Raw genomic sequence first — 70,719 nt, 5'->3', positions numbered from 1 at the left:
TGTACAATTGATCGTGTATCAGGTACACATGATCCAAGGGGTGGTATTGCGGACTCATGGGCACTGCCACCCCTCGCCCAGGAATCCCCCCCCCCAGCAGAGCACTGGAGCAGAAAACCCAGTGCCCCGGGCCCATTGCCAGGGAGCAAAGGTGGCCACTCACTTCCTCAGATTCCCACAGCAGCCATTCCGCCAGCTTCACATTTTTAAAACTGAGTAATAATCAAGGCCCGCATGACTGCTTGCTGAGGAGGTGGTTAGATCACGGGAGTCTAATAGATAGGGGGTCGTTCCCGTTAATTGAATGGAGATTGGCATTAAGTGGTAATTATTGCCACGCCACAGCAGTATCCTGTTTTTGGAAAGTTTGTGAGGGTGAGGGTGGAGCCACGCCCACGAGTGGCAGTCTTCGGGGTATCGGAACAGCCAAAGCTACATATGAGGAAGAGAGCCGACATCCCTGCATTTGCTTCCTTAATCGCCAAGCGGAGCATCCTGTTTGGCTGGTGATCAGCAGCACCGCCCACAGCTGCAGACTGGCTGGCAGACCTGGCGGAATTCCTCCACATGGAGAAGATCAAATACACCATCCGAGAATTGGAAGAAGGCTTCGTCAAAGCGTGAGGGCCATTCGTTGGCCTGTTCCAAGATCTGTTCGAGATCAACAGCGACTAGGGAAACAGGGGAAGAGGGGGAAGAGCAAACAAGAACACATACTACAAGGAGTTGCAAAGGGGAAAGTGGGGAGGAGATGAGGAGGAAACCAAAGGGAGCCACAGAGAGAAGTATAGGGGAAAAGGGGGGAGGAGAGGGAGCAGGAAGCCCGGCCTCCCGAATCTATCGGGTCTACAACAAAAGCTGCAGAAAAGAGGATAGGAGGGTAGCAACAGGGCACCCAGGGCGGAAGAGAGGGCTAGCAACAAGGGGAAAGGGAGGGGGTAGGGAGGGGTAAGGTGGGACGGGGATAAGATATATTAAGAAATATGTATGCAAATAAGAAACTTTACAACATGTAAATATTGGACATATAAAGGTATCACTTTGTAAATTTGATAAACGCCAATAAAATCATTAAAAAAGAACAAAATGCCCTTTAAACTGTCAAAAGTGAATTGTGAAAATAATTCACCCATTTGTGAAATGCATATCTGTCTGTACGGGTAAGTACAAATCTTTTTTGTTTTTCACTTGTGGACAATTGTGTGGTGATTTCCATGTGTGTTTCCTTTTCTCTTGGCCACAGCAGATTTGTCTTATAACATTTAACAACTTACAAAGTGGAACTGTAGCACCATCTGGGGATTTGATTTGGTACAGCGCACAGCGGGGAGATATTTAATGTTGTACATGAGTGTAATTTATTACTACCCTACATTCAGTGCTAAGGTAGGGTTTTACAACCATATTAAATAGGATTAGATTCCTCTTTCCATGAGAAACAGTAAAGCAAGGGCATTTGCAACAAACAAATGTAAGTAGGCCACCTTAAAATTCATCAAAGTTAGTGCTGAAAAAGACATTACTCACAACTTGATGAATTTCTAGAATTACCTGTTTTAATCTTTCACTCCTCAAAATCTGCTAACTAAAGAAATATTTTCTCTGAAATCAGTGAAACAAACAAGAGTAACATAGATTTAAATACGTTTTTTAAAAAGGTGCAATTTAACGTGGCCAATCCCCCTACCCTGCATATCTTTGGGTTCTGGGGGTGAGACCCACGCAGACACGGGGATAATATGCAAACTCCACATGGTCAGTGACCCAGGGCCGGGATCAAACTTGGGTCCTTGGTGCCATGAGGCAGCAGTGTTAACCATTTTGTCACTGTCGCCTAGCGAGTAGCACAGATGAAGTGTTGATTGACTAAGGAAGTGGATTTTTCATTTTAGAATGTACACAGATTTGTTTCATAAATTTAGAGTACCCAATTCATTTTTCCAATTAAGGGGCAATTTAGCTTGGCCAATCCACCTACCCAGCACATCTTTGGGTTGTGGGGGCGAAACCCACGCAAACACAGGGAGAACGTGCAAACTCCACACGGACAGTGACCCAGGGCCTGGATACGAACTAGAATGTACACAGATGATGAACCATTTATTGAAATGGGTCAGTCTCAAGTTGCAACAGAATTCCAATCTGCAGTGTTTCTAATGTATAATTTCAAACTTCCGTAGTTAACTGAATTTGATTAGAGAGAATGTTATCTGCAGTGAAAGATCAATTTATTAAAGTTAGCATTTGTGTCAACCTCATGGTCAGTATGCTGCAATTAACTGAGCTGTGAGCAAGGAATTTCACTGCATCTTACAACTGATTAGAGGATTAAAAACGTTTGTAGGTAGGTGCTGTGGATAAGTTATAGGTTGGCTTATCCAGGAGACAGTTTCACATAATTTTAGCTTTGCGTCAGCTGTGGCAAAACAATGTTTTACAAGCTAATGCTGAAAAGTTATTTTTCAAGGACAGTTCTAATCGATTTAATGCTTGAAAAAACCCCCCACCTGAGTTAGATAGATTTTTGATAGACGAGAGAGTCAAGGGTTATGGGGGAGGGGAGGGGAGGGGGGGGGGGGGGCAGACAAGAAATTAGAGTTGTGATTACAACCCCACACCCATGATCTTATTGAATGCCAGAACAGATCTGAAGGGCTGAATGACCTAATGTTCCTTAGACCTATGGCCTATCTGTTCAATTCTCTTCTGAATGAGGGGATGGTTTAGCTCACTGGGCTAAATCGCTGGCTTTTAAAGCAGACCAAGCAGGCCAGCAGCACGGTTCGATTCCCGTACCAGCCTCCCCGAACAGGCGCCGCAATGTGGTGACTAGGGGCTTTTCACAGTAACTTAATTGAAGCCTACTCGTGACAATAAGCGATTTTTATTTCATTTTTCATTAATTCACGATTTAAGTGCAAACTTTCAGTATTTCAGTATTATTTGGATGATAGAAATCTAAAAGACCTTGAAGTAATGTAGCAGAAAATGTGATTCAGTTGAAATTTTACTTCAGAAGTTGAACAACAGTTAACAAAATACTCTGTGTACATTATTGAAAGGTATTAAATATGTATATAATTGTGAGTTTCCCGATAATCAATAGTTGTTAATGTTTTCCACCTAATTACTTAATCACCTCATACACTGGAACCTATTTATAACGGGGATTTATTTCAAGAGTAATTTTCATACACTAATTGTGCTGGCTTGGGACAGACACTGGAGGCTTCCATTTGTAAACAAAGAAGTTTATTGATGAAAGGCAAAGGCAATTAGATGACAGGCACAGAACGCTATCCAACAGGAAGCTCATGAATGGCAGATACTCAGCGCAAGGCATCTACCATGGCCGACGAGATAGTGGTTCGCATTTCTGAAACTGATAGTCACTTCGAGTGGGCATCAACCAGCACCAAAACATCTTGCATACAAAAGGGGCCCACATAATCAACATGGATCAAGGTCCACAGACGATGTGGATGATCTTCACCCTGAGGTGAGGGTGGTAGAAGACAGCAAAGATTGCTGCATTTGGGAATGGTGGCACTGTTCCACTAGCTCCTCAATGGCTTTGTATGTGCCTGGCCACCAGACGTTACAGCATGCTAACATCTTCATCTTTGTCTGCCCCGATGGACGCTGAGTAACTCTTGAAGGAAGGGCCGCCTAGCCTGAGGTGGGACAACCACCCGTGACCCCCACAGAATCATGCCGTCTTCACATGTCAGCTAGTACTGCCTCATCTGTTCAGACCTCTCAACACCAGACAGGCTGTATCATTCGATTAACCTTTGAAATAATAGGGTCTCTCTGGATCCAGCTGCGGATGTGCCCTGTGGACACTGTCAGAGTGTCCAGGTCGTTTAGAGCTAGTATGATCTCCAGTGGTGGCGGATGCACTTGGGCAGGGGCAGGAACTTAATGCATGTGTGTTAGCAATCTGTGTTGCAGGCTGGTGCTGGAAAGCATAGTTGTAGGCGGTCAACAATAAGGCCCAATGCTGCATCCTCGTTGAGGCTATGGACAGTATGGGCTTATCCTCTCCTAACAAGTCCAGTAATGGCTTCTGATCAGTCACTATGTCAAACTGTTGACCGTACACACACTAGTGGAATTTCTTCACATTAAATATAACCACTAAACCCACCTTCTCAATCTGGGTGTAATTTTGTTCTGCTTCACAAAGGGGCCTTATGACGCTCTGAACCATTTCCCATTTTGTAGGACAAAACAATCCCCTATACCTTAAGGGGATGCATCGCATGTCAACACGATTGATCTTCCCTGATCAAAATGCATCAAGAGGTTTGAAGACTGTAATGCTTGCTTCCTCTTGGGGCTCTCTCCAATGTCACTGCTGATTCTTCTTTAATACCTGAGTATTGATTGTAGCAAACCTCTGAGACTCCTCATCCAACTCCCCAGGTAGATGTGACTGACATTTAGTCTCAAATAGTTGGGGCCTCCCGCCAGCTTGGCGTAGAAGTCTTCAATTTGAAGAATCAGATACCGATCGACCTGGGCTTGATTTATCGTTAGCTTATCATCCCCAGAACCCCTTACGATCGATCAGGTTTAAGGACAGGACAGGGACTATCGGCAGTGCCCACTCTGAAAACTGAAGCAATTTGATTATGCCCAGCTCTTCCAATCTCTTTAGCTCTGCTTCAACCTTCGGATGCAAGGCGTATGGCATTGGCCTGGCTCTGAGAACTTAGGTCTCGAATCGGATTGACATATATCTTGGCTTTTACACCCTGAATTTGGCCCAATTCTTTGTAGACGATGACTTCATACCTCCTTAAGACATCTTGGAGGATCATCTCCCTGGATGCAGAAATGGCCTTCGACAGAGTCGAGTGGAAGTACCTTATCGAGGTGCTGGAGTGGTTCGGGCTCGGAAAAGGATTCACCTCATGGGTGAAACTCCTGTACAACCCTCCCATGGCAAGCATACAGACAAACAACACCAGCTTCCAGTACTTCCAGCTTCATTGGGGCACCAGGCAGGAATGCCCGCTGTCGCCGCTGCTGTTCGCCCTAGCGATCGAACCATTAGCGATGACTCTCAGAGCAGCAAAGAATTGGAGGGGGATCCAAAGAGGAGGCAGAGAGCATAGAGTCTCACTCTACGCGAATGACCTGCTCCTCCACAACTCAGACCTACAAAGCAGCATGGAAGGAATCATCACAGTCCTGGAAGTGTTTAGTGCCTTCTCGGGCTACAAACTCAACATGAGATTTTCCCGGTGAACCCGCAAGGGGGAGGGACAGTACTAGTGGGGCTGCCATTTAAACAGGCCCAGCACAAATTCCACTACCTGGGGATCCAAATCGCTAATGACTGGACCGGGATCCACAAATGGAACCTGACCAGTCTGACAGAGGAAGTCAAAAAGGACCTGCCGAGGTGGAACACCCTCCCACTCTCCATGGCAGGGAGAGTACAGATTATCAAAATGAATGTACTGCCTATTCATACTAAGATCCATCCCGGTCTGCTCACCCACTATGGCCACCAAAGCCCCGGTGTCGACTTCCATTTTAAGGGGTCTACCATTTACTCTTAAGACAATTTCAATTGGAGCCACTTTATTCAATTGGACTGATTTCAACTGATGCGTTACATACTCTTCTTCAGAGTTCTTCCCCAATATGTTCAGTGCTGCGGACTGTTGTTTTTGCTAATTTTTTGTTTTGCATTGGTGCACTTTGCCTCACACAGCAAGGTGCTTGAATGTGCCCCCTTCAGTTGCAATGGAAGCACACACAATCCCAAACATGGCAGCTTTCCTGGGGATGGTATTCAAAAGCAGTCCACCTCGGATTCGGTTTGATGCCCCAATTCCTTTCCACTCCTTGGGTCCTGAGCACCGTGCCTGGCTCTGGGCTATGCTCATTGATCTAGCTGCAGACCTTGCAGCTGTATAATCTCATACTTGTTTAACTTCCCATTCAGCCAGACTTTGAAGGCCACGGGTGCCTTTTTCAGTGCACTCCATCACCTGAGCTATCTTGATCGCTTTTCCCAACGTAATTGTGGTCTCCACCAGAAGCTTCAGCATATTAAGGTTATGCATCCCACAAACCATCCGATCGTGCAACGTGTCACGAAGGGTGGTGCCCCGAACACAGTATTCAGCAAGCAGGCTCTTCATGGCACCTCAAAGCAGTGTTAAAATTATTATTTAAAAAAAATTAATTTAGAGTGCCCAATTAATTTTTTCCAATTAAGGGGCAATTTAGCATGGCCAATCCACCTAGCCTGCACATCTTTGGGTTGTGGGGGTGAAACCCACGCAAACACGGGGAGAATGTGCAAACTCCACACAGTTAGTGACCCAGAGCTGGGATCGAACCTGGGACCTCGGCGCCATGAGGCTGCAGTGCTAACTATTGCGCCACCGTGCTGCCCCCAGAGTTAAAATTATAATGCTTGAGGATAATCGAGGATCTTGGGTTGTAATGTTCTTTAACTAATTTAACTATCTGGTCAAAGGCCTTTGAGTCGGCTGCCTCCGGGAAGGTGAGGTTCTGATCAAATTATATGTTTGGGGCACGGAAACGGTCTGAAGTATCACCTTCTGCTTGCCCTCGCCATGATCCCGTTCGCAGAAGAAACTTAGTAGTTCTATGAACTGACTCCATGACGTAACTCTTTGGTTAAATGCATCTTGTTTCCCAACGATAGGCATTTCCACTTGCGGTTCAAATTATTCCGACTCTTGCCGGAGCTTTTCTGCTTTCTTAACTCTTAATTCACGATGACTGACGGTTGCGATTAAAAATATTTACCTTGTCACCAATGCGGTGGCTCAAGGCACACACACATTGGAGGTTTGCAGTAGTAAACAAAGAGGTTTATTGATGAAATGCAAAGTTAGATAACAGGCACAGAATACTATGCAACAGGCCATTACACTTCAGCTCCCTGGCCCACATTGCCAGCAGTCCTGCTCCCAGGGCTCTACATTAACTCCCCATTGGCCGGGCTTCGCACGCTGCCGCGTAATTGCCCCCCCCCCCCGGGCCGGTCACATGGTCAGTGGAGTTTGTCACATTAAAGGGTTATGCTACCACACTAATGAATTAGACTATAACCTTTAATGTGGTGTTATATATTATTACAGGTTATAGGGTTGTCATAATTTTGAATAGACCTTGAAATATGAATGCGAAATACCCTATTGTTAGGTTTTACTCAGATGAAAAATACACGCAAACATTTCATGAAGTTCCTCTGTATGCATTTGCCTAGATGTTAGAGTGATACTGCTTGTTTTTGATATAGTTAAGCATGCTTTGTATATGCTTATTCAGGGAGATTACATCCCAACAGAGGAAATATCTCACAGGGTTTGATCTTTGTTAGCTGAGGCATAGAGTTTAAGAGCAGGGAGGTTATGATGGAACTCTATGAAACATTGGTTAGTCCACAGCTAGAGTCTTGCATGCTGTTCTGGAATCCACATTACAGAAGGGATGTGATAGTACTGGAAAGGGTGCAGAGGAGATTTAACAGGATGTTGCCTGGGCTGGAGAGTTTTAGCTATGAAGAGAGATTGGATAAACTGAGGTTGTTTTCCTTGGAGCAGAGAAGACTGAGGGGGACATGATTGAGATGTATAAAATTATTAGGGGCATAGATAGAGTAGACAGGAAGAAATGTTTCCCTTTTGGTGGAGGGATCAATGACCAGGGAGCATAGACTTTTGGTAAGGAGCAGGAAGTTGAGAGGGGATGTGAGGAAAAGCTTTTTCACCCAGAAGGTGGTGGGAGTCTGGAACTCACTGCCTGCAAAGGGTAGCGGAGGCGGAGACCCTCGTAACAGTTAAGAAATATTTAGCTGTGCACTTGCAATACCAAGGCACACAAGGCTATGGGCAAAGTTCTGGAAAATGGGAATAGAATAATGAGGTGGTTGTTTTTGACTGGCACAGATGCAATGGCCCAAAGGGCTTTTTCTGTGCTGCAGACATCTATGGCTCTATGTCTCATTATGGGGATTTCAACTGAACAAAAGAGAATCCTTAATAGCTTGTGACGGTATACATACTGACTCATTTTTATCTTCCTTTGGGACAGTCTGAGTGTGTACATTGGGACAAGTGAATAGCTTTCCAGAGCTCCACATTCCTGGTGTGCAATGAGTCACAGGAGTCTGTAGACTCCTTGCTGATCTCATGTGGAACTGAGGTAAGCTTTTCCATTGATTTATGTCAAAGTTCTCTGTCCTATGTTTGTTGTTCAGGGTATATCTCAGAGGCTTTCCTAGTTCATTCAATTGCTCATAATAATTCACCTTGGATTGGACAAGCTTTACAGCTTCAAAAGACAAGGATAGGGTGGTTGGTTAGTGAGGGTGAACTGGTAATTAATTGGTGAACGACCTGATATGATTCGGGGCCATTGTTGGCAGCTTCAGGTACAGTACACACATCAAAACCGGATATTTGTTTCAAGAGAATAAATGATTCTGGAATGTAAATTGTATGGATTTTAGTAGGATTAGGTGAAAATATGGAGTTGAGGTTGATGACCATTCACGGTTTCACTGAATATCAGAGCAGGCTCAAGAGGGTAATTACCCTTCTCCTGCTCATCTTTCTCATGTTCTAATGTGTACTCTTTCTACATTTACCACATCTTCAATGGAAGTATTTGGGATCTGGGATTGGAGGTAAGGGAGAAATGAGAATGGTAGAAAATCTATACATATGGGGTTATACTTGGAGCATTGTGAATGATTGTCCGCCCATTTGATCTTTAATCATGCTGAAGGGGAGACACTTGTTGATCCTCCTGTTGGTTGGGTAGGAGACTGTCATTGTTTAGCCCACCCAATCCCGTGTGAGTTTGTCATGCTATTGGAAGATGTAATAGGTTTTCAGTAGCATTGGCTGCTTTCTTGAGGCAGGTCAGGGGTTTACTTCCTCATTTGATTAGGTGCTTAACTCACTTGAACTCAGCCATGGTGGACATTGGATTGATGGCTTGCAAATCTGGGAACAGACTTGACTAAGCTTGTCAGTGCAGGAAAATGACACCCTGAACTTTGGATTTCCTTTGACTTCCCACCGCACCTCCGGACCGGTCCCCAATGGGCAAACATACCTGTTAGGGGGTCCTCGATCCCCCTCAAAATATCTCATAAGGATAGAACTCACCCAGCCCTATCCCTTGTATGGGAAACCTGGCATCTGGGAATCTTGAAACTGCCAGCCTGGCACCTAGGCAGTGCCCCTGCCGATCAGACAGTGCCACCCAGGCACCCTGGAAGTTCCAAGGTGGTACTGCCAAGGTGCTCAGGTGGCAGTGCCAAGATGCCAAGCTGGAAGTGGCAAGATGCCCAGGTGGCAGTGTCATAGTGTTGGGTTACCATCCTCCCCAGAGCCCAACCACCTGGGTGCCTCTGATGCCCTGGAGACCCCCCCCCCCCCACTTCCAGGTGCCATTTTGCTGGTCCACATTTGTGTGGACAAGTGCTGAACGGTACCATGGCAGGGTCTCCCAGGCACGGGCGTTCGTTACCAGGCCGTGGGTGCATCAGGTGCCGACATATTTAAGTGTGCCTAACTGTTCACTTAAATATGTAAATCTGGATCTCGCCTAGCAAGGGCAAAATCCATGCGAGATCTCATTATATTTTGCAAGGTGATCCGAGCTTCGCAAATCTCGTGAGTGGTCTCTCACGAGATTTTTTTATTTTTTATAAAATGTTTTTTATTGAGTTTTCATATTTTATATCCAACAAATTACAAATTATTAGAGAGAAAAATTAACATGTATATTTACAGGTAGGCATCTTCATAATAACAACTGTGGCCGCCCCCTTTAGCCAGCATACATATTTTACATTCCCCAATATGGCCGAGGCACATGTTTATAGGCATTTATTTACAGTTTGGTTTTGGGCCTTAGCTAGCCATCAAACCCCCATAACAAACCCCTAGCCCCCCCCCCCCCACCCCCCCCGGCTACCTTCCCCCGATTCCCGTCCATTTTCCCCTGATTCTTGGCCACCCGACTATTCTTCCTCTTGTTCGTTGGCCACAAACAGGTCCCGGAACAATTGCATGAATGGCTCCCACGTTCTGTGGAAGCCGTCGTCTGACCCTCGGATGGCGAATTTGATTTTCTCCATTTGGAGAGATTCCGAGAGGTCGGACAGCCAGTCTGTAGCTCTGGGCGTGCTGCTGACCGCCAGCCAAACAGGATTCTACGGCGGGCGATCAGGGAGGCAAAGGCAAGGGCGTCCGCCCTCCTCCCCAGGAATAGATCTGGCTGGTCTGAAACCCCGAAGACCGCCACTATAGGGCATGGCTCCACCCTCACCCCCACCACTTTGGACATAGCCTCGAAGAAGGCTGTCCAGTACTCCACAAGTCTGGGGCAAGACCAGAACATGTGGGTGTGGTTGGCCGGGCCTCTTTGGCACTGTTCACATCTGTCCTCCACCTCCGGGAAGAACCTACTCATACGGTTTCTTGTTAAGTGGGCTCTATGTACCACTTTTAGTTGTGTCAGGCTGAGCCTTGCGAACGAGGAGGTGGAGTTGACCCTATGCAGTGCTTCGCTCCAGAGTCCCCACCCTATCTCCATCCCCAGGTCGTCCTCCCATTTCCTTCTTGTTGCGTCCAGTACGGTGTCGTCTTTCTACCAGTCGGTCATACATGTCGCTACGGTTCCCTTTCTCTAGGATACTTGCGTCCAGTAGGTCTTCCAGTAGTGTCTGTCGTGGCGGTTGTGGGTACGCCCTTGTCTCCTTTCATAGGAAGTTTTTGAGCTGCAGGTACCGTAGCTCGTTCCCCCCAGCTAGCCGAAATTTCTCTGTCAGTTCGTCCAGTGTTGCGATCCTGTCGTCCGTGTATAGGTCCCTGACTGTCAGTATCCCCCCGTCCTGCCTCCACCTTTTGAAGGTGGCGTCAGTCAGTGCTGGTGTAAACCTATGGTTGTTGCAGATGGGAGCCTTGTCCGACATTTTGGTCAGGCCAAATTGCTGCCGCAGTTGGTTCCAGGATTGGAGGGTGGCTGTCACCACTGGGCTGCTGGAGTGTTTTTTGGGTGGGGATGGGCGTGCTGCCGTGGCGAGGGCCCAGAGGGAGGTCCCCATGCAGGAGGCCTCCTCCGCACGCACCCACTTGGCTTCTGGCTCCTGGATCCATCACCTTACTCGCTCGGCTGTTGCCGCCCAGTGGTAGAATTGTAGATTTGGGAGGGCTAGCCCCCCCTGGATTTTGCTTTTTGTAGGACCTTCTTTGGGATCCTAGCATTTTTATCCCCCCTATATGAACGCCATGATAAGTTTGTCCAGCACTTTGAAAAATGCCTTGGGAATGTAGATCGGAATGGATCTAAGCAGGAAGAGGAACCTGGGCAGTACGTTCATTTTGATCGTCTGGACTCTCCCCGCGAGGGAGAGTGGGAGTGTGCTCCATCTTTGCAGGTCCTTTTTCACTTCCTCCGTCAGGCTGGTGAGGTTCCATTTGTGGATCCCTTTCCAGTCATGGGCTATTTAGATCCCCAGGTAGCAGAATTTGTGTCGGGCTTGTTTGAACGGCAGCCCCTTTAGTGCTCCCCCCCCCCCCCACCCCCCTTGCGGGTGTACTGGGAAGATCTCGCTTTTGCTCATGTTGAGTTTGTAGCCCGAGAAGGCTCCAAACTCTTTCAGGAGCGCGATGATTCCGTCCATGCTGCTTTGTGGGTCCGAGATGTAGAGGAGCAGATCATCTGCATAGAGTGAGACTCTGTGCTCTCTGCCTTCCCTTCGGATCCCCCTCCAATTTTTTGCTGCCCTGAGGGCGATTGCTAGCGGTTCGATTGCTAGTGCGAACAGCAGCGGGGACAGTGGGCATCCTTGTCTGGTGCCCCTGTGCAGCTGGAAGTATTGGGTGTTGGTATTGTTGGTCCGTACACTCGCCATGGGAGCGTTGGTCTCTCATGAGATTTAACGGCCTCATCACCGTCACCAAGTCAGGCACGATGTGGCTGTTCATTCACGCCCTCTGTTTCTGACACATCACCCGGCTCTGCATTTGCTGAAATTGTCATCCATGAAAGCCTCCAACCTTGTGTCCTCCACAAGCTTGACCCTCATCCAAACTCTGTTGCCTGTATCCTATTTGCACAAAGTCCCTTTCACCTCGCATTCTTTTGCCCGCTGAACTGCACTGACTCCCAGTCCAGCAATTCAAAATATTTGCCTTAGTTTTCAATTCCCCCTATGAGCTCAATCGTTTCTAACATTTTTTAAAAAATACTTTATATTCTCCTTTTTCACAATTTTCCCAAATTTACACCCACCACAAATAAACAATAATCAGTAACAAATATGTCAATCCCCATATCAATAACAACGATCCCATCCTCCCACCAAACCCCAAACATTAGCCCGCATGTTCACACAAACAAATGACAAAAAGGAATTAGGGATCACCCAAAGTCGCCATTTACATACACAGCCCCCCTCCCGGCAACCCTCCCACCCACCCGCCCCAACTAATGTTCAATGTTATCCAGTTCTTGAAAGTGCATAATGAATAATGCCCATGAATTGTAGAACCCCTCCATCCTTCCCCTCAGTTCAAACTTAACCTTCTCAAGAGTAAAGAATTCCAACAGGTCCCCCTGCCACGCCAGGGCACAGGGTGGAGAGGCTGCTCTCCAACTTAACAGGATCCGCCCTGGGGCGATCAATGAGGCGAAGGCTACAACATCTGCCCCTGCACCCGTTTCCAACCCTGACTGGTCCGACACCCCGAATATGGCCTCCCGGGGGCCCAGGTCCAGTTTCACGTGCACCACTTTAGAAATTACCGTAAAAACCTCCTTCCAGTAATCCTCTAGCTTTGGACAGGACCAAAACATATGAACGTGATTAGCGCCCCCCCCCCCCCCTCCCCCGCAACATTCACAGACATCTTCTACTCCTTCAAAGAATCAGCTTATCCTCGCCCTTATGAGGTGTGCTCTGGATACCACCTTCAGCTGTATCAGCCCCTACCTGGCGCACGAGGTGGAGGTATTCACTCTCCGGAGCACCTCACACCAGAACCCTGCCTCCATATCCTCTCCCAACTCTTCCTCCCACTTTCCTTTGATCCCTTCCAGTGGTGCCTTCTCCTCTTACAAAATAGCTCCGTAAACTGCCGACACTACCCCCTTCTCCAGTCCCCCTGTCATCAGCACTTCCTACAGCAATGTGGAGGCCAGCTCCACCGGGAAGCTCTGCATCTCCTTTCTGGCAAAATCTCGAACCTGCATGTATCTAAACATTTCCCCCTGCTCCAGTCCATACTTCACTTCCAGCTCCTTCAATCCTGCAAACCGACCCCGAAGAAACAAATCTTTTAGTGTCTTAATCCCCTTCTCCTCCCATTTCCAAAAATGTCCATCCCACCTCCCTGGCTCAAATCTGTGGTTCCCCCGAATCGGCATTTCCCTTGGCCCTGCCCCCAACCTGAAGTGTTGGCGAAACTGTCTCCAAATTCTCAATGAAGTTATTCTTACCGGACTCCCTGAGTATTTCCCCGGGGCCATCGGCTGCGGCGCTGTTGCGAGTGCTTTCAATCCCGATCCCCTGCACAAACGCTCCTCCATTCTGACCCACTGGGAATCAACCCCTCTGACCCAGCTCCGCACCTTCTCTACATTCGCTGCCCAGTAGTAATACATCAGGTTTGAAAGACCCAAACCCCCTGCCTGCCTTCCCCTCTGTAGCAGCACCTTTCTAACTCTGGCCACCTCCCCTCCCCATATGAACAAAGTAATCCTTCCCTCAATCTCTGAAAAAAGCCTTTGGCAGGAAAATCGGTAGGCATTGAAAAATAAACAGAAATCGCAGCAGGGCAACACGTTCATTTTAACCGCCTGTACCCAACCCGCCAGTGACAGAGGGAGACCATCCCACCTTGCCAGGTCAGCTTTCACTCTCCCCATCAAACTAGAAATATTGTACCTGCGGAGCCCCCCCCCCCCCCCACCTAGTACCTGCGGAGCCCTCCCCCACTTCAACCGTTTCTAACTTTGTAATTTTTTCCAATCCATTGAGATTTCTGCTCTCCTTCAATTCTGATCTCTTCCATATTCCTGCAGCACTCCATATGATCTATGAGCAGAAGTACTCCAATTCTGCCCTTCGAGTCTGCTCTGCCATTCAATAAGATCATGGCAGATCCAACTTTGCCTCAACTTTACATTCCACCTAACTAATAACCTTTGGCTCCCTTATTAGTCAAAACTCTAACCACTTCTGCCTTAAAAACATTCAATAACATTGTCTCCTCCACTCTCTGGGAAAGAGAGTTCCAAAAATTCATGACGCCCGAGGAAAATATTTCTTCTTATTTCCCTCTTAAATGATGACCCCTTATTTTTAAACAATGCCCCTTGTCCTAGTCTCTCCCATAGGGAGAAATTTCTTTCAATATCCACACTGTCAAGCCCCCTCAGGATCTTATATGTTTCAATAAGATCACCTCTCAATCTTCTGAACTCCAATGGATATGGGCGTAGCCTGTCCAAACTTTCTTCATACGATAAACCCCAAATTATTATGGGCAATATAATAACCCTCACGGAACCTACAGGGTGGGAATGCTTGTCATCCTCCTCTCCTTGCGGAGTGTGAGCTCCGGTGCTCGGGGAAGGATATTTCAATTAACCAATGTATAAAAGGTCAGCCAGTAAGGCACCAACCAGAACAGGAAACCGGTAGGGATCTACTGGGTAGTGCACATATTGTTTGTGTTTCTTATTTTATTCGGTGTGGACTCCCTGTGTTCTTATTAAAGGCATATTGAGATTCTTAAGGAAGACATGCGTTTCATCGAAAGAAATTCAAGCAAAGACACTTAGCAAAAGACGGCTGGTGATGTAAAGTGACCACCTACTGGGAATTTGCTATGTGGATTATAGCTGACTGACCAGTCCCAAGAGAATATGGAATGACTCACATTAAAGGGTGTGCTGTTGAAAACTCACCACTATTCTTAGAATTCCCCCATACCAAGAAGGGCCGACATTCTAAATGGTGAACAGGGATTCTCACTCCCTGACTCAGATGCAGGCTTTGGTGGGTGCTATTCAGGTCAAACCATATTTTCAAGTTATCCCTCGGTATAACCCATATCTTCACCAAAGATTCCATCTACTTACCACTTAGTAGCATCGATCCTGGGTCCCGCATTGCTAAGTAAGTAAAGTAGACTTAGGAATAAACCACTGTTTCAGGTTAAATTAAATTATTTTATTATTATATTTTTTATTTTAAAAGCTGCAATCACTTTCTTTACAGAAAGGTAAAAAGATCTTGCTTCTGGATCCTGCTGGTTGGTTGAAGGGACCCTCAGGCCCAACTTGACAATCAATCTTCTTTAAAGTCTGGTCTTCTTTAGATGTATTCACTGGTGAGCTCGGTTGCTCTGTCTTGTCGATCCCATGTACTGAGCTATGAGAGCTGGCTGTGTGCTGGCTATCTCTGAGCTGACTCTGAGCTGACTTTGCCTCCTCTTTAAATTCTAGTCTTTCTTAGATGTATTAGCTGTTTTAGCTCGGCTGCTTGGCTTATCTTTCCCATGACCGAGCTGACTAAGCTGAATATGCTTGCTTCTCTTGTTCCTTCACTCCTTCTCTCTGAGTTCTGGTTCTGGTCTGCTTCTGCTAGTTCCTGCTCTGGTCTCTGGGCTTATATTCTCTTTCTAACAGTTATTAAGTTTTTATTACCTTATTGTAAAATAACTATTATTCCACTTTGATTGTAAAAAGTATCTTTGATCGAAACATTCTAATACAACTAAGTATTCATTTTGAGCATGGCCTCAGCCCTCAGATCTGATTACATTGTCCTTTGTGTTGTTCAAAGTTCCTTTGTGAGGACTTCTTTGCAGGAGAGTGAGCGTCAGCAGGGGGTGGGGGGTAGAGTAGAGTAGGAGGGAAAATATGGCGGGTAGTACCGGTGGGAGAGGAGAGGGCTTGTGCAATATGTTATGATTGAAGTATTGAAAGTACATGGATGTTTGCACATTTTTGCCTTTTTTGCTTTCTTTCTGATTATGTCTGTAACTGTTTATAAAGCCAAAAACTACCTCAATAAAATTGTTTATTAAAAAAAAAGTTCCTTTGTGATATTCAAAAATGCTTTGGTTTCAAGAGGTGTTACTTTTAATTCCTGTCATTTCTATAGTTTTATTTTCCAATTGTGTCCCCAGCTCATAACTTTGACTTTGATTTTGGCTCTAAATTATGTTTCTCATAGGCAGGTTGTCTCCAATTTTCTTCAATTTACCTGATATCGGCAGAACTTCACACTTAGAATTGTCAGCAGATTCAACTGAACCTCATCCTTTCCTTTCCAGCTGTTTACAAAGATAGTTAATTTCAATGAAGGTGTGAAACATTGCTTTTAGCGTAATGCTAAAAATCCACTTGGTTATAACTTGAAAGAACTGCCTGTTTTAAACATTTGTCACTTAATTCAACTGAAACCTTCATCCATGCTTTTCCAGATGCTTACTAAGATAGTTACTTTCAATGAAGGTGTGAGACATTGTTTGTAGCTTCGTACAAAAATCCTGTGTGTTTGCTAAGCTTGCTTGAGAGAAAGAATCTGCATTTTATAATCCTGCTCTTTGCAGCTGCTATTAACCCTTCATGGGATCTTTCCCTGTATCCTCTCATGTTTCTCTCAGACCAGATATTGCCAGAATTCCATGTTTCAAATGACACATCTTTCCATATTATGAATTACAAGTGTCAAGTCCTACTTCAAACAAGACACTGAGAAGAAGAGATGAAATGCAAAAAACGTAACTTTAATCCCCTGTGGTTGCGGAGACAATGGAGTCTGATTGTCACATCTCAGCAAACATCCAAAATTCATCTCCTGTTGAGTTACATCTCAGAGTATGGAAATGGGCTGGGTTTAAAGAACATGGATTCTGGGCAAATTACATGTTTGTTTTTTTCCTTCCAGGAATAAATAGGGAAATGGGTTCAAAAGTCATCTGCGGACCTGTGTGTATTGGTATGCTGGTTTGTCAGAGGGTGAGTGGCACAGAAACAGGAAGAAACAGCAGTTCGTCATTATTGCAGTTGCAGGCAAAAGGCACTCTCTTTCTGTTGCTGGAAAAGAGCTCAGCAGAAGCTATACTTGAAAGATAATTAGGCAGCCTCGTCAGCTATGCCACATAATCCAGTATCCCCAAACTAACTGCAAAACTGCCAAAGTCAGCTCTATCAGAATCACCCAACTTAACAGCCGCAACGTGCCTTCATTGTGCTCACAGACAGCCAAAGACTGCTTCATTTTATTTTGTTCTTGTGCTTGAAAGTTAATTACTTATGCACCAAGTGAGTTCCCCTTCAACTCTCCTGGCAGGCAGGCAGCTGACTCATCCGCCTTTCCTCACCTGATGGGTTCAAAGGTCCCGGCATCATATTTAAATAACAGTGCAGCACACTATTATTACTCTCTCCAGCCCGCCTATCTTCACCAGACCGTGCAGATCATAGACCCCTGCGAAGGAGGCCATTGAGCACATTGAGTCTGCAGTGACCCTCTGAAACAGCACTCTAACTGGCCCAAACCCGACCATATCCCCTTAACCCCACCTAACGGCAATTTAGCATAGCCAATCCACCTAACCTGCACATTTTTAGACTGTGGGAGTGATGTACCATCAATTGGACTCGAGATACGATGAAGATCCAAACTGTGGCTTTAATCAGCTAGTTGTTAGCCCGGTGGTCGACTACAGAGAAAGGCTGACCGCCGGGAACTCTGGGTACTTATATCCCGCCTTGGAGGCAGGGGTCTACTTGCCTCTCGACCAATTGGTGAGCAGTCACATGACTAGTCCCAGCCAATCGGACGAAAGGCACATGACCAGCCAGAGCCAATGCGAAACCCATGCTCTGCACCAATGGCAGTGATCACATTCATACCACCACAGGGAGGAAATCAAAGCACCTGGAGGAAATGCACGCAGTCACAGGAAGAATGTACAAACTCCACATAGACAGTCACCCAAGGTCAGAATTGATCTCAGGTCCCTGACGCTGTGAGGCAGCAGTGCTAACACTGTGCCACCATGCCGGATGTCAGCAACCCACATGGGAAAGGCAAGCAGTCTCATGAGGAAGCCTGTTCCTTGATTCAACCACCTTCCCCCCAAGTCAATCATCTGCAAGGTGTCCACGCCCCACTTTGGACATCTATCTACCACATCTGGAGTCTTCATCCATCCCCTTCCAGTAGACGACATTGTGCCACTTTGATCCCCTTGTTTGTGAGTTTTTCTTGCAGCCTTGTCAGCGTTCAACTTCTCTCCACTCGGTCTTCCCTCTGCCTTTCATTGTTCACCTTCTTCATCCAACTCCTTGCTCCTCTGCATGCTGTCAGGAGCCCTCACCAATCCCACCTCCCTCTGCACAGTTCTCCTGCCACATTTTCCCCTTGCCTTTGTTAGGTCACAGCTCGCCCACCACCCACCCGACCCCCCCATCTCCCAGTCTCACATTGCGCTTTGGACCTTTGTTGCGATGGCTGCATGTGACCCACAGCACAGTTCTGTCCAGATAAATGCTGCTGTGTGGCACCAATGGCAAGGTGACCCCCTATACTCACCAACCCCAGGCGCAGAACGGACCTGATTCTGTGACATAGGAGGGTCCATGGGTCCAGCAGCTCAGTGCTGTCTATGAAGACCAGCTTGACATAAAACAGGAGGGCAGGAACTGGTCTGACCCGACGGAGTGGTGAACAGCGCACAAGGAGCAGCGCTTGCACTCACCTCAAAGTCTCTGGTGAATTGAGGACCGCCTGGTGCGCTGCACTCATCGGTAATCGCGTTTGGCGCCGGCATAAATTACCGTTGGCGTGACACAAGATTGAAAGGCCAAACAGGGTGCCAACAGACTGCTGTTTTAATGAGCATTCATGAGATGCAAATGAATGCAAATGGTATTTGCACCACTTACCAGTGGGAGCAGCAATTTACCATCAATCCACCTTTAGGAGAATTGCAACGTGATTCTGCTCTGGGGGGTTTCTGACGTTTTGGCCCCTGTGAGATTCATCATGTCCATCCGCCACCAAACCCGCTGGGTGAATTCCGCCCTTACTCTTTCTTTGACTCAAGAAAGTTTGATTAAAATTGTTTCTTTGAAAAAATAAGTACATTTGGACAAGGAAAAGGTATCCACAGGGGGAAAAGATCCTTTTTAAATTAACAATTAACCTTGTGACCAACTGAGGGGTTGGATAAAGTAGGGGGGCCAGCTCATTCCTCCTCACATGGGGGCACAACAAAATTGGGATCCTGTTCGGGAATTTAACAAATTAGGTGACATCTTCCAGTCATAACACAGGTATCAGTTGAGTGTAGGGCAGCATGGTGGCAAGTTGGTTAGCATTGCTGCCTCACGGCGCCGAGGTCCCAGGTTCCACCTCGGCTCTGGGTCACTGTCCGTGTGGAGGTTGCACATTCTCCGCGTGTTTGTGTGGGTTTCGCCCCCACAACCCAAAGATGTGCAGGATAGGTGGATTGGTTACGCTAAATTGCCCCTTAATTGGAAAAAAAATGAATTGGGTACTCTAAAATTTAAAGAAAAGGTGTCAGTTGAGTGAACCTTCATTCAACTCCGAACTCATTTATATCCTTTCTGAAATAAGAAGACCAAAACTGTGCACCGCACTGTAGATAGGGGCCCGACTTTCAGCCCACAGCCACCGTCAGAGGGAACTGAAATCAATTCTCTCCGAAGACATCACATTTCCCGATTTTTCCTCGCTGACGATGTCACAAGGTTCACGCCCACTAAGGATCTGGGCCTCATTTAAATAGATTTTACTGAATTAAAATATTATTAATGGGCCATCCGCCACACAATCCCCCTCAGTAAATATTCATGCCTCACCAACATGGTGCCACCTAGCCAACATGAGAAGCAAACTCAGCCGTGTTGATTAAATGCTTTGGAAAGAAATTATACAAATTACTCATTGGGAGTAGCCTTGGAGATTATAGAGCCATGTACACACTGAGATGATCAAATAGTCCAGAAGATTTAATTGGCCCTGTGCTGCTGGAGTGGGAAAGTGCTGTGGAGGATGAAAGGCAGGGCTGAACAGCGGGGATGGGATGGATGAATATTCTCATGTTTGCTCAATCTGAGTATTTTTACATATAATTTCCTCAAGATGTGAAACAACTGGAGCAGAATCCGTGATAGGGCCAACTGTCTGTGGAAGGAACAGGATTGTGTTTAACTTTAATTTTCTCATTTCATAGTGTTGAGAGACATTTTGGAGACCTCCAGTATATTCACTATTTGCTTATGAGGCTGAGTTCTTAATTAGAACATGTGTTAGGTAGACTACAGCTACCATGCAATCTCAAGAATAACTATACACATACATATGAATCATTTTACCTTTGTACAGTAGTCCCCCTTTATAACGCAGGTGTTGGGGTCCAAGACAGCCACCCGCGTTGCAACCGAGCCGCGGATATCCACGATGGGGGTTTTAAATTTATTTAAAAATCTATGCTAGCGCTTCCCATTGAGAGTCTACGGGGGGCGGGGGGAGAGGTCAGACCCCCGTAGACTCACAATGGGAAGCGCTAGCATAGATTTTTTAAAAAATTTAAAACCCCCATCGTGGATCTAATTAAAACAGTGTCAATTTCAGCGGCCGGCTCACTTTGATCCGGAGAGGGAAGCTGCTCTCTCACTGAAACAATCAGCCGGCCGCTGAAATTGACACTGCCCGCTGCTCTCTCCCTCCAATCCAACTTTTAAGTTTTAATGTTTCTGATTGGAGGGAGAGAGCAGCCGGCAGTGTCAATTTCAGCGGCCGGCTGATTGTTTCAGTGAGAGAGCAGCTTCCCTCTCCGGATCAAAGTGAGCCGGCCGCTGAAATTGACACAACTGACAGTTGGGGTCCATAAGCTCCCCCGCGGTATATCGCGAACGCGGTATTGCGGAGCGCGGTATAACGGGGGACTACTGTATCAGCCTAAGAAACCATTAATCCTTGCAGGTGGGGGATAACATGAGGAAAATGGGGATAGAAGAATAAGTGGGACCCTTAAAAAGGAATTAATGGGGAACGAAGCAAGCTAAATTACAAGATCAGGGGCGAAATTCTCCGACCCCACGCAGGGTCGGAGAATCGGCCGGCAGCGGCGTTAATCCCGCTCCCGCAGGGTTTTTAAATCTCTGACCGGCCAAAAACCGGCGCTGTGCAAATCCCGCCGGCAGCCTCTGAAAACAGCTGGCGCCGGCGGGATTTCATTTTTTTTTTAGTTTCCACAAATCTCCGGCCCTGATGGGCCGAAGTCCCGCCGACGTGGCCACGGGTCACGTCGGCGAAAATCACAGTTGCTTTAAAACGGCGTCAACCATTGATGATGGTTGACGCCATTCAGTGTCGGGGGGTGTGTTGCGGCATCAGGGGGGGGGTGGGTTGCGGCATCGGGGGGTGGGTTGCGGCATCGGGGGGGGGGTTGCGGCATCGGGGGGGTTGCGGCATCGGGGGGGGGTTGCGGCATCGGGGGGGGCATCGGGGGGGGTTGCGGCATCGGGGGGGGTTGCGGCATCGGGGGGGGTTGCGGCATCGGGGGGTGGGTTGCGGCTTCGGGGGGGGTTGCGGCATCGGGGGGGGGTTGCGGCATCGGGGGGGGTTGCGGCATCGGGGGGGGTTGCGGCATCGGGGGGGTTGCGGCATCGGGGGGGGTTGCGGCATCGGGGGGGTTGCGGCATCGGGGGGGGGTTGCGGCATCGGGGGGGGGTTGCGGCATCGGGGAGGGTTGCGGCATCGGGGGGTGGGTTGCGGCATCGGGGGGGGGCATCGGGGGGGTTGCGGCATGGGGGGGGTTGCGGCATCGGGGTGGGGGGTTTGGGGGCAGCGGCGTTCAGAGAGGGGGGGCGACGGATGCCCGGGGCCAACGCACCGTCGCCCCCCCCTCTGTACGCCGCTGCCCCTACCCCAACCACCCCCCCTCACCACCCCTACCTCCCTCCAACGCCCCTACCCCCCTCCCCACCACCCCACCCCCCTCCCCACCACCCCTCCCCCCCTCCAACGCCGCCCCCCCATCTCTCGCAACGCCGCAACCCCCCACCCTCAACGCCGCAACCCCCCCCTCATCGCCGCAACCCCCCCCTCTCAACGCCGGGTCCCCCCCCCTCAACGCCGGGTCCCCCCCCTCAACGCCGGTACCCACACCCCGTCCCCCTCCCTCTGAATGCCGGTACCCACACACCCCCCCTCCTCCTCCCCCCCTTCCTTCCTCCTCCCCCCTTCCTCCTCCCCCTTCCTTCCTCATCCCCCCTTCCTTCCTCCCCCCCTTCCTTCCTCCCCCCTCCTTCCTCCTCCCCCCTTCCTTCCTCCTCCCCCCCTTCCTTCCTCCTCCCCCCTTCCTTCATCCCCCCCCTTCCTTCCTCCTCCCCCCTTCCTTCCTCCCCCCCTTCCTTCCTCCGTTAGTGGGGGGGGTGCGGCATTAGTGGGGGGTGGGGGGTGGGGGGGTGCGGCATTGGAGGGGGGTAGGGGTGGTGAAGGGGGTAGGGGTGGTGAGGGGGGGTTGGGGTAGGGGCAGCGGCATGCAGAGGAGGGGGGCGACGGATGCCCGGGGCCAACGCACCATCGCCCCCCCTCTGCACGCAGCTGCCCCTACCCCAACCCCCTCCCCTCACCACCCCTACCCCCTTCACCACCCCTACCCGCCTCCAACGCCGCACCCCCCACCCCCCAACCCCCACCCCCCACTAACGCCACCCCCCCCCCCCACTAACGGAGGAAGGAAGGGGGGGAGGAAGGAAGGGGGGGAGGAAGGAAGGGGAGGAGGAAGGAAGGGGGGAGGAGGAAGGAAGGGGGAGGAAGGAAGGGGGGGAGGAAGGAAGGGGGGGAGGAAGGAAGGGGGGAGGAGGAAGGAAGTGGGGAGGAGGAAGGAAGGGGGGGAGGAGGAAGAAGGGGGGAGGAGGAAGGAAGGGGGGGAGGAGGAGAGAGGGGGGGGTGTGGGTACCGGCCTTCAGAGGGAGGGGGACGGGTTGTGGGTACCGGCGTTGAGGGGGGGGGGGACCCGGCGTTGAGGGGGGGGGGGTTGCGGCGTTGCGAGAGATGGGGGGGCGGCGTTGGAGGGGGGTAGGGGTGGTGGGGAGGGGGGTAGGGGTGGTGGGGAGGGGGGTAGGGGTGGTGGGGAAGGGGGTAGGGGTGGTGGGGAGGGAGGTAGGGGTGGTGGGGAGGGGGGTAGGGGTGGTGGGGAGGGAGGTAGGGGTGGTGAGGGGGGGGTGGTTGGGGTAGGGGGCAGCGGCGTACAGAGGGGGGGGGCAACGGTGCGTTGGCCCCGGGCATCCGTCGCCCCCCCTCTCTGCACGCCGCTGCCCCCAAACCCCCCCCCCCCGATGCCGCAACCCCCCCCCCCCCCCCCAAATGCCGGGTCTGTCTCTCTCCTCCCCCCCCCCAAATGCCGGAACCCCCCCCCCAAATGCCGGGTCTGTCTCTCTCCTCCCCCCCCCCACCAAATGCCGGGTCTGTCTCTCTCCTCTCCCCCCCCCCCAAACGCCGGGTCAGTCTCTCTACTCCTCCTCCTCCAAAAAACGCCGGGTCTCGCCACTTCCGCAGCTGGTGAAACTGACGCGTATCGCGTCAGTCCGCTGCTGGCCCCTCTGGGAACGGAGAAAAGCTGCCTAAAAGAAGGCCCCCACGCCGGAGTCATCTACTCCAATTTTGCTCGCCGTAAATCGGCGTTACGACGGTCTGCAGAGAATTTCGCCCCAGAACAGCAAACAAAGCAGCAGCTTCCCATGGTAATGTAGATTAAGTGCCTTAATTGAAATGTGATGAGGAGTAAAGGAGCAGTTGTAACCTGGTTCAGGGCAGGATAAATGGCACCTTTAGCGAAATTATTATATCATCAAGGCAGTGTAAAAAATAGTCCTCTGTACTGCCACAGTTGCAGTAATAACAACTTCAGCAATGGAATAAAGTGATGGCAGGGGTTATTGACGTGCTGTTAGGTGATTTGGACATTCTGAATCCTCCCTTAGTCTACCTGAATAGATGCCAGAGTGTGGCAACTGGGGGATTTTCACAGTAACTTCATTGCAGTGTAATGTAAGCCTACTTGTGACACTATTAAAGATTATTATTTTATTATTATTATTAGACGGAAGCCTGAGCAAAGCCAGAGCCTTGTGTGTATGCTACTTAGACAATAAAGTGATAACTGTAGATCAAGGGAATATTGGTGAATGTTTGTTCTAGAAGGAGGTATAAAAGGGAATATTAGAGACAGAAGGTGTAGAGGGTAAGCAAGGGTTCAGGCAAAGGGTTTGGAGTCTTGAGGGGGCATCAGGTACTTGTTACTGTAACATTTGCCAAAGGTATAAATGAGGGAACGTAATTCTCAACTATACTTTTTAGACAACTGCCCAGATACTGGAATGTATCGTCATACTCAGATTGGGGCAGCATGGTAGCATGGTGGTTAGCATAAATGCTTCACAGCTCCAGGGTCCCAGGTTCGATTCCCGGCTGGGTCACTGTCTGTGTGGAGTCTGCACGTCCTCCCTGTGTGTGCGTGGGTTTCCTCCGGGTGCTCCGGTTTTCTCCCACAGTCCAAAGATGTGCGGGTTAGGTGGATTGGCCATGCTAAATTGCCCGTAGTGTAAGGTTAATGGGGGATTGTTGGGTTACGGGTATAGGGTGGATACGTGGGTTTGAGTGGGGTGATCATTGCTCGGCACAACATCGAGGGCCGAAGTGCCTGTTCTGTGCTGTACTGTTCTATGTTCTATGCTTGTGTTTAATAAAGTGTAATCACTATAATGTCAACCCATTAGCTACTAAGGTTTATCAAAAGGTAAACCTAACAATATTTATGTTTTTCAGAATTATACTCTGAAGTACTTAAGAAAATATGAAAGTGAAAACTCATTGTTTTTATTGACCCTCTGACTGAAATCCAGATAAAGTTTGTTCTTAGTGGGAACAGTTAGAACATCATACAAACTAATCTGAACATCCAAGGTACTGAGCTATCCAGGATAACTGATGGATCAATCATCAAATCAACCACAGGAAATGTCCTGACACCTGAACAGGTCTATCCATGGTCTATGAATCAACAGTAACGGATAGCTAAAAACAATTAACATGTAGAATTCTCAAACTAAAACGCACAAGTTAATGGTTTTGGGCACAATTTAACCCACCGCGTTGCACCCGCCGTGGATCTGGGTGCACCAGTTAAATAGCGGCAAAGGCTAAAATCGAGATTCACGGCTGGCGCAATCGGTTTGCCATCTAACCGCCTGCTCCCCATGGCGAGTTCTGGATCACGTCCAAATATGGCGTGCATATCATTGATGCTAATTAGCACCAATTTCCTCTCATTAGTGAGAGTGAAGGTGAATGTAACGGCTTCCTGGGAATTAACCGGCTCACCAGTGAGAAATCACGCTGGAGTTCCTTAGTACTCCTTTTTGAAAATGGGAAGCTGGCTGCTGAGGGGATCTGAGGAGGTGAGTAGCCATTTCATTTTTCGGGCATGCAGCTCAAGGGCACTGGAGTTGCAGCCCAGTGCTACTGTGGAGGATGGGGGGTGGGGAGGGGGTGAGGTTGGGGGCCCCTCGGGAGTGTTGGGCCTGGTCAAGGGGCTGAAGAGTTTCAGGTAGGGGGTTGTCCCTGGGCATTGGGGTTGGTGGGGCAAAGGGCTTCTCTTGTGTGAGGCCTTTAAGCCATCTTTCAGTATTGTGGAGACCCATAACAGGGGCTACAGCTGCTGCCTTTCTGTCCTATGAAAAACAGTTTCAGGACAAAGTAGTGTTCTTGGTTATATGACGAAGGTCCCTTTGACCGTGAGCAGCCTCTAGCTTCACAGCTAAAGGCTATTGCTAATAAGGACTTGGTCTTCTTAGTGGTGACATCATTTCAAATGCCCCGCGTCTGTGTGACTTTCCGGTTTGACTTTCTACTGTTAAGAGCTGTGGGATGGGAAGAGATAGGTGGATTGATCCGAATGCAGCTGCAGTTGTTTGGAGGCTGTGTGTTTGTTTGATGCCATCCCTTTGCTTTTGTAGCCTGGAGCAAAGAAAGGGAGGATGTTACATGACCTGCTGCCAGCATTGGACACGGGGAAGGGGAGCCTTTTCTCTCTTCTGGTGGGCTCTGCATTGGTGAGATTTTTCCCTAGCTGAGGAGTCTACTGCTAGAAGCTGCAGGAGGGAGGTAGAGAGGCAGATTGATCCGAATGACCAACGTGATGAAGGTGCTGAAGAGTTTTTGCAGATTGCTGGTGACTTTATTGTATTGTTGACTGTTTCATGTTTAATGCCTGGAGGCCATGTGTTTGTTTGCCGCTGCCTCTTTTGCTTCCGTGGCCTGGAGCGAGGAAATGGAGGATGTATGATGACCTGCTGCCAGCACTGGAGAAGGGAAAGGGATACTCTTTCTCTCTTCTGCCGTGCTCTGCATCGGTGTGACTTTCCGGTGTGATTTTCCACTGTTGAGAGTCTACTGCTGGGAGCTGCGGGAGGGGAGAGAGAGGTGGCTTGATCTGAATGAGCAACTTGATGAAGGTATTGAAGAAATACTTTAGCAGATTGTTGGTGACTTTATTGTACTGTTGGCTGCTTATTTGGTTTCCTTTGTATAAATGAACTGTTGTAGTTTTGTGTTTGTACTGATTTTCTGTAGTAAATAGGTGCTTGTGTGTGCGACACGGTGCCTTTTTTTTTGTTGGTCAGTGGTTGGTGCGATACATGGACTGTTAATTATTTTCTTTTCACCTTTTTTGTATAAAGGTACTGTTGACTGTTTAATAAACAAAACATTCTCAAGTGCATTCTCATGCGTACATATGCCATGTCTCAGATGATGATTATTTCACCGCAATTCAAGTGTGTGTCTCTGGTGGTTAGCACAACCGCCTCACGGCGCTGAGGTCCCAGGTTCGATCCCGGCTCTGGGTCACTGTCCGTGTGGAGTTTGCATATTCTCCCCGTGTCTGCGTGGGTTTCGCCCCCACAACCCAAAAAAAAAAAAATGTGCAGAGTAGGTGGATTGGCCACGCTAAATTGTCCCTTAATTGGAAAAAATAATTGGGTAATCTAAATTTATAAAAAAAAAAATTAAAAAAAAAAAAAAAGTGTGTGTCTGCGCTGGTGGAGGGTGCGAGCGATAGCTGTGATGCCTCAATGGTGGTCTCCTTGGAGCTCCCCTCTGAGGGTTTCTCTTGGGTGGCAGGGGGCGGGACAACTCCAGGTGGCCTGGCCCCATCAGATGGAGATCTTGTGAGAGAATTGACATGTGGCCAGTGAGAGGGAAGGATGATTTTGTCTGACATGAACAACTCACTTGAGACAGATCATCTGGGTGAAGGGGCAGTGGATCCTCACCTCTGTGGTGCAGGCCGATCTCACTGCCAGTGACTGCTGTCTCCTCTGTTAGTCCCACAACCTCCGGGGCCCATTCCTCATAGGGGGTGAGGATGTGGACCTCAGATTCCACCCCCCCCCCCCCCCCCCCCCCTCCAATTTGGCCCTTTCACACTTATTATGGACTAGCTTCTCCTTTGGACAAAGAGAGTGCATTGTGAGTCACATGCTTCATGGATTTGGGGAGTCTAGACCAGGTTGCATGTGTGGGCACTGCAACTGGACATGAAGGGGCTGTGCTGGTGGGAGCCGGGGGTTCGGAGGAACAAGCACAAAGGTCGAATGTGGGGAAGCTGCAAGGTGTCAGCCTGTGATTTGGGGGCGGGATTGGGAATTTAAGGGGTGGCAGGTGGAGCTGATGCCAGGAAAGAGGTGGTAACTTACCCCTGCGGCTCAGTGGAGGTCGTTGGTCTTCTACCGACATTCGACAAAGTGAATGTCACTACCACTGCCTCCCGGGCGGCAATGGTGACCCTGCTGCTGGCCATCCAACCTCCTCGGGGGAACATCTCACCTCCACAGCGTCCCGAAGCCTGGCCAGGTCTGCGTCCGCAAAGCAAAGAGCAGGTCTGCTGCTCTCATGCTTGTGTGTTGACACGGTGGTAAGCACTGCTGCCTCACGGTACCAAGTTCAATTCTCCCTGTGCATGCGTAGGGTTCCTCTGGGTGCTCCGGTTTCCTCCCAACAGTCAATAGAAGCGCAGGTTAGGTGGATTGGTCATAATAAGATGGGGTTACAGAGATAAGGCAGGGAAGTGGGCCTAGGTAGGGTGCTCTTTCAGAGAGTGAGTGCAGACTGGATGGTTTGAATGACCTCCTTCTGCACTGTAACAATTCTATGGTCCTATGGGAGTGAGTGCTGGAGGTGCGCTTAAAAGCAGCTCCCCCTTGTCAGCAGTGAGACCCTGAGGCGTGTGTCCGGCGAATCATACACAACCAGTAATGGCGAGAACCTTGCCAGGGCTAATTTCTGGCATTAAGTGCCGTTAAATATGGGCTGTGATCTCGCCAACACGGCTGTCAGGGAACACCCCACCAAATGACAATTAGAAATGTTTCCATTAAATCGCACCCTTTGTTTCTGGTGATTCTAAAGTGAGGAGTATTGTAGTTCCAACCTTACAATAACAAATTATCTTTAATGACTTTATTAGCAGCACTGCAAAAGACAGAAAGGGCATAATTATCCAATCCCGGGGAACAGAGATAATACAGTAGTTCAGAACACTTCTTCCTATTGAACAGACCCCAGCAATACTACGTGTCTTCATCCCTAACTGCTTAGAGTCAACTTTCTCCCTTTCGAATCACCTTTGAGGTTTGTTTTTCCTTTGCAGTTCATTATGTTCATGAGATACATACATCTGCTTTATGAATGCAGATTATGAGTTAAATTTTACAATCCTTGGGAAGTGTGATGGCAGACAGTAAGAATTGGGTGCCATGGCAGTGCTCATCACCTAGCCAGCCCATACCTGCCCATGTGGGATGGCCTTCTCACCTGTGGGCTGACATGGATTTTGCCTGGAGCTGGGTAGGTTAGTGCCAAGTGCCAAGGCCAATTAGTAAAGCTGGTGCTGGGGGAATAGCCTCCAACCTGGGCATCCTATGCCTTGTCCTTGATGCATTTCCCCTTTGACTCTGCCCTGCCCACCTGCCAGTCTGGTCCCAGCGAAGGCCCAGACACATCTTGGTCTGGGCTCCATTGACATTTCCTCTTTGGGATGGCTCCACTCCCTGTGGCCCAGCTGGGCAAGAGAACTGCCAGTCACTTGATAGACCAATGGGGTTCGTCTGGGATGGGAGCGGAATTTCTACCTCAAGCCAATTAAAGGCTTTGGGGTAAGACAGCCAAGCACGAGTAATCCCGCCCTGGACTTTTTCACAGTATGGCGGTGGCCCCACCCCTCATAAAATTCAGCCCTGGTGCGCTTTGCAATTCAGAATGTAAACATTTTTCTGCCGCCAGTGCCCTTATGATCTCATTTATGCCACAACAAACATTCTTATTTTGCTTGTTGAAAGGCGTAAGATTATAATGATATATTTAAATCATTTGTTCAAATGATTCTTCATTTTATAATTGCACTTCCATCATTTCAGACATTAACGCTACCCAGAAATAAAAAAAAACCATGGGCGGGATTCTTCCGATAATCAGCGCGATGGCCCGGACCCGGTGTCAAAAACGGCATGGATCCCTCCGGCATGGGGCCCCCCCAACCGTCTCCGGGCCCGAATGGGCTAGCAGCGGCGTGACGCCATTCTCGACGGCAACACCCGCTGTGGACGCGGCGTGTCACTTGACGCCGGGCGGTGTAATCAACGCCGCTCAGCGTCACAGCACAAAAGACGGCCTCCCCCCCCCCCCCCCCCCCCTCCTCCGGAAGATCTGCAAACATGGCCGGCCGCCGCGCAGCCCCGAGGTTCCAGGAGCGTGACATCGAGGCGCTCCTGGATGCCTCGATGTCAGGCTCCTGGATGCTGAACAAGAGAGGAGGGAGGCCCTGTACCCCGGACATGGCTGCAGGGTCGCCCAACGCCTCAGCCGGCGCTTGTGGAGGGAGGTGGCAGAGGCCGTCAGCGCTGTGGCTGTGACACCGAGGACAGGCACCCAGTGCCACAAGAAGGTCAACGACCTCGTCAGGGCAGCCAGGGTGAGTCCCCCACCCGCCCCCCCCCCCGGGTGAGCGGCACACCCCCACGTGCAACTAACCCTAACCCTGGCCCTGACCCTGACCCTAACCCTAACCCTGGCCCTGACCTTGACCGTAACCCTAACCCTAACCCTAACCCTACCCCTGGCCCTGACCCTACCCTGACCTTACCCTAACCCTAACCCGAATGTGCTGCGACCTCTGCCAATATACGCGCAACCGCTGTCGTGCAGTCATATACCTGTCTAACACTGTTTCCCTGCCACCCACCCGCCCACCACCCACAGGAGAAGCGTGCACACAACAACAGGGAGCGTCAGAGGACTGGAGGGGGCACAACTGATGGAGACCACTCTCCGTCCATGTGAAAATGGCCCCGGAACAGGCAGGCAGACCTGAAGACCGGGAGGTTGCCGATGCAGAGGTCAGGGGCCCGCCAGCAAGTGAGCCACCCACGGCCCTTCCCCCATATCCCCCATATCCCCCGATGTGTCCAACCATGCTGCTGTATTGTGTATTGCAGGACCAAACGTCGAGGCACCTGTCCCTGCGGATGCCGACCGCCCGCAGGATGCCCCAGGGCGACCACGAGAGAGGAAGAGACCCGGCCCCTCTGGCCTGCGACACCCGCAGGCCCCCCCAGGGCGGCCACGAGAGTGGGAGAGACATGGAGCACCACAGAGATGACGCTCCCGTCTCGTGCGTGTGTGGCGACACATGCGCGCAACACCCAGTGACGAGGGGAGCAGCCACAGGCCCCCGTTGCAGCCGAGCCAGGACACCTCTACCCAGGACACCCCTACCCAGGACACCCCTACCCAGGGCACTCCTACCCAGGGCACTCCTACCCAGGATAGCCCTACCCAGGACACCTACCCAGAACACTCCTACCCAGGGCACTCCTACCCAGGACAGCCCTACCCAGGACAGCCCTACCCAGGACAGCCCTACCCAGGACAGCCCTACCCAGGATAGCCCTACCCAGGACACCCCTACCCAGGACACTGCCACACATGAGACTGGACGACAGGACAGTGACACACAGCGGATGGGTGGAGACGAGGTGCCACCCCAGGGGACCTTGGACTCGGAGTCTGACGATGCGCGCGACACAACGCCACTGCTTTCTCCAACACCCTCCACCATCGCAGAGACACTCACCTCGGTTGGGCACTTTAGTGATGAGGCTTCTGGTACACTCACTGGTGCGCACAACACAGCCATACTGGTACAGCAGGTGGATGTAGGAGCAGCAGAGGGGCCTGGAGGTCGGAGGACATCCTGGCGCAAGCGAACATCTGCCGCCCAGACAGGTCCCGGGTTCCTGGAGTTACCACACCCACCCATAGACACGATGCAGCCACCAAACCTGAGACGAAGGAAGAGGATGATGGCTGGCTTGCAGCGGCTGCAGACGCAGCTGGAGGAGTCCACCTGCGTCCAGGAGCTGGGAGTGGTGCCAATCATGCGCGCCACCCAGGCCGAAACCGCACGGGTGGCGTCCGTGGTGGAGGCAATGGGTGCGACGGTGTCAGACACGGGGAGCAGGATTCGAGGCCTGTGGCGTTCCGTGAAGGCGGCGTGTGTGGCCCAGGACATGACTTCCCTCTCACAGGAAGCCATGAGCTAGAGTCAGCGGCAGATGGCAGAGGCGCTCAATGCCGTGGCCCTGTCTCAGCAGGCCGTGGCCCTGTCTCAGCAGGCCATGGCCCAGTCTCAGCAGTCCATGGCTGAGGGCATCGGCGCCATTGCCCAGGTGCTGGCCGGCGTCGCCCAGACACAGACAGGGATGGCCAACTCCCTGAGCTCCATGGCTGCAAACCTGCAGACCTTTGTCGATACCAGCAGGGGCCTCCAGGACTGGCAGTGCCAGGTGTCGGGGGAGCGTTGGATGGCCGGTCCGTTCGCACCCCCGACCCATGTAGAGGCCCGGGGGACATCGGGCACCCCAAGGGAGGAGGAGGTGCTGGGGCCCGTCCCGGGTCCCCCTGTAGGGGAGGTCCCGGAACACCGCGGCACCTCGGACTCCCCCCCCCTTCCGTCCCAGGTGCATCTGGTGGGCAGCGAGCAGGACAGGCTGGCAGCTCGCTATCCCCGTCACCCAAGCCGCAGCCTGGCCCATCTAGGCCGGGCCGCACCAGGAAACGGCCGCCAAAGGGATCCCGAGTCACAGGGCAGGAATCACAGGAGTCCACCTCCAGTTCTGCTGTACCACCTAGGCGTAGTCAAAGGGCCCGTAAGGCCAAACAGTTAGGCACTGAGTAAGTTGGCACGGGTGCAGGGCACAGACGAGTCTTAGGGGTTGGGGAACATGTATGGACAGTTTGTAATTAAAATCACTTTCACACCTACAGAAGCTGCCTTTGTGCTCTGTCCGAAGCGTGCGGAGGTGTCATGTACGTTGAGCGCCAGTGTGTGTGTGTGTAAGGGGTGGTCTGACGTCGGCTCCAGATGAGTGTGCCCCCTCCACCCGGGTCGCCCTCGCCATCCCCCCTGGCAGAGGTCAGGACCGTGCGCTGCAGTCTCACAGCCGCATGCAGGGATTGTCCGGGTGGATGGTGGTACTGTGGCCATGGGTCAGACATTGTCCAACGATGTAGAGCCAGGAACACATCGCAGAGCGGGTCATCATCATCCTCCATGGCCTGCAATAGACACGCTTCCACCGGCATCCGTGTGAGCCCGGCCCGTCGTGCAATGGAGCGGCGGTGTGCATGCAGGTGGGGTGGGAGTGGTTGGTGGTGGTTGGAGGTGGGTGGGTGATGGGGGGTGTGAGGGCGGTCGGATGTTGCCATGGTGTGCGGCATGTGGCCATACTCGCCGATTCCCACGCCCCCCTAGTCAGTGAACCGGGCGGCTATCAGCCTGCCCCATGCTCGCTGGCCCAGCCGGTAACGGTGGGCAGCCACCCGCCCATGTTCAGCCCGTCTGCCCTGACCATTGCCCCCATCTCCATCATCTGGGGAGGTCTGCGCCTCTTCCTGCTGCTCCTCCACTCCCCCCTTCCTCTGCCTGCGGCACATCACCCCTCTGCTGGGCTATGTTGTGTTGGACACAGCACATCACAATGATGTGGCCGATCCTATCTGGCGGGTACTGGAGGGCCCCCCCAGAGAGGTCCAGGCACCTGAAACGCATCTTCAGCAGCCCAAAGCACTTCTCGATCACACCCCTTGTAGCTGCATGGGCATCGTTGTAGCGATTCTCCGCGTCACTCTATGGCCTCCGTATAGGCGTCATCAGCCACGACTGCAATGGGCAACCCCTGTCGCCCAGCAACCAGTCCCTCAGCCGGGGGTAGCGTCCCTCGAACATCTCAGGGATTTTTTTTTTTTTTTTTAAATTTAGAGTACCCAATTATTTTTTCCAATTAAGGGGCAATTTGGAGTGGCCAATCTACCTATCCTGCACATCTTTCGGGTTGTGGGGGTGAAACCCACGCAGACACGGGGAGAATGTGCAAACTCCACACGGACAGTGACCCAGGGCCGGGATTCGAACCCGGGTCCTCAGCGCCGTAGGCAGCAATGCTAACCACTGTGCCACCGTGCTGCCCTATCTCAGGGATGTAAGACCGCGACAACATGTATGAATCGTGAACACTGTCCGGGTACCGGGCGCGGACGTGCAGGAACATCCTGCGGTGGTTGCAGACCACCAGCATGTTCATGGAATACGTGCCCTTCCTATTGGTGAATACGGCTCTGTTGTCTGCAGGTGGCCGCACGGTGACATGTATTCCCTCAATCTCGCCCTGGACCATGGGAAACCCAGCCACGGCAGAGAAGCCCGCTGCCCGGGCATCCTGGCTTGCCCGGTCCACAGGGAACCGGATGTAGCAGTCTGCAATGGCATATAGGGTGTCTGTCACTGCCCGGATGCACCAGTGAACCGATGTCTTTGAGATGCCGGACAGTCCCCACTCAGCGCCTGGAATGACCCCGTGGCATAAAAGTTCAGGGCCACAGTAACCTTGACAGACACGCGGAGAGGGTGTCCTCCCCCAGTGCCACGCGGTGCCAGGTGTGCCAGCAGGTTACAGATGTGTGCCACGGTTTCACGGCTCATCCGGAGCCTGCTCCTGCATTCCCAGTCCGTGAGGTCCTGGTACGACGAACGGGGCCGGTACACACGGGGCCTCCTCCGGCGACTCCGTCGCCGTGGCACCACAACGTCCTCCTCCCTTTTCTCGTGCTCCTCCTCTTCGTGCTCCCCCTCCTCCTCCTCGTCCTGTCGGGCGGGTGACCCTCCAGCCTGGGCACCTGCCACCTGCCCCTCTGCGACATGCTCCTCTGTGGCAGCCTGCGCCGCCTCACTGGCACCCTCCTCCTCCTCCTCCTCCTCCAGGGCAACATGTAGAATAGCGGCTGCCGCCACGGCGGCCAACATCGCTGGCTGATCAGAAAACATGACGGCCTGTTGGGGGGGGAAGGGGGGGGGGAAAGGGCAACATGTCATCATTGCCCGTATCCAGCCCCCCCCCCTCCCCCCCCGGGCAGCCAGGTGCCATGGGCTGCATTGGCGCGACTGTGGGAGGATGGCACCTGGCCAGGCGGACGACCTCCCTTCCCCCCCCCCCCCCCCAGCCGGCACACGCACTCTCACCCCACTCCCCGGCACTCGCTCCCCTTCCCCGGCTCTCTCCAGCCCCCCCCCCCCCCCCGGCACTAGCACTCCCCCCCTCCCCGCAACTCGCACTCTCAACCCCCGGTACTCGCTCTCCCCCCCCTCCCCGATCGTACTTGCTCTCTCCCCCCCTCCTCGGCACTAGCACTCCCCCCCCCCTCTCCGTCACTCTCCCCCCCCCCCCCCCGGCACTCGCTCTCACCACACCTCCCACCCCCCCCCCCCCGGCACTCACTCTCACCATCCCTCCCAACCCCCCCCCCCCCGCCACTCGCACTCTCACCCCCCTCCCCGGCACTGTTTTCTTCTCCCCCTCCCCGGCACTCCCCCCCCCCCTCATCCCCGTACTCGCTCTCTCTCCCCCCTCCTCGGCACTAGCACTCCCCCCCCCCTCTCCATCACTCTCCCCCCCCCCCACCCCCCCCGGCACTCGCACACTTCCCCACCCCCTGCACTCGCTCTCACCACCCCTCCCAACCCCCCCCCGGCACTCGCTCTCACCACCCCTCCCAACCCCCCCCCGCGGCACTCACTCTCACCATCCCTCCCAGCCCCCCCCCCCCCCCCCCCCCCCCGGCACTCGCACCCCCCCCCCCCCTCCCCGGCTCTCCCCCCCACCCCCCCCGCCACTCGCACTCTCACTCACCTCCCCGGCACTGTCTCCCCCCCCCCCCCCCCCTCATCCCCGGTACTCGCTCTCTCCCCCCCCGGTACTCGCTCCCTCCCCCCTCCCCGCACTAGCACTCCCCCCCCCCCATCACTCCCCCCCCCCCCCCCGGCACTCACACTCTTCCCCGCCCCCGGCACTCGCTCTCACCACCCCTCCCAACCCCCCCCCCCCCTCCCCCGGCACTCACTCTCACCATCCCTCCCAACCCCCCCCCCCCTCCCCCGGCACTCACCCCCCTCCCTGGCACTCGCACTCTCCCCCCCCCTCCCCGGCACTCTCCCCCCCTCCCCGGCACTCGTAATCTCCCCCCCTCCCCGACACTCTTCCCCATCCCCCCAACACTCGCTCTCACACTCAACACCCCCACCAACCCCCTCACCCCCCTGCCCCCTCTCCCCCCACCCACAGACTGCGGCCACGCCGTCACTTCTCCTGCGGCCACCCCCCCACGCCGGTGACCTACCTCCGCGCTGAATGGAGTCAACCATCAGCACTGGTTGATGCCGTTAAATACCTGTTGTGATTTACGCCGACGTGACTTCGGCCCATCTGGCCGGGAGAATATGGGCAGCACCGGGAACCATAGCCTCCCACCAGTCTCCGCCATTCTCCGAGGCGGGCGGCGGGATTGACACTTCACCGACTTTTTGCCGGTCGGAGAATTCGGGACACGGCGGGGGCGGGATTGACGCCGGCCCCCGGCGATTCTCCGACCCGGCGGGGCATCGGAGAATCCCGCCCCTTAGTAGTACAATTACATATTGATATGCAAAATTCTGCTTTCATAAAAGTCAACTTTTGTGGGAACAGAATCATTCAAGAGAATTATCATTAGGAACTATCCTGCTGTATTGAAAAATACTTCTTTGGAAATAATTCAATGAAACTTTTGTTCTATTGATGAAAAAATATCAGAACTCCATCTTAAACTTTCTGTTTCCACACAAATGTTAACTTTAATTATTTAGAAAGTCTGAAATGTTACATAAATATACTGACTTTGATTTACACCAATATATTATAATGGAAGGACCTTAATATGTTTGAGACTCTGGCTAACGTTTAAAGTGACCCTTTGCTGACAACTGCACTTATTAGGCAGGTGGTATTAGTATGTAGGCCGGAATTTTCCCCGGGTTTCCCGGCAGTGAGAGGTGCACTCAACAGGAAATCCCATTGTCAACGGCGGGGTCTTCTCCAGCCAATGGCGAGCCGCCACCGCAAAAAGCCCGGCCCGTAGTTTGAGGATGTCAGTTGCTCATTACTGATAGGCCTCTGGTGCTCAAGTAGGAAAGTGAGTGCTAAAACTGCTCATAAATTGGGCCCACACGTTGTGAGATTTATATATTGTAGTTATGGAGAGGAATCATTGCTAAATACAGCAAGTTTACTGATAACACTTGTAAAGATAACCCAGTAGGTTTGAGCAGATTTTTTCGGCCCGTTTGCTTATACAATGCATCTGGCACAGCTGCCTATCAGCAAATTGCATGGATCGGATATTTAAATTTCATTTCCAAACAAGCGTCAATTTCAAAAATCCAGGGAGCCAATTACATGCTTAAAGTCCAGCTCTGTGAATTTTCTAATGCTGTTTCAACATACTTCAGAAATGCTTCATAAGGGAAGCACGGTGGCGCAAGTGGTTAGTATGATTGCTTCACGGTGCCCAGGTTCCCTGCTCTTGGGTCACTGTCTGTGTGGAGTTTGCACATTCTCCCTGTGTTTGCGTGGGTTTCGGCCCCACAACCCAAAAGATGTGCAGGGTAGGTGGATTGACCATGCTAAATTGACCCTTAATTGGAAAAAATGAATTGGATACTCTAAATTTATTTTTTAAAAAGAAATGTTTCATAAATGTGTTTCTGTTACCTTACGCATAAGGAGAACTAGAGCACAATTTGGAAAACAGAGAGGACCAGTACATCAGCGTCCTTTCATACACTTTTCTTTTAAATTCTGAAGAGAGATTTAACATTAAAAGATCATTGTTGGATGTTTTGTTCTCCCATCTCATGGTCCAGCACGGGTTTTGATTCTCTCTTTAATGTCAGTAGCTACGGAAATGACTTTTCTCTTATTAATCCCACTGACCCACCTAAGACACTGTGACATCCTGTGACTGATCCATTACCATGGAAAATATGTTCTGACTCTGGCATACCTTATTAGTAATTGGCATTGAAGATAGAGCCTGAGACGTGAAAAATCAGAGCCCATAGTAATTAGATATTGTGTTGGCCTCATTAGTGATTTGATCTTGATGCAATGCTCAAATATTCAATCATTTGGTATTAAACATTTTGTATAGGTATGAGGATAAACAATCTTTAATTCAAAACTGATGTGACTTTCCATTTTTTAATTAACTTGTGCTTCTCATGTTTATTTCCAGTCAAATATTTTTATTAAAATTGTTTATTGGATATGTTTCAGCTCTATGTGTATGACTTGAAAGGAACTTACAGGTGGTGTTCCCATGCATAGCTGCCCGTGTCTTTCTAGGCAATTCTCATGTGCAATTGGGATGAGCAACAAATGTTGGCCTTGCCAGCAACGTACACATCCCGTAAATACATTTTAAAAATGGTTTGAAAGGTGCTGTATACAAAGATTTGGCGAGTTGTTGTATTAAATTTCTTATTTTTAAATATCATGGCTTTTTCCCAATTTTTATACACTTTCTCTTCTTATGTCCCTTTTTGTTTTCTTTTCTTGTTTTTTTTTTGCCTTTGCTCTGCTCGTCTTTTTCATCCTTCTTGCAGGGCTTTGGTTCCAGATGCAGTGCTTTACTCGCAACAGCCTCATCAGTGAAAGTTGACAAATGTTTTGCCTACAGGGCCATCACGGCCAAGGCTGATTCTGCGCATCACCCAACATCCACGTCCCCATTTCAAACCAAGTCCATTTGACAAAATCAGGACTACAAAACATCCACATAGTTAATTCATGATAAAGCAGTACGGTATCTGGTTTTGCACAGGGCTAAATCGCTGGCTTTTAAAGCAGACCAACGCAGGCCAGCAGCACGGTTCAATTCCCGTACCAGCCTCCCCGGACAGGCACCGGAATGTGGCGACTAGGGGCTTTTCACAGTAACTTCATTGAAGCCTACTCGTGACAATAAGCGATTTTCATTTCATATAATAGGATATAATTATTGCACAGAAAAACACTTGCTGATGGAGGGCGCAATCATTACAACACTGACCTAGACTGTTACATGAAAGGAAATGTTATTCTTAAATTATTAAAAACATTATAGTCCATTTTAATATAAATCTCTACGCTATTTATTGAATACAATTTATAACATGATAGAAATTATTTAAATTAATTCTATCCAGATGTTTATTTCTATTTCACTGTCAAATTCTTTCTGTCAATTTTCTCCCCTCCTCTTTTGTCTTGAAGGCAATGGCTGCTTGCTTGTGTACAGCTCTGGAGAAACTATATTCCCCTGACAGCTCTCTTAGATGGCTATTTCCCAGCCATCAGCTTTAACAATGAATGGTGTTTTTCTTAAATTACTTTATCAGAATTACAAAGCCAGAGCTCAGAGTGTGGACAGGGGCAAACCCCTAAACCAGCTCCTTGCCTGCTCCAAAAACCAATTCAAATTGAATCCAATGCATGGTTCCCACAAGAGAGACATACCAGATCCAGGCATTGAGAGTACCACAGGCAGCCTGATCTAATTAAGGCAAATGTATACAATTCCAGCCGGAGTCAATTACATTCAAGAGTGGGAGCCTTGGACAAAATTCCATTCCTAACCAAGGGGCACTGATCTTGATAGTTGTGCCCATATAGGGCAGCACAGTTGCTTCACAGCTCCAGGGTCCCTGGTTCGATTCCCGGCTTGGGTCACTGTATGTGCGGAGTCTGCATGTTCTCCCCATGCCAGCGTGGGTTTCCTCCGGGTGCTCCAGTATCCTCCCACCGTCCAAAGATGTGCAGGTTGGGTGGACTGGCCATGATAAATTGTCCTTAGTATCCAAAAAAGATTAGGTGGGATTACTGGGTTCTGGGAATGGGATAGGCTTAAGTGGGGTGCTCTTTCCAATGGCCGTTGCAGACTCGATGGGCCAAAGGGCTTTCTTCTGCACTGTAAATTCTATGATATCAATGATATCTTCAATCATCGGCAAACTCAGCACAAACTGAAGTAACTTAGGATCTTGCTAGTTTTTATGACTCAGTTAATCACCAGATAAATAACTTGAGTCATCAAAGGAGCCAGAAACTAAATGTAAACACCTGGGTGGGGAGACCATTCTGAGCCCAAGATGCAGATGCTAACTTTAAGATGATTTCAGTATTTTGGACCTTAAAGTGCCCACGTGAAACTTAGTTTTTCCAGGATAAGGTGCTTTCCTGATGAAGCTTTACTTCAAAGCTAAAGTGTGCTACACAGACCTAGTACAGATCCTTTCAATGTGCAATTTGTTTCAATATAATGTTATCAAACTTACTGAATAAATTATATTTTTTGAAAGAAGGAAAAAACATTTCAGTCCAAAGATGTGCGGGTTAGGTGGATTGGCCATGCTAAATTGCCCGTAGTGTCCTAAAAAGTAAGGTTAAGGGGGGGTTGTTGGGTTACGGGTATAGGGTGGATACGTGGGTTTGAGTAGGGTGATCATTTGCTCGGCACAACATCGAGGGCCGAAGGGCCTGTTCTGTGCTGTACTATTCTATGTTCTATGTTCTAATTCTGTCGTTGCGATTTTTATCCTCCTTGTCCAATTTGGGGTGTTCTTTTCTGCCATTTCGGTACTTTGTCTCTTCAAACGTTCTATCCTCTGTCATTGAGAGCAAACATAATTTACTACAGATCTCCAGGACTTGACTAACGTCACCCAAAACTATCCGTAAGAAATACATCACATTGTGTTCAGTGATTTACAGATTTCATTCTTTCGTCATGGAAAAAATATTGTCTTGAAGTTTCACTATCCAAACTTAGCTAAGTGCCAAAGACTTTGTGTCTCGCCCTTGCCTAGAGCGCATCCGAGACCTCCCTGATGCACTTATGTGAGGAGACGTGGGAGATGCCACAAAGGTCACTGGTGGAGACCTGAAAGGAGCCACTGGCATAGAGGTTTAGGGCACTGTTACCTACAGGGCAACAGGTAGTGGATGGCCTCTGACTCCATATGTTGCCAACTTTTGGAGAACCTGGAAAAGGTGAGTGACCTCTGACTCCATATGTGGCCAACAATTGGAGAACCTGGAAAAGGTGAGTGATCATGTCCATTTGGAGTCTCCTCCTGCACTGGTTCTCACTTATTTCCAAGAACATCAGCCATTGTCTGTAAACTCTGGTCACCTCCGAGTGACCACTCTCTGTGGGCCAGATTCCAGCAGCTAAGCAGGCCCTGCGCCTATCACCTCTTCTTCCTCCCCCCGGGTTCTGCTGCTGCCTCCGGGAAGCATGTTGACACCAGCATTGTCTCTCTCGCCTCACAGCGGGAAGGGGTACTGTCAATTCTAAGGTTCCATGTGTCTATCTGTGTACTAACTGAAAGGGAAGAAAAAGAATGAGTAACTATTGAAGAGTCCTACCGATGCCCTGACCCAGTGCCCATCCAATCCCTGGATCATCCTATTGATGGTTAGTGACTGCTGTGCTCGCCTTCTCTCTGAACTCCATTCTCTAAAATCTTCCATACTGACCAAGACCCCACACCAGCCTCTCCCTACCCAGTGTGACAGATGGGAATCTACTTCGGAGGCCATCTTTAACTCTCATGAAAATCAAAAGCATGAGGCCCATGTGTTAACTGAGTGGAGCAAACCTCCAGGTGGGCGGAAGGGGCGGGTGAGGGGGTGTGTGCGGAATGGCTGCCACAACATTGCATGGTGCAGGTGGGTGAGCAGGTGAGATATGAAATCTTTGGCACTTATCTTGGATGCAGGACATCTGTGAATTTACAGAATAGGAAGCTCATTATGCAAAGGGTTAACGTGTCAGCAGTAATCAGTAGCACTAGCATACATCTTAACTAAGTAACTGGGCATAATTGGCTCGTTTATTAAAGGTAATGAATGTTGATAGAAAAGTATGTTCATAAACAGGTCAGGGCAGCAGGCGACTGAGGGGGCCCTCCGACCCAACACTGTGCCCCCTACCACAGCTACATTCACAGTTGCGTGTTCCTAGAGACAGAGCGCGGGGTGTCTACTGGCACCGTCGAGGCCTTCCGTGGGCACTGTGGGGACTGGGATGCATTATCGACCTCCGAATCAGGTTTTGGTTCAATGTTTTGAGTTCCATTTGTGATTTGCTTACTTGTTCAGGCAGTATCCCTTTAAGGTGCTGCCCCTTTAATTTTTCCCTCAGTTTATTTGATTCAATTTAGTTGATTATTTGATTTGCTCAAAATAGGACTCACGTGGCAGGCAAGGATGAGTCCATTGCTGTCATGCCTCCATATTAAACTTAGCAGGATCCGATAACATCACTGGAAGTCCCCCGCCCCTCAAAGTTATGGTTCCTACAAGCCTTGTATTTCGCCACCCACCCACCCAGCCAGCTCCCTAGGCTTCCCAGCCCAGTTCCTGGACCCTATAAGATGGCACAGGTCCTTCAGCTGTCAATTCCAGCCTCAGACTGGGTGAGATTTGTTGGTGGCTTTGTTGCGCTTGCATCGAAAATGTTGTTTCCACCTCCTTATGGGGCCAAACCATGCCCCATTTTGATAGTCATGCCAATGGTGCCCCCCCCCCCCCCCTCACCCCCCAAGTATCCCCACTTAAGAACCCCTTGTTCAGCACCATTGCCTCCTACCCCCCTCCATCCCCGGTGCTTTACTGTCCCCCTCCACAACAGACCCCTGCTCTGGCACTGGCCTCTCTGGCCTCCATTTCCTCCGCCCCCCCCCCCCCACCCCCCACCCGCGCCCCCAGAAATAGTGTCCCATTCTGGATCTGGCGTCTCTGGCACAGCATGCTCCAGAACCCGCAAGCATCGCCCTGAACCCACAAATACCCCACAAATTGTCACCAACCCCTTATCTGACTCCACCCTGAACTCTCCAGTGCCCTCTCTCCCCATTGACTCCTTGGCAGACAGTGGCGACCTGTGTGCTCACCTCTGAACTCTCCCCTCGGAAGCGAGGTCGCCAGGTTCATGTTTTTAAAAACGGGTTGTAAACCGTGCAGGTGTGAGGTTAGAATTTACGAGGGAAGTTTGCAGTGGGACTGCTCGCCAATTATATTATAATGCATCCAAATAAGGTTCTCGATATTCATGGGCCTGAACCTCGGTATATCACTGGTAAGGGTGCAGGAACAATGCGATTGTGAGAGCTCAGCAGCGAGATTCTCGTTTTGGCCTCTCACAAGATTTTGCGCCCATGTCGCCATTTGCGTTCGTATCAAACTGGAGCACAAAATTGTGGCTGTCAATTCTGCTCAGTTTTTATGTTTTTTAAATGCGAGTGAGAAACACATGGCTGATCAATTCCTGACTACAGATTCTGGAGCAACAGCATCTTTTTACAGCCTTGTTTTTCATACCTTAATTCAGATTAATAAAAATGGTATCAAGAAGAAATTGACGTCAGAAAAATAAGACAGAAAATATATTAACACATTTGATATAACCTGTGCAGTTATATTAAATAATGATCAGCAGTTGCTTGAGACAGAATGTTCAGTCTTTTCCGTTTGTTTACCTTTTGTTTCCTTGTGAAGATAGATAAATGAAGTGGTACAGTGGTTAGCACTGCTCCCTCTCAGCACCAGGGACCCGGGTTCGATTCTGACCTTGGCTGACTGTGAAGTTTGCACAGTCTCCCTGTGTCTGCCTGAGTTTCCTAAGGGTCCTCCAGTCTCCTTCCATAGTCCGAAGATGTGCAGGTTAGGTGGATTGGTCATGCTAAACTGCCCTTAGTGTCCAAAGGTTAGGTGGGGTTACAGGGTTGTGGGGGAGTTGGCCTTTGTAGGGTACTCTTTCAGAGGGTTGGTGCAGACTCAATGGGCCAATTGGCCTTCTTCTGCACTGTAGAGATTCTATGATTCTATTCTATGAAAAAGATCAGCTGGTCCATCAAGCCGACCCCAAGCAGGAGCATCATGACTGGACACTTCCTTACCTCCTACCTCAAGAAGCACATATCTCCTGGGAGAAACAAAAAAGGAAGATAGAAATACCAAAGGCTATCAAGGGAAAAATACACTGGAAAAATCCTTTCCAAGTTCCTTAGGCAACTGAAACTAGTCCAGGGGATCATATAGATAGAGCATGTGTTATCTGGAAGGCCATTGCATAGGTTACTAGTTAGACCATGTCTAGGTTCAATAAGGTTCCCTTACATGATGAGTAATATAGTGGCCTTCAAAAAGGTTCAGATAATTATTTGCACCAATTTTCTCCTTTCCTTTCTTGAGATATTAACTAGCCTGCAATACCATTCCAAGCTATGTCACCTGGTGGACATTACATGGGGGTCTCTGCAGAGCATGTTGATCATCTAGTTACCTGCAGAAGACATCATAGGGAGACTGTTAACTATATGGAGAGGGCTGGTTAAGCTGAGTTAGTTTGAGGTTAAATCACCACCGGTCAGCTCTATCCCTCAAAGGGGAAAGCAGCCTATGGTCAACTGGCGACTTTCAATGGTAGAATTTCCCATTTCTAGCCCTGGGTCAATTGTAACACCCCAAATGTTCATCTACAGCTGAGATCAGCCAACCCAGCACAGACCAATGATTAAATGTGGATACATCCTGACCTGTTTTGATCAGCTACGCAGATGATCAACTTAATGATCCATCGTAGAGCATTTTTCCAGTTGTCACTAAATTGAAATTGGCGATTTTCTAGTAAATTGGTTAAAAAAAGACTAACACATTAATATGTTTGATTAAAACTCAAATGAATTGTTAGTCTTAAATGGGAATTATCACAAGATTTTGATTGGTGTAACTACAGTAATTACAATAAATCACTTGGATTCCCTACAGATAATAATTAGAATGTGAACTGATTCAGTTGCCTGAATGCCTAAACTACAAATGTAGAAAATTCAATGCCATCATCGTTTGATAAAATATAATTTTAAAAATATATTTAGATCACGACTTAAATCAGTGCCAGAAAGGTGAGTCACCAGTTGTCTGTTGTTATTGTAAAACGACCTCAGCAATTAAGTGTTATTCAGTTGTCATTGTGTTATTGTTAAATTAGTGTTACTTGGAATTAAGATAGTTGGAGCTTATTGTTCGCCAGCCTCATTTTATGTGGGGGGGGGGGGCTGTAAACAAAGAAACACAATAACAAACTGAATGGAAGATTAGGTGGTAACCAAATTTCTGTAACTATATGTTGTATCTTAAATTGCTTGTCCATGGGCTATGTATTCTATCCTCTGGCTATGCAGACTGTGTTGATCTCAGCTGGGCAGCAATAAGAATACTACAGTTGGCCTCAGTAAATTGGGTTAGAAAGGGGGATAATTGCTCCTGATTGCTTTCCAGTCACCCCTGCTTGTGAATGGCAAATGATATTATGGCTGGGCTTGGCTATGGTTTCTATATACTTTGACAGCCTGCTGACCTTTGCTTTTGAGGCTCTTATTTGAGTAGTCACCAATCAGGAATGCCCGTCAAAGAGTTATTAGCTTCAGGAGAGAAGTAGATGAAAGAGACATATTTTCAATTTGGATGATATCTGACCAGATCTGATATTCCAAGGATGCATTTGTGCCGAAGAAGAACCTGGATTTATATAGTGCCTTTAATGACCTCAAGACGTTCCAAGGTGTATCATAGTTAATAAAGTCCTTATAAATTATAGTCCCTGTTGTAGTTTCGGGAAAACTGGCTGCCAAACTGCATACAGAATGGCCACAAAAATGGTAATGAGCTAAGAAAGCAATAATCTGTTCTGCTTCTGTTCTTTGAGGGATAATTGCTGGCTAGGACACTGAGTAAATTCTGCTGCTCTTATTCAAATAATGTCATATATTTACATCCACCTGATAGGGCAGAGTGGACCTTGATTTAGTGCCAAACCTAAACGATGGCGCCATTGATAGTTCAACACTCCCTCAGTACTGCACTTGAGTTTTGTGATAGCTTACATGCTCAAATCTTTGGTTGGAACCTGCTAGCCTTCTGGCTCAGATGCAGAAGTGTTGCCACTGAGCTATTGCTACATACAGTACACCAGTCATAGAGCACTGATTCAACAGGCTGTACAGGTTAGTGTTCTGTTGTTTCAGGATTGAGCTTTTCTTTGTTCTCTGTAAACCAGTGATAGGTGTCTGAATATCAATGAGACATTTATGTTGGTGTGATGATGTACATATGTAACTACAAGTATTTAGGCTCCCTGCAAACTTGCTTAAATGTAAAGAGTGGGATGGACACTAAAATTCCTGGAATCTAGCAAAAAAAACTTTTTCTGTGATAAGCTTTGTCATACACATATCAGATAGTTCTGACATACTGCAAGCTGACAGGTGCTATAACTCCTCAATTATGCCGCAGTTTGAAGAAAGCCCACATAGTGTTCGCTCCTGCTGTTATTATGGTGAGCAGTCAGATCCTATCTCTCTTCTATTCACAAATCTTATCCATGTGTCCATGCATGCAAAGGTAGCAGTATAACTGCAGTGTTAAGCAAAACGGTGATCTAAGCGCGTGTCATGAATATATTCATTCCAAATTAAAATAGGTAAATAAACATGAGGATCCAGATTTTCATTAATCTGGTATAATTTCATTAAGAAACATATTTAATCAATGAATTTTTGAAGGTAATGAATCAGAGTACCTTCTTTCTGAGAAAGCCACTTTGGCTTACTGTAAAAGATTAAATATGTAGAATATTATGCTTGATGCTTTTTAATTAATATTGTTTAATTACCCATGCTTGATATTGAAGTATTGAAAAAGTTACCCACACAAGGCTGTTTAGCACAGGGCTAAATCGCTGGCTTTTAAAGCAGACCAAGCAGGCCAGCAGCACGGTTCGATTCCCGTAACAGCCTCCCCGAACAGGCGCCGGAATGTGGCGACTAGGGACTTTTCACAGTAACTTCATTGAAGCCTACTCGTGACAATAAGCGATTTTCATTTAATTTAATTGTGTAAACACTTCAAACCACCAAACAAAAGTTTGAAACACTATGTATGCATGGATAACATTCAACACCCTTTCAGCCTTGCATGTACGCTAGATTACTTTTCATTAATGAATACAGGCACTTCAGAATTGTCTGCTACACATTTTATTCCACAGAACATTCAGAGAACGTAACAGCAACTGACCATCTTTCGACACCACAGTACAAAAGAACATTGCACGGTTGACATTTATAGAGCTGCTTGCTCACATTTAATCTTCTGGTTATTTATGACATTATTAACATTCATTTGATGGGGGAATTTGTTATCTCCAGGTAATTCTGTCTGCCATTACGGTTGACCCAGTAAAGCTTATAAGCAGTCAGTGCAAAGACACTGAAGATGATTACTGATCCACCAATTAGGTCATATATGGTTGGAAACATACGGAGGACCAGCAACTGGAGAATCATGGCCACTACGATCTCTAAATGTTGCACTGTGCTAACTAATGCAGGGTGGAATCGATTTAGTGCATAGTAAACACCTAAGAAAGCCACAGTAGAACAAATACAGATCCCTAATAGATATCCCCAGGTTTCCCCATCCAATGGTATAATAGGCTCTTGTAGAATAAACATTGTGGATGCACCCCAAACTGTACCTGTCCATCCAAAGGTGAAAAGAGCAGTCCACATGCTAACTTTTTCTTTGATAGCCCTGTAGATGATCATGGCCAGAGCGGTGGTCAATCCAGCCATTACTGTCATGGTATAGCCAAAAGCTTCCTTCCAAAGGCCCACCAATGAATTATCTTCATCAATAATATTCGGGATCATTACCAGGCAAAGGCCAAAGACACTGCAGACCACTGTGACAATGTCAGTGTAGTCCAAGCGTTCATCTACCAGTAGAAAGGCCAGAATGGCACTGAAGACTGTGGATGTTGCTCTCCACATAATGGTCCCATTGCTCGGGGGCACAATCGCAAAGGAGGTGTAGGCGCAGGTGATGGAGATAACATTGCACACCCCATAAAGAAACAGGCCCATTCTGTATCCTTTGGGTCCAAGAGGATGCTCATTTCCATAGCAGACCACCACAACAGCAAAGATCTGCAGGACAGAACGAATGAAGAGGAGCTCCAACGATGGCACTTTGGACCGATCAGCAGCAAGTCGCGTGACCAATGCAACACAGCCATGGGCCAAGGCAGCCCCGAACAGAGCCACCCAGGTTATTCTTGGCTCAGAGACCACACTTTGTCCAGTATTTTCTGCCTGTTGTTCTATTCCTTTATCTTTCTGTTCTTCTGATAAACTCTGACGAACATCAATTGTCCCAAAGTGTGTTCTTCCTTGTTTTTTCGTGTCACCCAGAAGTTTTTTCTTTGGGTTATCCTCAACATAACTTTCACTGTCTAGGTATGTCTCTTCATTGTACTCTTCTTCAGGCTGTGGGTAATGTGCCGTGTATTTCACAGTCACTGTGTTTGGGTGGATTTTCACTCTTTTCTTCGAAGGCTGTGTTGTCTTAATAGGTGAAGATGCCATTTTTTTGTAGCAGAATCTCTTCCCTGCAGCAAATTTCACAGAAAAGTTAAACCTTCAAATTGTTTGACTTTACTGTACATGTGGAATAGCATTTGTAGTTTATATTATATAGGTAATTGTGTGCCACACCAACTGCTATGTACATTAGAAAGTCCAACTGGTTATTTCAAACGCCTTAATTAAGCTATAACCCTTCCACGAATGTATTAAAACAACAATTCCTTCAACCATAAGAGTACAGGATGCTTCAAGGATCACAATGCTTCAAAGTACCCAATTATGGAAAAGTTTGTTAGTTCATGGGTAGGCATTTCTGGATCAATTTATTACTCACTCAGAATAGGAAAGGAATGAGATGATAAACAGGTGAGTTGATATAGAATATATAAAAACTATAATAATCAACTGGATGTTAAAATCGACACATTTTTAGATATAGATATAGAACATACAGTGCAGAAGGAGGCCATTTGGCCCATTGAGTCTGCACCAACCCACTTAAGCCCACTTCCACCCTATCCCTGTAACCCAATAACTCTTCCTAACCTTTTTGCTCACTAAGGGCAATTTATCATGGCCAATCCACCTAACCTGCACATCTTTGGACTGTAGGAGAAAACCGGAGCACCCAGAGGAAACCCATGCAGACACGGAGAGAATGTGCAGACTCCGCACAGACAGTCACCCAGCAGGGAATCGAATCTGGGACCCTGGTGCTGTGAAGCCACAGTGCTATCCACTTGTGCTACCGTGCAGCCCAATTTTTCAACACTTCATTTTTTGAACAGATCATTCGAGAAATTAATATCAATCAAATGTTAGTGTTAGTAATTTGTAGAAAATCAAGCTACCCTGCCAATACAGCACATTTCGACTGTCCTCTATTCTGTTGCTGCTTGTAGCTGTCCTATCAGGAGATCTGCTGTCATGGTATGCCATGCTCATCTGTCTTGTTCCTTTCTCAGACGTCCACTTTAGCTCATTGGCAACCATGTTGTGACGTTCATCATCCAACTATGTCTAGGCCAACCCTTCCTTCTGCTGCCTCCACTTTGCCCTCCAGATGATCTCTATCTATTATCAGTGTGAGAATAATTTATTATTACATCTTAACAGAGTCATAGAGTTATAGAGATCTTTGGCCCATCATGGTTGCACTGGTCAGAAGCAACATCTAAGTATTCTAATCCCATTTTCCAACAGTTAGCCATTGCCTTGGTATTGCATGGGCACATCTAAATACGTCTCAAATGTATGAAGGTCTCTGCCTTCACTGCTCTTTCAGGCAGTGAGTTTCATACTCCCACCACCGTCTGGGTGAAAAAGTTTCCCTTCACATCCTGTCTAAACCTCCTGCCCCTTACCTTAAATTTATGCCTCCTGGTCACTGATCGCTCCGCCAAGGGGAAAAGTTTCTTTCTGTCTACTCTATCGATTCCCCTCATAATTTTATGCATCTCAATCATATCCCCCCTCAGTCTTCTATGCACGAAGGAAAACAACCCTAGTCTGTACAATCTCACTTCGTAGCTAAAACTCTTCAGCCCATGCAACATCCTGATAATTCTCCTCTGCACATTTTCCATTGGTATCACATCCCTCCTAGCTGTGGCCTAATGTGCCTACCACTCCATTCCCCGACCACACTTTGGCAAATCCGACCACAAGTTGGTATTCCTTCTTCTGGCTTACAAACAGCAACTCAGCGTGCTGAGCCAGACAAGAAAACTGTGCAGGGCTGGTCCGAGGAATCTGAGGACATCCTCTGCGACTGCTTGGAGACTGTGGACTGGTCCATATTCAAGGCCACGGCAGCTAACCTGGATGAGTACGCAACCACCGTCACAGACTTCATCAGTAAGTGTGTCGAGGACTGTGTACCAAAGAAGACAATACGGGTATTCCCCAATCGGCAACCCTGGCTCAACCAAAGGGTTCACTCCCTGCTGAAGACCCGGACGGAGGCATTCAAGTCTGACGACCCTGACCTACATAAGAAATCCAGGTGCGACATACAGAAAGCCATCAGGGATGCAAAAAGACAATACCGCATCAAACTAGAGTCCTGGCCAATGGCACCAACTGACGACGACTCTGGCAGGACCTACACAAGATCTTAGGCTATAAAGCAAGGCCAGACAGAATATCTGGGGCTGGAGCATCCCTACCCAATAATCTGAACAGGTTCTATGCCCGCTTTGAGCAGTCATCCAATGCATCAGTGCCACCCGCCCAACAGCCCTGGACACACCCATACCCACTATTACAGCCTCAGAGGTAGGAGCTGCCTTCTTGAAAGTGAATCTGCGGAAAGCGACAGACTCCAACGGAGTCCCTGGGCAAGCACTCAGAGCCTGCATAGACCAGCTGGCGAGTGTATTCGCAGATAACTACAACACCTCACTCCTCCACTCTGAGGTCCCCACCTCCTTCAAGAAGACCACCGTAATACCAGTACCAAAGAAGAACAAGGTGGCCTCAACGACTACCGACCGGTGGCCCAGACGTCTGTTATCATGAAATGCTTCCAGTCAGGAGACGGATCAATGCCAGCCTCCCAGACAGTCTTGATCCACTGCAGTTTGCCTATCACCGCAACTGGTCCACAGCAGATGCTATCTCACTGGCTCTACAATCAACACTCGAACACCTCGACAACAAGTACACCTATGTAAGACTGCTGTTCACCGACTGCAGCTCCACCTTCACCACCATTATCCCGACAAGACTAATAACCAAACTCTGCAATCTTGGGCTTGACCCCCTCCCTGTGCAGCTGGATCCTTGACTTCCTCACCAACAGACCACAATCTGTTAGGATAGGCAACAACAACTCCTCCACATTAGTCCTCAACATTGGGGCCCCGCAAGAATGTGTGCTCAGTCCTGTACTGTACTCCCTATACACACATGATTGCGTGGCAAGATTTAACTCCAACTCAATCTATAAGTTTGTGGATGACACGACTGTGGTGGGCCGTATCTCAAACAACGCCGAATCAGACTATAGGAGGGAGATAAATCACTTGGTTGCATGGTGTACCGAAAACAACCTCTCTAAATGTCAGAAAGACCAAGGAACAGATAATCAACTTCAGGAAGCGTAGCACGACACAGTCTCCCATCTGCATCAATGGCTCCAAAGTGGAGATGGTCGATAGCTTTAAGTTCCTGGGGGTCACCATCAGTCTGTCCTGGTCCACTCACATTGATGCAACAGTCAAGAAAACCCAACAATGTCTCTACTTCCTACAGAAACTAAAGAAATTTGGCATGTCTGAATCGACTCTCACAAACTTCTGCAGATGTGCGATAGAGAGCATCCTATCCGGTTGCATCACAGCCTGGTATGGCAACTGCTCGATCCAAGATCGCAAGAAACTGCAGGGTGTGGTGAACTCAGCCCAGTGCATCACACAAGCTGGCCACCCCCACATTGATTCTGTATACGCCTTCCACTGCCTCAGGAACGCAGACAGCATTATCAGAGACCCTTTCCACCCAGGCATTGCCTTCTTCCAGACCCTTCCATCAGGCAGAAGGTACAGAAGTCTGAAGAGCCGCACATCCAGACAGAGGAACCGCTTCTTCCCCACAGCTACAAGATTCCTCAACGACTTCCCCTAGAACTGATCTGTTCCCTGTAAGAACACCATTCATGATGCCCTATGCTGCTCTTGCTCATGTATTTGCTTTGTTTGGGCTCTTGTTCCGCACTGTAACCAATCACTGTTTGTTGAAGTACCATTTGTCAATATTCTATGTTGATTATTCTTTTTGTCTACTATGTACGGACTGTGTACGTTCCGTTGGCCACAGAAAAATACTTTTCACTGTGCTTCGGTACATATGACAATAAATCAAATTAAATCAAAGTTTTATACAGTTCCAGCATGACCTCCCTGCTTTTAATCTCTGTACTTCGGCTACTAAAGGCACATCTACCATATGCCTTCTTAACCACAGAGGGAAATATTTTCTCTTCATTTTGCCTATTTCATGTTGCAGGCAAACACCGAGATCACTCAGATTAGCAATAACTGGGGCGTTTTATGTTTATTACCGCAAAGGTATTTAAAAAGGCATCTTCAGAAAACACAAATACTGCCAACTTTGAGCAACCAACTGTTATTGAATCAGGGACTCCAGAAATGCATTATTAAGTATTCCCTCTGCTGGACAGACATCTGGAGAAGGCAGTTGATTGGTGTGGCTTGGTATCTTTATATGGGACTTACATTAGAACCATTTGTGTGGTTATAGATTTTTTGTTTAAAAGTAGTGTTCCCGAAAGCAGTGGGGACCAGTTGGTGGTGATGGTGGGAAGCAGATGATGGAATCATTAAACACAAACTTCAGAGACGCTATAGTCAGCGGCAGATCAAAGGCATCCTCCCCTGAGTTGGAAGAAAGATGCCCGGAAAGATCTAACCATCTCTGTGGCGGGAATTTCCCATTTTTCCAATGGCAGTTTAAATCTGGCACCAGGTTTAGTGGATATATTGGCACTCAGCGGTCTGCAGGATTTCTACAAATAGGTGGACTGAGAAGTTGCTGTCAGTTTCAATGGCTGTGAATGTTGGTAGTTTAGCTGGCATCACCATTGTGAAATCTGTGCCAGAGCCTAGGATTTCCATAACTAAAAAAATGTAATGGAAATTTAAAATGAAATAGAAAATGCAGGGCAATATATTGCAAATATTATCCACTTTAATTCTGATCTGTCTGATATACTGGCTCAGGAGGTGACGGTTGGATCTGAAGCCTTTAATATTTGCAGAGGATCCCAGGGAGTGTGCCATATTTGTATGGAGTGGCAAGGCGTGTGTCAATATGGACAAGGATCCTTAAACAGAATAACATGAAAGCTCCTGGTCTCATTGCAAAAAAGGCATTGATAAGGCTCTCATATGCTTTTTAATCCTGTTCATTCCTCTTTTTGCTTATTTGTGTAAACACTCTCTTGAGTTTTATCTTGACCCTTTGTTCCAGAAATAATGCTGCCTTGCCAGTCTTCCTTTCCACTATGATGTACTTTTTCACTGACATTAGAAAACGTAGGGTTGTCAGCGCTTAACCAGCATTTGAAAGAGTTCATCTTTTCTCATCCATTCTTTTTGACATTCGTTACTTATACATCAAGATTTCTTAAAATAAAACTGACAGCTACGGCTCTTGGTCATTCATTTGACCAGCTGAAAGGCTGCTTCAGGAATCATTTCCTTTGTTTACAACCCCTACATTTGAATGAGGAACAAAAATGTTTGGACACAATTTCAATTATCCACAGATCTGCAAAAGAAACCGTATACACTGACAACCTGGAGTGGTTACCAATCACCTTCCCTCATTCTATAACAGAAATTCATCATTCAGAAATGGAACAAAAAACATTAAAACGTGAATTGTTTCTGATGGAACATTGGATAGCTAACCAGAACGGCAGTAATAAACTAATCCAAGCAATACATGAATAGCTGGTTTCCGCATTCACTGGAGATTTTAAAGTGTGTCTCAATGTTCATGAGGGGGTCCTTCACAACAAAAAAATAAAGTCAACTGTTTCCTAAGACAGAAGTGAGTGCTTGTTAAAATTATGTTTTACTGCAAATGTGAATTATGTTAAAGTTTGCTTTTTATGTTTGTGTTGTCAAGGCAAGTAATTATTTGCCAATGCATTATTTGCCAAGGGCAACACGGTAGCATTGTGGATAGCACAATGGCTTCACAGCTCCAGGGTCCCAGGTTTGATTCCGGCTTGGGTCACTGTCTGTGTGGAGTTTGCACAGCCTCCCCGTGTGTGCGTGGGTTTCCTCCGGGTGCTCCGGTTTCCTCCCACAGTCCAAAGATGTGCAGGTTAGGTGGATTGGCCATGATAAATTGCCCTTAATGTCCAAAATTGCCCTTAGTGTTGGGTGGGGTTACTGGGTTATTGGGATAGGGTGGAGGTGTTGAACTTGGGTAGGGTGCACTTTCCAAGAGCCGGTGCAGACTCGATGGGCCGAATGGCCTCCTTCTGCACTGTAAATTCTATGATCTATGATCATAGTAACTGTTAAATCAGGGAACAGAAACTGGACAGAGATCCCTAAAATGTGACTGAGAAGTCTCAATAGTCAGACTTGCAGGTCACCTCTGTAAGGTTGGTCTTAAACTTAATTATCTCCATTATTTTCCGTAACTGTGCTAACAGAAACCCAAAGTATTGGCTTTCTTTTGTATAATGATGCACCATCACCTGAGGGCTACAAGAGCTGATTCCTTTCAATTCCATGACAGGAACCTTGAGATTAACTTGCAGAGTTCCCCTCCAAGCCACTCACCATCCTGACTTGGAAATATATCGCTGTTCCTTCACTGTCCCTGGGTCAAAATCATGGAACTCTGTCCCTAACAGCCACAACCTTCTCAAGGGGCAATTAGGGATGGGTATAAGGGTTGGCTGAGCCAGCAAAATCCACATCCATGAATTAATTTTAAAATGGCAGACTTACTTAAAATCCATTCGATATTAACTGTGATGAGTTGTGTGTTGTAATTTACTTTATTAAATCAAATGAGAATTGTATTCATAAATGTCGATGTAATGACCGCCGATTGGATTTGTATCGAGGCAGCAATATGGCAGGGAGGAATCCTAACAAAGGTGATGGAACTGGATTGAATCAGTTTTGTTTGTAGGATCTGTTCCTATCCTAACAGGTTAGCACCTGGAATCCCTTTCACCATCATGGAGGGATCTACATCACTGTTCAGGCTGCCAAACTGTGCTTGGGACAGTGCCTTAATCAGAAAATGGGGACACAGGAAAATAATAAGCATAGGCTCTGTTTAACATTGAAAAGAAGCACTGCCTAAATTGAATAAAAATTCACTCTGTGAAATTGTTTTTGCTCAGTTGGCCTCATTACAAACAGGAGTTCCTCATTACAGGGAAAAATGTAACCCAGGCAGAGTCACAGCGGAATATTCCCTGTGGAATAATTTACAGCAGATTTTGAGTGGTGTTGGCGTGTCTATTATGTCAGCCCATGGCTCCATTACTCCATGCATCCTTACATTCTGGTCCTCCAGGTCAAGTGACAATGGTCTCGAAAGCTGAACGCTGAAGCGTGTTTGGGCTGATTGTGTGGTGAATTCTCTTTAAGGTTAAGATCTGTACCAATTATTTTCTTGATCTAGCTTCCTGAGTGCAGGTAAGCAATAAGGAAGCTAGACAGTCCGTGCGATCAAGTGGTGACTACTTGATACATGCACATTTCAGGGGAATAAATTTTTTTTTCTTTTCTTTTTTTTAAAAATTTAGATTACCCAATTATTTTTTCTATTAAGGGGCAATTTAGCATGGCCAATCCACCTACTCTGCACATTTTTGGGTTGTGGGGGCGAAACCCACGCAGACACGGGGAGAATGTGCAAACTCCACACGGACAGTGACCCAGAGCCGGGATCGAACCTGGGACCTCAGCGCCGTGAGGCGGTTATGCTAACCACTAGGCCACCGTGCTGCCCTTTTCAGGGGAATAAATGAGTACAATCGCTGATGATGGAATAATTGCACATTCGATTCAACAGTTTGGGTTTGGAGTGAAGGACAGAATGTTATTTTGCAAAGAAAAGGGCCAGGTATTTATAAGTGTTGGATTTCTCCTTCCTGACACTACTAACACACAGTTGTGCATTTCCAATATTTTCATTTCAAGCAACACGTTTAAATTAAATGTTACAATATGTAAAAAGCAAATGCTGGAAAGACTCAGGAGGCATCTGTGGCAAACGAAAGGTTGCAGCAAATGTTGATCCGGTGACTTGCTGTCTTTCCCCTCTCTCTCTCTCTCTTCCACAGAGGTTGTTGTGTCTTTCCAGCTCTTGCTGTTTTTATTTCAGGTTGCCGGTATCCAGAGTATTCAGCTTTTCTTGTATCGCCTTCTAGTCGACGCAGAGAAATGCTGGGGCAGGCACACAGATTGACACCAGGATGGAGCTGGCCTCTGTCCTGGCCAGTCTTTCTCTGTCTCTCCCGTTCACACAATGGTTTGGGAGCCCCACAGTGTGTGTGTGCTCAGTGGAGACTCCGACTGCACCCAGAAAGCGACAGCACAACAGTTAATTGGCCAGCACACCAATGAATCCGAGCGGAATGAAGACTGTTAAGCTGTAAACGGTCCACTGCTGCCTTGAAAAAGCAGCTCGTCAGAAAATGTTCGAAAATAAGGTGGCATCGGTCACGGTATTCACACCCAACGTGAGGTCCTTACTGATGACTTTAATCTTGGGTGGGTGTCGATACCACAACATCGTCTGCTTTTTGTCCAGCAATCCTGGGCAAATTCCACCGTGTTTGCCAGCTTGTGGGACCCGTTAGAAAATGCACAATGAGGGACTGGCAGCTGACATTCAATTCTGCAAAGAAAACCACTGGAATGTGCACACCTCCAACAAGCCACTTTGTCAGAAGCGGTTGAAGGACTTTGTGCAAAACCGCAGACAATTAGTCAATTATTTTCTATGAAGGGGATGATAATGTCTGCACATTAAATACCATCTTTAGATAATGAGCAATGCCACCTTGAAACAGGTAGCTCGCTAGGAGTTAGGCTGGGGTGCCCTGTCCTAAATGTGGATCACACTGACAAGTCAGCTTCTTCCCCTGCTCCAGGTGGACACGGGGGTTGAACACATTGGTGGCGGCAAGCCGGAGTTGAACGTGCTGGAAGGCGGGCGCCCTTGGAGCAGGGGAAGAAGCCACGCGCCCCGGGAGAGCAGGCAGCAAGCAAACATGCTGTGGTGGTGGTGGGGGGGGGGGGGGGGGGGGGGGGACAGCTCGCTCCAGATGTTCCGAGAGCCCTGGTTACCCCTCTCCTTTCCCCAGGGCAGAGCAGCATGAATTCAAGCAGATCCCCGCACTTCCAAAGCCACTGGGGGAATGAATGAGAACCTGGCTAGCGAAAGTAACACTGACTGCTGAGGTAAAGGACACAGTAAGTGCTAAATGGAATCGAAACAAACGCATAGAGACCCCCCCCCCCTCCCCCCGCTCCGTGCACGGAAGAGGGAGCTAACCCCCCCCCCCCCCCCCCCCTCCCCTCCTCCCCCGGCCCACTGGCCTCTCTCTCCAGCTCTGTCTCCAGCACATTGGACAGTAACAGGGAAACAGGACATTACCTTCCCCTGTCTTGTCGGATCACTGAGGACTTGCAATGGTGCTCAAAGCAGTCGGGTTAAACAGTGACGAGACGGTGCACAGGCTCCTGCCATCACTCCCACAGGGCTGGCACCGAGCAGACAGGCGTTGGAGATGTTCCCGGGACCGGGAATGTGGACGGAGGGAAGGAGGGAAGGGAGAGATGCACCGCGTTTTCTCTCTCTTTTACTCTTTTACAGGTTACCTGAGCAGAAGGCGCCAGGGGGAGATGCTGCACGCCAGAGATGGCCGTGTTTCCAAAGCTTTAACCTCTCTCCCTCTCTTCTCTGTCTCCTTCACCGGGACTGAGGAGGAGCCAAACAGCTGCAAGAGAAACTGGAAAGGGGGGCAAAGCAAGGAGTGCATGCGCACAGGAGGCTGGAGTCCTTCCATTCAACAGCCCGGAGGTGACTGAGAGCATCAGCAAAACAACTTCGCCTTCACAGCCTGATGGAGAGATGTCGAATGTTCCCGGGTCACTCTCATGTCTGCCTGGCAGCATCGTGCACACAAATTCTGTGCAAAAAAAGTTCAGCACTGACCATTCAATCCCAAATGATTCCCAATCCTATCCATTCAGGTAGAAATCCAGAGAAATCCCGAATTCAGTTTGGTACAGGATGTCACTTCGGTCTAATCAAACCCCGGGTCTGTCATTAATCCCGCTAAAGCAACATTATTTGAGAAGATTCATTTTTGATGTATTTTTCTTCAAGCGAAAAATAGCCATTGCAGAATAATTGCAGCGTCACATCTGGCTGGATCACATCAAGCCGTGTCGTCCTTGCCTCGGTCAGAGCTATCCACTATTCCAGGACTATCCTGGAGAGCACAGGTAACCTCCCAGCTCTTTTCCCATCTCCTTCAGCCCCTCTCTCCTGCCTCCATCACTGTCATCTCAAACAGCAAGAGTAAGGAGCTTAGGGATTTCTTTGTCACTGAGATTGAGGCCATTGCCCCAGCTGTCTGTTATTTCTCCATCATTTCCCTGATGTAAGCCCCCCCCCCCTCTCTATCCTCCACTGAACCCACACCTTTCTCTAGTTTCCCTTCTATTTCCTTTCATACCTTACATAGAATTTACAGTGCAGAAGGAGGCCATTCAGCCCATCAAGTCTGCACCGGCTCTTGGAAAGAGCACCTACCCAAGCCCACACCATCCATTCCCCATAACCCAGTAACCCCACTTAACCAACACTAAGGGCAATTTTGGACACTAAGGGCAATTTAGCATGGCCAATCCACCAAATTTGCCCATCTTTGGACTGTGGGAGGAAACCGGAGCACCCGGAGGAAACCCACGCACACAGGGGGAGAACGTGCAGACTCCGCAGACAGTGACCCAGCCGGGAATCGAACCTGGGACTCTGGAGCTGTGAAGCAATTGTGCTAACCACTATGCTACCATGCTGACCTCTGAGTCCATCTTGTCAATGAGACCCATGTGCTGTTCCTTTGTCTCAATTTGCACCGGAATTCTAATGATCTAATTTCCTCCCTGGTCCACATGCTTATTGGCCTTGTAAATGGTTCCACCTTGACAGTGCCAAAGGTTGCAGTGAGGTCATGTAGGACGAGGAGTGATAATGTCCCATAGTCAAAGAGGATGTCACTAGTGAAATTAATTAGGACCATTGTGGGCTTCAGCAGATGTAGAAAACTGATTGGAGAGACTCAAACATGGACTTGTGAGTATGACGAACATAGATTTGAAAAGCAGCAACATATACAAAGACATGGTAGGAATGGAAGGTTGGTGACTCAAGGAATTGTGTTTGGCATCCATATTATATGTTGTATTCTTACAAATGCTGGAATCAATTATTAAAGAGGTTATAGCTGGGCACTTAGAAAATCTCAGTGCAATCAGGTGGAGCCAACAAAATTATGGGGAAAGAAAATCATGTTTGACTAATTTATTGGAGATCTCTGAGGAAGTAACCAGCAATGTGCATAAAGGTGAACTTGTGGACAGAGGTGGACTTACGCTTTAGGGGGCCGTCCTTTCTCTCTTTGCGGGGCCCCATATCATGCCCTGTCCCAATGACATTGAATCCCACTCCAATCATGTCAAGCCCCACCCCAAATGGCGCCAATGCCCTTCTGACCCCACCCACCCTCAGCTCACACAATGCAAGGCACAGAAACCCAAACTCTCACACTTGCTGCCCTGACTAGTTGCTGCCCAGCCCAGCCCATTCGCTCTCAGCCCTGCTGTCAAAATGGCCTCTGGTTCTGGACAAATTGCCCCACTCCCGTAGGCCGCTGCTCCCCGATTTCCTGGGACACAATGCCGGTGCTTCCCTGGCCTTCTTTGCACCTCCTGACAGCTGTCCTGCTCACCTCAGCTCTCACTTCAATGGCTGGGCCTCGAGCCTCGCCGGCCGCATGTTCTCCTGGCTGACTGCCTGGCTGCTGCTGCCTGCTATCTGGTCTGGTCGCCTCTGTTCTTTTCAGTTGGTTTCCCACTCGCCCTCCTCAGCCCTGGCCTAGAGACAGAGAGTCTATCCCTTGCTGCTCCCATCGACAGCCGAAGGCCAGCGCTCTCCAAGGAAAACAACCCCAATCTCTCCTCGTAGCTGCAATTCTCCAGCCCTGGCAACATTGTAGTAAACATCCTCTCCACTCTCTCCAGAACAATTACATCCTCCCTGTATTGTGGTGACCAGAACTGTGCACAATACTCCAGTTGTGGCCTCAACAGTATCTGATGCAGTTCCATCATTATATCCCTACTTTTGTATTCCATACCACTGCCAATGGAAGAGAGCATTCCATATGCCTGCTTTACAATCGTATCTACCCACACTGCTACCTTTAGGGACCTTGCACGCCAAGATCTCTCACTTCATCTTTCAGTACCCCTTTCAGTACATTCCTGTTTATTGTGTATTCCCTTTTACTGTTTGACCTTCATGAATACAATACCTCACACCTATAGGCGTAAATGGATAATTTTCCGGTTGGCAAGATGTAATCAGTAAAGTGCCGCAGGGATTATTGTCAGGGCCTTAGCTGCTCACTATTTATATCAATGACTTGGATGAAAGAATCAAATGTGTGGTTGCTACATTTGCTGATGACACCAAGATAGGTAGGAAAGCAAGTTGTGAAGAGGACATAAAGAGTCTGTAAAGGGACTGTGCTAAACCACTGTTACACCTGTATTAGGTGATGTAAGGTAGGACCTGTACTACAGGTTCACCGGTAGCCTCTGCATGCTGGCCCTGCCCAATGGAGGAGCGTGTCCTCTATTCAGCAGCCATTTTGCCAGCTGCTGTGGGAGGCCACACATCTTACTGCAATAAAGCCACAGTTGTATCCAACCTTAGTCTTTGTACAATTGATCGTGCATCAGGGACATAGGTAGGTTAAAAGAGTGGGCAGAAAATTGGCAGATGGAGTATAATGTGGGAAAACATGAACTTGTCCATTTTGGCAGGGAGAATAGAAACACAGCATATTACCTAAATGGAGAGAGATTGCAGAACTTTATGGTACAGAGGGTTCTGTGTGTCCTGGTACATGAATCACAAAATATAGTATACAGGTACAGCAAGTGATTCGGGGGCAAATGGAATGTTGTTTGTTACAAGGGGAATGGAATACAGAAGTCGGGATATTTTGCTATAGTATTACAGTGTAATGGTGAGACCACATCTGCAGTACTGTTTCCAGTTTGGGTCTCATTTCAGAAAGGACATAGTCACATTAGAACTGGTTCAGAAAAGGTTAATTCAACTGATTCCTGGGATGATGGGGTTATTTTTTGAGCATAGTTTGTACAGCTTAATTGCTAGTCTTAGACCCACTCTTCTTTCCCTCAAAATGAATGTGAAGTTCAGTCATATTATGATCACTCTACCTATCCAATGGAGTTTAGAAGAACATAGGAACATAGGAATTAGGAGCAGAAGTAGGCAATTCAGCTCTTTGCGCCTGCTCTGCCATTCAATCAGGTCATGGCTGATCTCTTCCTGGTTTCAAATCCACCTCTTCATCTGTTTTCCATATCTCTTTAACCCATTTTTATCAGAAATATATCTATCTCCTTCTTGAAACCATTTAATGACTCTGATTTCACTGCACTATGGGGCAGCGAGTTCCACAAATTCACCACCCTCTGCAAGAAATAGTTCCTCCTCATCTCAGTTCAAAATCTATCGCCTCTCAACCTATATCCATGACCACTCATTCTAGATTTCCCCACAAGGGGGAACATTTAATCTGCATTTACTTTATCAATCCCTTTTATTATTTTGTATACCTTGATCAGATCCCCTCTCATCCTTATAAACGGCAGTGAGTATAAGCCCAAACTGTTTAATCTCGTCTCATACATTAATCCTTTCATCCCCGGAATCAATCTGATGAACCTCCTCTGAACTGCCTTCAATGCCACTCCATCCTTCCTCAAATAAAGAGACAAAATGGGACACAATAATCCAAAAGTAGTCTCACCAACACCCTCACCAACAATTGCAACAACATTTCTCTACTTCTGTACTCCAGTCCTTTGGCAATAGATGCTAACATTCCATTTGCCTTTTAAATTACATGCTGTACCTGCATATCGACTTTCAAAGACACCCAGCTCCCTCTGCCCAGATAGATTTTGAATCTGTTTTTCATTTAGATAACTCGCCGTTCTATTTTTTCAGCCAAAATGGGCAATCTCACACTTATCTACATTAAACTCCATCTGCCAAATTTTGACCCAATTTCCTAGCCTATCTATAGCATCTGTAAAATTTTTATCTCCTCTTCACTACCTGCTTTCTCACCTATTTTAGTATCACCCGCGGGAATGTAAGGAGATTTTATTGAAACATATAAGGGGCTTGACAAAGTGGATGCTGAATGGATGTATCCCCTTGTGGGAGAGATCAGAACTAGGGGATACAATTTAAAACAAGGGATCTCCCATTTAAGACATTGATGAAGAGAATTATTTTCTCTTAGAGGTCAATGAGTCTGTGGAACTTTCTTCCCCAAAGAGTGGCAGAGGTAGGATTATTACATGTTTTTAAGGCAGTGGTAGATAGATTATTGGCTAACAAAGGAACCAGAGAGTGTCGGAGGTAGGCAGGATAGTGGCATTAAGGTAACAATCAGATCAGCCATGATCCTATTGAAGGACGCAGCTGATTTCAAAGAGTCAAATGGTCAATGCCAGCTCCTAATTTGTAGGTTCATATGTTAAAAAAAGAGAAAAGGTAAGAAAAGGAATTAAGACATGCCAAGACACAATTTCACAGCCTCGGGAGACAACAGAGCAATGGCATGTTTAAGTTAAAAAAGTGAATATGGGGGCGGCACGGTGGCACAGTGGTTAGCATTGCTGCCTACGGCGCTGAGGACCCGGGTTTGAATCCCGGCCCTGGGTCACTGTCTGTGAGGAGTTTGCAAATTCTCCTCTTGTCTGCGTGGGTTTCACCCCCACAACCCAAAGATGTGCAGGTTAGGTGGATTGGCCACGTTAAATTGCCCTTTAATTGGAAAAAATGAATTGGATATTCTAAATTTATAAAAAACAAAAAAAATAAAATAAAAGTGAATACTTTGACCTCCACTTTGCAATCATACAACTAGGAGTCACTATTTAAAAATAAGGGGTCGTTCATTTAAGATGGAGATGAGGAAAAATTACTTCTTTCAGAGGGTTGTGAGTCTCTGAAACTCTCTTCCTCGAAAGGCAGCGGAGGCAGAGTTTTTGAATATTTCTAAGGCAGAGCTAGATAGATTATTAATTAACAAGGGGGTGAAAGGTTAGCGGGGCTAGGCAGGAATGCGGGGTTGAAGTTGTATTCAGGAGCAGGCTCGAGAGGCCGAGTGGACTACACCTGCTCCTAATTTGTATGTTTGTATTGTCACTGGTTTCAACACTAGAAAAATATTGAGAATACTAAAGTCTGAAAGATAGTATCCAATCAACAAAAACATTGAAAACAAAGAAGCTATTAAGCAGATCTAATTTGGAAAACTTAAAACGTGCAATCATATATTGTGTTTAAGGAAAAGGATAAAGCCGCAAGGCATGTGGAGATGTTAATAATCTATTTAGTGCCTTGGCAGCTTCATAATTGGAGTTAAAGTAGTTGTCAAAACAACTGGAGTAAACGCGTGTTTCAGAGTTAATAGTTAATCTCAGCAATTTGGCTGGTGAGAATGTCTGGAGTGTGAGTACACAGGGCTACTGAAATGTACCAGCACTTGGGCATAATCGATGACCTCAGAGCCGTGGACATTCCAGGATCTGGGATTTAAGAGAAGCTCAGGGAGTTTGGAAGCTGAATTATTTGGAATTGGAAAGCTGTTTGGGTCTAAGAAATGAGAGCACATGATGAGAGGGTGTGTGGCTGGAGGGGAAATGGGAGCACTGTAGGTTGGCATAGAAAATGATCAAAGAAGTAGAGAGAGTAGACCAGTGGACAGAAAGTACAAAGGACAAGGGTAGAACAGAGGACACATGCTGAATAACTTGGGGGGGGGGGGGGGGGGGTTTGTTGGGGTGGCAACAGGGAACAAAATAGCGCCATAGTTGTGAAGAAATGCTGAGGTTTCTCAAGCACAGAGGCCTGAAATGGTACATGTAGATGACCGCAAACAAATCACAGCCTGACGCCCAGCTGAATAATCCAGACTCCGGGGATGTAGCAGAGGGCAAGTCAAAACATTTGAGGGGAGAAGACCTGTGAGGAGAAAAGTTGTGGGAAGTACTGGAAGATCAAATGATTTGATTTATTGATAAATTATGTTTTTCTCCCTTATGATGATTGATTTTTTTTGTGTTTATTAAATTTAAATAATATTTTGGAAGTATATGATGACACAGAGACCAACATGGTACTCAAAGGAATTTTAAATTGTATTTTACCTCTGAAGTTGATAATGGTTTGTCCATACTGGCAATAACTGTTCTTCTTTATAATGGACGCAAGTTCATTGGCAGTCTTCCACACAAAGGTGAGATGGATCACTGGTGTGGGAATGAAAACGATTACATTTGTGCATTTGTGAGGTTCTTCTAAAGATTTAGAGGAAGTGTACATTGTGGGGCAGTGCAGCTTAGCTATGTGGCAACTGCATTTATAAAGACTGATGCTGACACTATGTGCAAAAAACAAAACATGCTCTTTTTTCTGTATCTCTCATGTCAATTATTTTGAGAAGTCAGAAATTGCTCCAAAATAAATTATTACCCTGGTAAATACCATCTCCTATGGCTGAAGGGAACTGCAGTAGTCAAATCCTCCATTCATCACTTTACCAACTGAAAGAATAACAGTTTGAGTATGTTATTGTACCAGAATATTATGTTCTTATTTGAGGTATTAAAGCTGTGGAGTAGATGGGTACAAATTTTGATAGGAAAGATTACGTTCCACTTGCCTTTCAGCAAAATCAGACATTCCATTGATCCCTTCTTTTTTTAAATATATTTTTATTGGTTTTGCATTTATACATTATTCCCTTCTCCGGGGTTATCATACGCCTCCTGGTACTAGAAAATGCCAGGGTGGGGCACGCATGGCATCCACTTGGCGTTGCTGTTGTGGTCACGGTTGTGCGTGTCCCTACTGCTTGTCTCTTCTGCTCCCTACGTAGAGGAGCAAGTCATCCGTGTAAAGTGAGACTCTATGCTTTTCGTCTCCCCTTTGGATGCCTCTCCAGCCCTTCGCTGATCAAAGAGCGATTGCCAGTGGCTCGATTGTCTGGGCAAATAATAGTGGGGATAGTGGGCAACCCTGTGTCGTGCCTTTATGCAGCCTGAGGTATTCAGAACTGGTGGTGTTTGTCAGTATGCTTGCCATGGGAGCACTGTACAGTAGTTTCACCCAGGAGGTGAACTCTAGACCCAACCCAAACTGTTCCAGTACAGTGAGGCACCTCCATTCGACCCTGTCGAAGGCCTTCTCTGCTGCCAGGGATATGGTGTGTCTCCTGGTGTGTCTCCTCCGGATGGGGTCATGATCATGTTCAGCAGGCACCTAATGTTCACTGTTCGTTGTCTGCCATTGACAAAACCCGTCTAGCCCTCTGTGATTACCTCCAGCATGAAACTCTCCAGTCGTCTTGCCAGGGCCTTCACCAGTACTTTGGCTCTGCATGACCCACACTCCGTCGGGTTATGGTCCTTTTTTGGGATCAGAGATATCAAGGCCTGTGCCAGCATGGGCAGCAGGGCCCCTCTCGAAAGTGAGCCATTGAACATCTCCTGCAGGTGCGGGGCCAGCGCTGTCGCAAATTCTTTATAGAAGTCAAACGGGAATCCATCAGGACCTGGCGCCTTTCCTGCCTGCATGGAGTTGATACTTACCATGAATTCCCCCAGTTCTAGTGGTGCTTCCAGTCCCTGCCTCTTTTCCTCCCCCACAGCTGGTATGACCAGCCCATCTAGGAACTGCTTAATCTTTAGGTCGCCCTCAAGGGGCTCAGAGGAGTACAGCTCTTGGTAGAAAATCACGAAGGCCTCATTGACCTCATCTGGTGCTGCGATTAGTTTGCAATTCCTATCCTTCAGCTGCGCTATTTCCCTCATGGCTGCCCGCTTTCTCAGCTGGTGAGCCAGCAGGTGGCTGGCCTTGTTTCCATGTTCATGGCCGAGTTGGTTCACTACTTTTCCTTCACCGGCTGTCGTTCCACGGTCGAGGCCGTAGAGGCCACATCCAATATTGAGTCGACCAGCTGCTGCCTAGCTGCCCTCTATTTCCTGTACTTGAGAGCACTATATGCAATTATTTCCCCCCTTACCACTGCCTTCAGTGCCTCCCAGAATGTGGAGGGTGGGACCTCCCCATTCTGGTTGCAGGTTACATATCTGTCGATGGCCTGTGACATTCTCTCACAGAACACCTTGTCAGCAAGGAAAACTGTGTCCAGCCTCCCTAGGGGACGTTGGGCCCAGCCCTGCCGGCCTCCAACCTCACCTCCACATGGTGTGGAGCATGGTCCGAGATTACTATTGAAGTGTTTTCTGCTCCTACCACCCCTGGAAGCACCATTTCCCCACTACAAAGAAGTCCATTCTGGTGTAGACTCTGTGAACGTGGGCGAAGGAAGAGAACTCCTTCTTCCTAGGTTGAGTGAACCTCCATGGGTTCATCGCCCCTACCTGCTCCATTAAGGAGCTCGGTTCTCTTGCCATTGCCGAATGATTCCCTGATTTGGGGCTGGAACTGCCCGTCCATGGTTCCTGTAAATAGTTGAATTCCCCCCACCAATGATGAGTCGGTGGGAGACTATGTCGAGGATTTCTGCCATGGTCTTTTTGATGAAGTCTGCATAATCTAGTTGGGAGCGTACACGTTTACAGCCACCACCGCTTCCAGAACACCGCTTACCGTGACATATCGCGCCCGTTTCTGTCACGGTCTTTGTCGCTCTGAATGCCGTCCTCTTATTGAACAGTATGGCCACCCCCCTAGCCCTCGTCCCATAGCACACTTAGTACATCTGTCCTAACCAGTTTTCCTTACCCTCAGTTGGTCCTTCTCCCTCAGGTGCATTTCTTGGAGGAAGAATATATCAGCCCTCAGGCTTTTCAGATGGACAAAGTCTCTGGGTCTTTTCACTGGGCCATAAAGTTCCTTGACATTCCAGATGACTACCCTGATGGGGGGGTTTCTGCCTCCCCTCCTCCTGCGGGGTCAGCCATACTCACCATATGGATGTGTCCCTGCACTCCAGGGTTTCCCTTTGTTTGGGGGCCATCTAGGATGGCTGTTATTGATTACTTTGTTCTTGCTGTCTGCTGTCGCCATGCGCGATACTGTTCTCCCCCGCCCCTTCCCCCTCTATTCCCCTATTCCACACCCCCCTCCTCCCCCGCCAGTCTATCCCTCCTGTCCTTCCCGATGCCCCTGTGGGCTCCCCACCCCCTCCGCATTCCCCCCCCCCCCCCACCGAGTCTTCCCCCTCTTTCCCCTCCTCTCTCCCTATCAGGAGCTGTGCCCTCCCACCCTCCCTCATTCTCCACTTACAACCCTGTACTAGCATATTCGCCAACATGGAGGCTCTCCCGCCGGAGTGACTCCTACATTCCCCACCCATTCTTTCTTTATTTACCCCCCTCCCTTCCCGGTTTGGTCCCCTTCTGCCCTCTCCCCAACCTTTTTGGATATTCATTCGCGCCATAGCAAAGTCAATTTATCACTGACAATGGTCCACATCGATCCTTCACTTCTGTGGCATTCCCAACCCGTTCTTGCGGACAAACCCCTCCGTATCTCCTGGCTTGGTAAAATAATGTTCCTTGTTCTAGTAGGTCACCCACGGTTTGGCTGGGTATAACATACCAAATTGTACCTTGCTTTTAAAGGAGCTGTTTGGCCTATTAAATTCTGCCCGGCACTTGGCCAGGTCAGCCCCAATGACTTGGTACATGCGAAACGTGTGCCCTTCCCACACACAGTATCGCATGTTTCACATCCAGCTCAGGATCTGCTCCTTATCTTGAAACCGGTGGAGCCTGGCGATAATGGCCTGCAGTGGTTCTCCTGCCTTGGGCCTCTACTGGAGTTACTTGTGGACCGTGCCCACTTCTGGGGGCTTGGGGAAGCTTCTGGGCTACGTATTCAATCGCGTCCTGCCCTCAGTGTCCTCTGGCACCTCATGATCCTGAGATTCTGGCGGCATGATCTTGTCCCTTGGTCAGTGGTTGCCCTCTCATTACCTTCCCATTTAGCACATCCTGGGCCGCAACCAACCTTGCCACCTCTGCTTCTAGCGAGGTGATCTGGTCTCCCTGGTCAGTGGTTGCCCTCTCGAGTTCTCGCACTGTTGCTTACTGCGCTTCCAGCTGTCGCTTCATCCTCGCCAGTGCTGCTTCCGCGACTGCCGACTTCACCGTTGCCATAATTTTTTGTTTTGTTTTAGGAGCTCCTGTGTTAGGAGCTCCATCCACTGTCCTATTGGTGAGTAAGCCGGAGTTTGTATCGGTGGTGCCTTTCATTCCACCATATCTCGCTCTGCTCGCTCCTCGTGTCCACAGCCTCGTCCTTCTTTTCCTGCCACTTATTCCCTCTCTGGCACTTTTGTTGATTCGAGGACATATCTTCAGGTCTGCGGTGGTTTTCTGGGGAGGGTGGTTTTTATTTGTTGGTTTAGTGGCCAATACTTGGGCTAAATGTACTTAATTTGGAGTTTCCAAGAGGAAAGCCACCTTTCCCGTGATTGTTCAGCACATCCCTGTCCCCGGAAGTCCCATTGATCCCTTCATTAATACAAATCCCCAAATTACCATTCTCGTTTCGAGCCAAGCTATATTAGGGTTTGATGCAGAGGCTGAATATTCCCAGACTTCTGTTCACACTTATGAATTTTGGACTTGGTGAAGACTGGAACATATATTGCCTTGACAGCTTACTATAGAAACAGGGGATACAAATTTGAATTGCTTTTCATTACCTAACTGTTTATTAATGAACACCTCAATTTTCTAACCTCTGCAATGATCTCCATGTTACAAAATGATCGCTGCAATAAGTCAACAGCAGAAAACTCGAACTCCTGCTGGAATACACAGCTTATCTTAGTATGTGCTGGCGCACTTATATGCCAGTAATACTCAACATGATCCTAGTAAGCTTCCTTTAGATACTAGTCTGGAGTCAACATCATTAGCGAGCTACACACTTCTCCCAGACTTCTTCTTTCAAATTGCAAATTCATGAACCAGGCCCGCTAGGATCCTAGCAACACACTGTTATACCCTGTTGATTGGAAGTACATGTTGGTACATGAAGATCAAAGGTTTCTTCCAATGCCAGATCTATTTCTTTGCTTATTATACCAGATGACAGAGTTTTCATGCTTTCCTAATATTATGGGGAAGGATTACATTTTTTCTGTACTGCACAGACGCTGTACACATTAAAGTAAAGGGTTCACAACTTTCTTTTATTTGCGATATTCTTTTCTGCTAACACATTGGCCTGGATTCTCCGCTTCGCGACGTTGGGAACGCGAATCACGATCGGGCGAAGAATTGCGCAAATTCGAAAATCGATGTTTGCATCTGATGCCGATTCCGACGCCATGCTCCGGTCCATAAGGCCATAAGATCTAGGAGCAGGATTCCCCATTCGGCCCATCGAGTCTGCCATTCGATCATGGCTGATATGTTTCTCTTCCCCATTTTCCTGTCTTCTCCCCATAATCCCGAATCCCCTGGTGCCACCTGGTGCGGGTCCATGCAAAATCATAATTTGCATGGATTTAAACCTTATTAGTGGGTTAGACACTTCTTGCTCCACTCTTTCGCGATGCTCTGCCCCTCTTAGACAGAAGTCACTCTGGCGCAAATTGGTGCAAGTATTTACAACTGGGGCCTAGGCATCATGGCTCTTGAAGGGGAGCGAGAAGGTAAGAAACCTCTTAAATACTCTCCAAAATTGTCCGTCCTTCTGGGGAGTGGCTGCCCGGTCTGGGGGGAGTAGCGGAGAACGACTTGGTGCCAGGTCTATGACTTGGGTGTCCCCCTGGGGATTGGGGCGGCCTAGCTCAGACCACCATTGCTGCAGTACGTGTTTTAAACTCACCCATTTGGCGGATCCTGTTAGGGTGGAGATCAACCTCTCCACCCTGTGCACAGGAGTGGCGGGGGAACCTGCTGGAATGCTTGATGTTTTAAAAGGTCAAATTTGAACTGAGGGGAAGGATGGAGGGGTTCTACAATTCATGGGCGTTATTCATTATTTACTACTACTTACAGGCCTCTGGCTTTCATTATGCTGACTGCTCAACATGTCCTGTAAGTGTTCACAGTGCTTCTGATCATTTGGTAGTCCACCCAGGCCACTCCTCTGGAAACCCTCAGAACCCAGCTGCATTAATCGAAAAGCCCACCAGGTGCTGCCACTCCTCACTTCACTCATCAGAAGGATAACCTCACTGCAGGGAAGCAGGGGAATAGCCGAGCTCACCCCAAACAAAGGATTGGCCTTTGGCACTCTCCATGGCACACTCTCAGGGCAGAGGTCTCACGTGACACTATCAGCTAATCCACCCTTCAGGATCACCGGCAGATCCAAGCCCTGCCTGCCCATCGCACCCCTGCTCCCATCCATTCTGCCCTGGACAGGTTATCACAACCTGTGTGTCACACCCAGGACCCACATTAGACTGCAGCTAAGCCCAGCGCCGGCCCTAGGGTTGCTGGCGCCCCGGGCAAGCTGAACTTCGGCGCCCTTGGGGGGGGGGGGGGGGCCGAGAGGGGGGCGGGGCCGAGGGAGGCTGCGGGCGGGGGGGGGGGGGCGAGAGGGGGGGGGGGGCCGAGAGGGGGGCGGGGCCGAGGGGGGGCGGACCCGGGGGGGGGGCGGACCCGAGGGGGGGGGCAGGGCGGGGGGGGCGAACCCGCGGGGGGGGCGGACCCGAGGGGGGGGGCGGGGCGGGCAGACCCGAGGGGGGGGTGGGGTGGGGGGACCCGAGGGGGGGGCGGGGGGGGCGGACCCGAGGGGGGGGGGGCGGGGTGGGCGGACCCGAGAGGGGGGGGGGCGGGGCGGG

At 48.6% G+C, this 70,719-nt stretch overlaps 1 protein-coding gene across 2 annotated transcripts; it reads right to left on the bottom strand.

Annotated features, from left to right (window-relative positions):
* Positions 1 to 46,624: 46,624 nt before the first annotated feature.
* Positions 46,625 to 58,060, bottom strand: LOC119976315 (solute carrier family 35 member G2-like). 2 transcript variants are annotated; one of them, XM_038816758.1, is made up of 2 exons: positions 57,419 to 58,060; positions 46,625 to 48,052 (listed from the first exon to the last, which is right to left on the bottom strand). In XM_038816758.1, exon 2 carries the CDS (start codon positions 48,027 to 48,029, stop codon positions 46,782 to 46,784), a length of 1,248 nt encoding a protein of 415 aa, XP_038672686.1. In that variant the 5' UTR covers positions 48,030 to 48,052; positions 57,419 to 58,060; the 3' UTR covers positions 46,625 to 46,781. The 2 variants fall into 2 exon arrangements, with proteins under 2 accessions (XP_038672686.1, XP_038672687.1); XM_038816759.1 differs by lacking the exon at positions 57,419 to 58,060 and adding an exon at positions 57,195 to 57,382.
* Positions 58,061 to 70,719: the final 12,659 nt, after the last annotated feature.

Source organism: Scyliorhinus canicula, chromosome 13 (genome assembly GCF_902713615.1).
Source record: "Scyliorhinus canicula chromosome 13, sScyCan1.1, whole genome shotgun sequence".
In the NCBI taxonomy this organism is placed as follows: Eukaryota; Metazoa; Chordata; class Chondrichthyes; order Carcharhiniformes; family Scyliorhinidae; genus Scyliorhinus; species Scyliorhinus canicula.
This window is presented reverse-complemented; position numbering and strand designations above follow the sequence as displayed.

Excerpts from the sequence above, each read along its gene's own strand:
- LOC119976315 (XM_038816758.1), bottom strand. The coding sequence starts at position 48,029 with ATGGCATCTTCACCTATTAAGACAACACAGCCTTCGAAGAAAAGAGTG.